This window comes from Amblyomma americanum, chromosome 10 (genome assembly GCF_052857255.1).
Source record: "Amblyomma americanum isolate KBUSLIRL-KWMA chromosome 10, ASM5285725v1, whole genome shotgun sequence".
Taxonomy (NCBI): Eukaryota; Metazoa; Arthropoda; class Arachnida; order Ixodida; family Ixodidae; genus Amblyomma; species Amblyomma americanum.
In genome coordinates this window covers 109,940,337-110,012,425 of record NC_135506.1, presented here as the reverse complement: position 1 = coordinate 110,012,425, position 72,089 = coordinate 109,940,337, and the positions used below count along the sequence as shown (strand labels likewise).

The 72,089-nt window shown below is 47.2% G+C and overlaps 1 protein-coding gene and 1 pseudogene across 1 annotated transcript; one reads left to right on the top strand and one right to left on the bottom strand.

Moving 5' to 3' along the window:
* Nucleotides 1-26,210: 26,210 nt before the first annotated feature.
* LOC144108626 (uncharacterized) lies at nt 26,211-29,873 on the bottom strand (annotated as a pseudogene).
* A 2,935-nt stretch (nt 29,874-32,808) lies between these two features.
* LOC144108625 (uncharacterized) lies at nt 32,809-34,579 on the top strand. The gene is made up of 3 exons (XM_077641815.1): nt 32,809-32,857; nt 33,401-33,475; nt 34,491-34,579. The coding sequence occupies exons 1-3, from the start codon at nt 32,809-32,811 to the stop codon at nt 34,577-34,579; spliced, it is 213 nt and encodes a 70-aa protein (XP_077497941.1).
* The last annotated feature ends 37,510 nt before the right edge of the window (nt 34,580-72,089 follow it).

Genomic DNA, 72,089 nt, shown 5'->3' with positions numbered 1-72,089 from the left:
TGGATGCGCTACAAATGTGAAGATGTGCCACTGCGCGCTTGTCGGCAACGTAATGTGCTCCGTGTGTTCTTCGTTCACTTTCGCAAACCAAGCACAGGCCCTCGGATGCGCTAGGAAGGTGAAGATCTGCCATTGCGGGCTTGTCAGCAACGTAATGTGCTCCGTGTATTCCTCGCTCTTGTCCGCAACACTAGCACAGGCCCTCGGATGCGCTACAAATGTGAAGATCTGCCGCTGGGGGCTTGTCGGCAACGTATTGTGCTCCATGTATTCCTCGTTCTTGTCCGCAACCCTAGCACAGGCCCTTGGATGCGCTACAAATGTGACGATTTGCCACTGGGGGCTTGCCGGCAATGTAATGTGCTCCGTGTATTCCTCGTTCTTGTCCGCAACCCTAGCACAGGCCCTCGGATGCGCTACAAAGTTGAAGAACTGCCACTGGGGGCTTGTCGGAAACGTGATGTGCTCCGTGTATTCCTCGTTCTTGTCCGCAACCCTAGCACAGGCCCTCGTACGCGCTACAAAGGTGAAAATCTGCCACTGGGGGCTTGTGGCAGCGTAGTGTGCTCCGTGTATTCCTGTTCTTGTCCGCAACCCAGGCACAGGCCCTCGGATGCGCTACAAAGGTGAAGATCTGCCAATGCGGGCTTGCCGGCAATGTAATGTGCTCCGTGTATTCCTCGTTCTTGTCCACAACCCTGGCACAGGCCCTCGGATGCGCTAGAAAGGTGAAGATCTGCCAATGCGGGCTTGTCGGCAACGTAATGTGCTCCGTGTATTCCTTGTTCTTGTCCGCAACCCTAGCACAGGCCCTGGGATACGCTACAAATGTGAAGATCTGCCAATGCGGGCTTCTCGGCAACGTAATGTGCTCCGTGTATTCCTCGTTCTTGTCCGCAACCGTAGCACAGGCCTTCAGATGTGCTACAAAGGTGAAAATGTGCGACTGGGGGCTTGCCGGCAACGTAATGTACTCCGTGTGTTCCTCGTTCTAATCCGCAACCCTGTCACAGGTCCTCGGATGCGCTACAAAGATGAAGATGTGCCACTGGGGGCTTGTCGGCAACGTAATGTGCTCCGTGTATTCATCGTTCTTGTCCGCAAACCTAGCACAGGTCCTCGGATGCGCTACAAAGGTGAAGACGTGCCACTGGGGGCTTGTCGGCAATGTAATGTGCTTCGTGTATTCATCGTTCTTGTCCGCAAACCTAGCACAGGTCCTCGGATGCGCTACAAAGATGAAGATGTGCCACTGGGGGCTTGTCGGCAACGTAATGTGCTCCGCGTATTCATCGTTCTTGTCCGCAAACCTAGCACAGGTCCTCGGATGCGCTACAAAGGTGAAGATGTGCCACTAGGGGCTTGTCGGCAACTTAATGTGCTTCGTGTATTCATCGTTCTTGTCCGCAAACCTAGCACAGGTCCTCGGATGCGCTGCAAAGATGAAGATGTGCCACTGGGGGCTTGTCGGCAACGTAATGTGCTCCGTGTATTCATCGTTCTTGTCCGAAAACCTAGCACAGGTCCTCGAATGGGCTACAAAGGTGAAGATGTGCCACTGGGGCTTGTCGGCAACGCAATTTGCTCCGTGTATTCATCGTTCCTGCCCGCGAACCTAGCACATGTCCTCGGATGCGCTACAAAGATGAAGATGTGCCACTGGGGGCTTGTCGGCAACGTAATGTGCTCCGTGTATTCATCGTTCTTGTCCGCAAACCTAGCACAGGTCCTCGGATGCGCTACAAAGGTCGAGATGTGCCACTGGGGGCTTGTCGGCAAAGTAATGTGCTTCGTGTATTCATCGTTCTTGTCCGCAAACCTAGCACAGGTCCTCGGATGCGCTACAAAGATGAAGATGTGCCACTGGGGGCTTGTCGGCAACGTAATGTGCTCCGTGTATTCATCGTTCTTGTCCGCAAACCTAGCACAGGTCCTCGGATGCGCTACAAAGGTCAAGATGTGCCACTGGGGGCTTGTCGGCAACGTAATGTGCTTCGTGTATTTATTGTTCTTGTCCGCAAACCTAGCACAGGTCCTCGGATGCGCTACAGGGGTGAAGATGTGCCACTGGGGGCTTGTCGTTAACGTAATGTGCCTCGTGTATTCATCGTTCTTGTCCGCAAACCGAGCACAGGTCCTCGGATGCGCTACAAAGGTGAAGATGTGCCACTGGGGGCTTGTCGGCAACGTATTGTGCTCCGTGTATTCATCGTTCTTGTCCGCAAACCTAGCACAGGTCCTCGGATGCGCTACAAAGGTGAAGATGTGCACTGGGGGCTTGTCGGCAACGTAATGTGCTTCGTGTATTCATCGTTCTTGTCCGCAAACCTAGCACAGGTCCTCGGATGCGCTACAGTGGTCGAGATGTGCCACTGGGGGCTTGTCGGCAACGTAATGTGCTTCGTGTATTCATCGTTCTTGTCCGCAAACCTAGCGCAGGTCCTCGGATGCGCTACAGGGGTGAAGATGTGCCACTGGGGGCTTGTCGGCAACGTAATGTGCCTCGTGTATTCATCGTTCTTGTCCGCAAACCGAGAACAGGTCCTCGGATGCGCTACAAAGGTGAAGATGTGCCACTGGGGGCTTGTCGGCAACGTATTGTGCTCCGTGTATTCATCGTTCTTGTCCGCAAACCTAGCACAGGTCCTCGGATGCGCTACAAAGGTGAAGATGTGCACTGGGGGCTTGTCGGCAACGTAATGTGCTTCGTGTATTCATCGTTCTTGTCCGCAAACCTAGCACAGGTCCTCGGATGCGCTACAAAGATGATGTGCCACTGGGGGCTTGTCGGCAACGTAATATGCTCCGTGTATTCATCGTTCTTGTCCGCAAACCTAGCACAGGTCCTCGGATGCGCAACAAAGGTCGAGATGTGCCACTGGGGGCTTGTCGGCAACGTAATGTGCTTCGTGTATTCATCGTTCTTACCCGCAAACCTAGCACAGGTCCACGGATGCGCTACAAAGATGAAGATGTGCCACTGGGGGCTTGTCGGCAACGTAATGTGCTCCATGTATTCATCGTTCTTGTCCGCAAACTTAGCACAGGCCCTCGGATGCGCTCTAAAGGCGAAGATGTGCCACTGGTGGCTTGTCGGAAACGTAATGTGCTTCGTGTATTCATCGTTCTTGTCCGCAAACCTAGCACAGGTCCTCGGATGCGCTACAGGGGTGAGGATGTGCCACTGGGGGCTTGTCGGCAACGTAATGTGCCTCGTGTATTCATCGTTCTTGTGCGCAAACCTAGCACAGGTCCTCGGATGCGCTACAAAGGTGAAGATGTGCCACTGGGGGCTTGTCGGCAACGTAATGTGCTTCGTGTAATCATCGTTCTTGTCCGCAAACCTAGCACAGGTCCTCGGATGCGCTACAAAGGTGAAGATGTGCCACTGGGGGCTTGTCGGCAACGTCAGCGCGGCGAAAGGGCCGAGCAAAGGACGCTCACCATGCGTTTTGCTTTCACCCTTCAGGCGTTGCTGCTGTCAATCGGCGGTGTGCTCCTTCCTGCTACGGCCCCGGCTTCGCCGGCACCAGCGTCAACGGCTACAAGAATCAATGCGGATCATGGCCAGAACTACATCGTCACCGACGCACCAATGATATTTACATCAAGCCATGGTTCTGTGACGTCATCAGGATGCCTGGCTATAAAGACTGCACCACTACCGGACAACTTCAGTGGGCGCGGCGAAAGGGCCGAGCAAAGGACGCTCACCATGCGTTTTGCTTTCACCCTTCAGGTTAGTTATAGTTCTTGTCTACGGAGCGATAACCGATTTCTCATTGTTGTGCCGCGCCCACAGAAGTGCTTGAGTATTGCATATGACTGTTTTTGTGTTTTGAAATTACTTGTTTGCGGAGACGTGGAAGAAAATCCTGGACCAGCAATAGAGGAAATGCTTCAGACTCTTGTAGATGGTCAGCAGTCTATTAGGTCAGACATTGCTGACTTGAAAGCACGACTGGAGAACACAGAGACACTAATACACAGCTTTGGTGTGCGTTTGACAGACCTCGAGAGCAAAGTAAACGCGATGCAGGGAAAGATTATCTCGAACGAGGGAGTTAACTCAGCTTTAACAGACATACAGGTGACTCTCCAATCGCAGCATGCAAAATTAGTCGATCTGGAAGATAGAAGTCGCAGATCGAACTTAATTGTTTTCGGAATCGCAGATATACCTGACGAAACAGAAACCGACTTAAGAAATAAAGTTATAACAGAAACATTCGAGCATAAACTGGGCGTTACCTGTTCGTCTGTCGCTCGTATTCATAGACTTGGAAAGCCTAAACCAAATCGACCAATTATTTTTTCTTTCCAAGATTTCCGAGAGAAGCAAGCCGTCTTGTTAAACGCAAAAAAACTGAAGGGAACAAACACTTATATTCAGCAGGATTATTGCGCAGACACGTTAAGGAAACGCAAGTTGCTTTGGGACAGCTCTAAACGTGAAAGAGACGCTAAGGAAAAGGTGTCACTTGCATATGATAAACTTAGAATCGGCGACAAGACCTTTCTTTGGGATGACGCGTTGAACACCAGAAAAGAGCTGCCGAAACCGAAAAGGTTATCTTCTTCTAGCTAGCAGTCCGAGCCTTGCCAGCTACGCTTGCTGTCTCTAAATGCTCGCAGTATCGTAAATAAAGCAGATAAGCTTGAAAATCTTTTGTTGCTGTATGCCCCCCATCTTTGTGTTATCACTGAAACTTGGTTGAACGAGTGGATTCATAACGATGAAATAGTTCCACCAGCTTATCAGTTGTATAGAAGAGATAGAGGCTCTCGGGGCGGCGGTGTAGCAGTCATCGCGAAAAAGGGAATTAACATAGACGTTCTTGATCAAATCCACAATCACGAAAGTTTATTCTTAAGAGTGGTGTGGTCGGGAGTGACTTTTGTTCTTGTCACGGTTTACCGCTGTCCTGATTCAAAAGACGATTACATGATTCAGTTATATGATGATGTTGTAAAGCTGCAAGGTAAAAATTTAATAATCACTGGAGACTTCAATTTGCCAAGTATTAATTGGAACGACCTTAATTATGGATGCTCCACTTCTTCGGACGCGCTACTGGACATTATGCTTTCTCTTAACCTGGATCAAGTAGTAAAAGTAAACACAAGAGAGAATTCAATCCTTGACCTTCTGTTCGTTAGTAAAATTTTTTGCAGGGGAAATGTATCCGTTGAGACTGGAATTTCAGATCATGAACTAATTTTTTTCACGTGGGCTAGGGCTCTTGATAAGCAGAAAAACACTTCTGCAGAAAACTTAGTTAAGGATTTTAATCGAGCCAATGATGTGGAAATAATAGACTATTTGGATACTCACCTTTGCGTTCCGGTGACTAACGTTGAAAGCGCATGGAAGTTGTTTCGTAATACTGTCACATACTGTGTAGAAAATTTTATTCCATTAAAAAGAGTGCGTAAACGTCGCTCAAACCCATGGATTACGAGAGAGATAATTCACTGTGGTCGCAAAATAAAACGAATGCGGAAGAAAGCTAAGACAGGAAGTGAGCGGCTAAAACTTCTGAAGAATAATTTATTGACAATGATTAAGAAAGCCAGAAATAATTTTTTCAGTTACAGGTTGGAGGAGTTCATTAAAAGTGACCCTTCAAAATTCTGGCGATTTCTTGGGCAAACTAAAACAGACGTTTCGAAAATAAAAGTCGCTGGCAGAACACTGACTGACCCCTGTAGTATAGCAGAAAGTTTTAATCGCTACTTTCAAAGTGTATTCTCGGAACCGGATGAATTTGTGCATAGATCACCCGCATCTGTTTCTTCACAAGAAATTGTAATCACGCGCGAGGGTGTTCTGGCGATGGTTTTGAATGTCAATACCAGGAAATCTGGTGGACCTGATGGCATTCCTAATTTATTTCTGAGACGCTATGCAGAGCAGGTTTCTGGATTCCTTACGGATCTTTTTAACTTATCAATGAGTTCATGTGATATACCAGATGACTGGCGAAAGGCACGCATTGTTCCTATACATAAAAAAGGGAGTCGCCTATTAGTAACGAACTATCGCCCAGTTTCTATCACTAGTCAATGTTGTAAGATGTTGGAGCATGTTATAGCAAGTTACCTTCAGAAATTCCTTGCTGAACAAAACACACTTTCCCCTTACCAGCATGGTTTCAGAAAAGGCCTGTCTACTGTCACACAGTTGGTCTCAACAGTTCATGAATTTTTGAGTATTCTTGACACTTCTGGACAGTTAGATGTGTTGTTTTTAGATTTCTGTAAGGCCTTTGACAAAGTGCCTCATAGTAAATTATTGTTGAAGTTGCAGCGCCTTGGTCTTCCATCTGACATAATAGGATGGATTTATGCTTATCTTTAAGACAGACAACAATTTGTTCAAATTAAAAATTACTCATCCGGCATGCTTTCTGTCACCTCCGGAGTTCCCCAGGGAAGTGTTCTCGGACCATTGTTATTTTTACTTTATATAAATGACTTAGTAGATGTTTTACCAGGTGATGTTTCAATCAGGTTATTCGCAGACGATTGTGTTGTTTTTAAAAAGATCTTGAGCACGGAAGACCACACTTCTCTACAGGCTGCCTTGAATGCTATTGATTTTTGGTGTCAAGAGTGGGGCATGGAATTAAACGGGGAAAAAACTGTTCTGCTCCGCGTTACAAGAAAGAAACACCCCAGCATATTCACATACGAAATAGGCAAGACTCTGATCTCTGTAGTTGATAAATATAAGTATCTAGGAATAACCCTCACAAATAATCTATCATGGTCCATTCATATCACAGATATTTGTGCTTCCGCTTTTCAAAAATTATGCTTTTTGAAACGAAAGCTTGAAAATGCTCCCGTTAGAACAAAACTTTTAGCCTATAACACATGCATAAGATCGAGACTGGAATACGCGTCGGTGCTGTGGGATCCCTACACCAAAAAGGACATAGAAAAATTGGAACGCATTCAAAGAAAAGCAGTGAGGTTTATATTTGGAAAATATAGAAGACTAGATTCTCCTTCACTACTCACGCAACAACATAAAATTCAAACATTAGCAATACGCCGGAAAATAAATCGACTTCTGCTCCTTCATAAATTTTTGTCAAATAAAGTCCCGTTTAAACTTCCAGACTGCATTCAGAAAGCTACCACCAGGCGAACAAGGCACACTACTCAATACACACTGGATCCGATTTTTGCAAAAACCAATTCTTACCAGAACAGTTTTTTCCCCAAAACAGTGAATGAATGGAACAAACTACCACCGAGCATTTTTGAATCGAATAACTTTCTATCAGAACTGGAAAGTCTTTTTTTTTCCAGGTAAAGGCGCCTTGATTGCACTGTATTCTTGTACTGTACCATGTCATTTTCTCACTCTTTCTATATTAATGCCTCTTTACGTTGTACTTTTGCATCTTGGACTGATGTCCTTTTTCTTGTATAGTTTTGTTCCAAATTTTATTGTGGTCAAGTATTCATTTGTTGCCAGACTTACTGGTGTTGAATTTCTGGACATTTTTCTTTTGTTTGTGTAGCCTTTTTACTTTGCATTCTTTGTAAAATGCCCCTCCTGCTAGGGCCAAAGCATTGGCCTGCAATATGGTTAAATAAATAAATAAATAAATAATGTGCTTCGTGCATTCATCGTTCTTGTCCGCAAACCTAGCACAGGTCCTCGGATGAGCTACAAAGGTGAAGATGTGCCACTGGGGGCTTGTCGGCAACGTAATGTGCTTCGTGTATTCATCGTTTTTGTCTGCAAACCTAGCACAGGTCCTCGGATGCGCTACAAAGGTGAAGATGTGCCACTGGGGGCTTGTCGGCAACGTAATGTGCTTCTGGTATTCATCGTTCTTGTCCGCAAACCTGGCACAGGTCCTCAATTGCGCTACAAAGGTGAAGATGTGCCACTGGGGGCTTGTCGGCAACGTAATGTGCTCCGTGTATTCATCGTTCTTGTCCGCAAACCTAGCACAGGCCCTCGGATGCGCTACAAAGGTTAAGATGTGCCACTGGTGGCTTGTCGGCAACGTAATGTGCTCTGTGTATTCCTCGCTCTTGTCCGCAAACCTAGCACAGGTCCTCGGATGAGCTACAAAGGTGAAGATGTGCCACTGGGGGCTTGTCGGCAACGTAATGTGCTTCGTGTATTCATCGTTTTTGTCTGCAAACCTAGCACAGGTCCTCGGATGCGCTACAAAGGTGAAGATGTGCCACTGGGGGCTTGTCGGCAACGTAATGTGCTTCTGGTATTCATCGTTCTTGTCCGCAAACCTAGCACAGGTCCTCAATTGCGCTACAAAGGTGAAGATGTGCCACTGGGGGCTTGTCGGCAACGTAATGTGCTCCGTGTATTCATCGTTCTTGTCCGCAAACCTAGCACAGGCCCTGGGATGCGCTACAAAGGTTAAGATGTGCCACTGGTGGCTTGTCGGCAACGTAATGTGCTCTGTGTATTCCTCGCTCTTGTCCGCAACCCTAGCACAGGGCCTCAGATGCGCTACAAAGGTGAAGATGTGCCACTGGGGGCTTGTCGGCAACGTAATGTGCTCCGTGTATTCCTCGTTCTTTTCAGGCAACCCCAGCACAGGCCCTCGGACGCGCTACAAAGGTCAATATGTGCGACTGGGGGCTTGTCGGCAACGTAATGTGCTCCGTGTATTCAATGTTCTTGTCCGCCACCCTAGCACAGGCCCTCAGATGCGCTACAAAGGTGAAGATGTGCCACTGGGGGCTTCTCGGCAACGTAATGAGCTCCGTGTATTCCTCGCTCTTGTCCGCAACCCTAGCACAGGTCCTCAGATGCGCTGCAAAGGTGAAGATGTGCCACTGGGGGCGTGTCGGCAACGTAATGTGCTCCGTGTATTCCTCGTTCTTGTCCGAAACCCTAGCACAGGCCCTCGGATGCGCTACAAATGTGAAGATCTGCCACTGGGGGCTTGTCGGCAACGTAATGTGCTCCGTGTATTCCTCGTTCTTGTCCGCAACCCTAGCACAGGCCCTCGAATGCGCTACAAATGTGAAATCTGCCAATGCGGTCTTGTCGACAACGTAATGTGCTCCGTGTATTCCTCGTTCCTGTCCGCAACCCTAGCACAGGCCCTGGGATGCGCTACAAAGGTGAAGAACTGCCACTGGGGGCTTGTAGGCAATGTAATGTGTTCCGTGTATTCCTCGTTCTTGTCCGCAACCCTAGCGCAGGCCCTCGGATGCTCTACAAAGGTGAAGATGTGCCACTGGGGGCTTGTCGCCAACGTAATGTGCTTCGTGTATTCATTGTTCTTGTCCGCAAACCTAGCAGAGGTCCTCGGATGCGCTACAAAGGTGAAGATGTGCCACTGGGGGCTTCTCGGCAACGTAATGTGCTCCGTGTATTCCTCGCTCTTGTCCGCAACCCTAGCACAGGCCCTCGGATGCGCTCCAAAGGTGAACATGTGCCAATGGGTGCTTGTCGGCAACGTAATGTGCTCCGTGTATTCCTCGCTCTTGCCCGCAACCCTAGCACAGGCCCTCCTACAAAGGTGAAGATCTGCCAATGCGGGCTTGTCGGCACTGTAATGTGCTTCGTGTATTCATCGTTCTTGTCCGCAAACCTAGCACAGGTCCTCGGATGCGCTACAAAGGTGAAGGTTTGCTAATGCGGGCTTGTCGGCAACGTAATGTGCTCCGTGTATTCCTCGCTCTTATCCGCAACCCTAGCACAGGCACTCGGATACATTCATTCATTCATTCATTTTTTATTTGTTCTTCACAACATGACGTACACATTGTGAAAGGGGCCAAGAAGAAAAGCTACAAGGGTGAAGATCTGCCAATGCGGGCTTATCGGCAACGTAATGTGCCCCGTGTATTCCTCGCTCTCGTCCGCCACCCTAGCACAGGCCCTCGGATGCGCTACAAAGGTGAAGATGTGCCACTGGGGGCTTGTCGGCAACGTAATGTGCTCCGTGTATTCCTCGTTCTTGTCAGGCAACCCCAGCACATGCCCTCGGATGCGCTACAAAGGTGAATATCTGCCAATGTGGGCTTGTCGGCAACGTAATGTGCTCCGTGTATTCCTGGCTCTTTTCCGCAACCAAGGAACAGGCCCTGAGATGCGCTACAAAGGTGAATATGTGCCACTGGGGGATTGTCGGCAACGTAATGTGCTCCGTGTATTCCTTGTTCTTGTCCGCAACCCTAGCACAGGCCTTCGGATGCGCTACAAGAGTGAATATGTACCACTGGGGGCTTGTCGGCAACGTAATGTGCTCCGTGTCTTCCTCGCTCTTGTCCGCAACCCTAGCACAGGCCCTCCTACAAAGGTGAATATCTGCCAATGTGGGCTTGTCGGCAACGTAATGTGCTCCGTGTATTCCTGGCTCTTTTCCGCAACCCTGGCACAGGCCCTGAGACGCGCTACAAAGGTGAATATGTGCCACTGGGGGCTTGTCGGCAACGTAATGTGCTCCGTGTATTCCTTGTTCTTTTCCGCAGCCCTAGCACAGGCCCTCGGATGGGCTACAAGGGTGAAGACCTGACAATGTGGGGTTGTCGGCAACGTAATGTGCTCCGTGTATTCCTCGCTCTTGTCCGCAACCCTAGCACAGGCCCTCCTACAAAGGTGAAGATCTGCCAATGCGGGCTTGTCGGCAGCGTAATGTGCTCCGTGTATTCCTCGCTCTTGTCCGTAACTCTAGCACAGGCCCTTGGATGCGCTAGAAATGTGAGGATATGCCACTGCGGGCTTGTCGGCAACGTAATGTGCTCCGTGTATTCTTCGTTCTTGTCGGCAAACCTAGCACAGGCCCTTGGATGCGCTACAAATGTTAAGATCTGCCACTGGGGGCTTGTCGGCAACGTAATGTGCTCCGTGTATTCCTCGCTCTTGTCCGCAACCCTAGCACAGGCCCTCCTACAAAGGTGAAGATCTGCCAATGCGGGCTTGTCGGCAGCGTAATGTGCTCCGTGTATTCCTCGCTCTTGTCCGTAACTCTAGCACAGGCCCTTGGATGCGCTAGAAATGTGAAGTTATGCCACTGCGGGCTTGTCGGCAACGTAATGTGCTCCGTGTATTCTTCGTTCTTGTCGGCAAACCTAGCACAGGCCCTCGGATGCGCTAGAACGGAGAAGATCTGCCATTGCGGGCTTGTCAGCAACGTAATGTGCTCCGTGTATTCCTCGCTCTTGTCCGCAACCCTAGCACAGGCCCTCGGATGCGCTACAAAGGTGAAGATCTGCCACTGGGGGCTTGTCGGCAACGTAATGTGCTCCGTGTATTCCTCGTTCTTGTCCGCAACCCTAGCACAGGCCCTTGGATGCGCTACAAATGTTAAGATCTGCCACTGGGGGCTTGTCGGCAACGTAATGTGCTCCGTGTATTCCTCGTTGTTGTCAACAACCCTAGCACAGGCCCTCGGATGCGCTAGAGAGGTGAAGATCTGCCAATGCGGGCTTGTCGGCAACGTAATGTGCTCCGTGTATTCCTGGCTCTTTTCCGCAACCCAGGAACAGGCCCTGAGATGCGCTACAAAGGTGAATATGTGCCACTGGGGGATGGTCGGCAACGTAATGTGCTCCGTGTATTCCTCGTTCTTGTCCGCAACCCTAGCACAGGCCCTGGGATACGCTACAAATGTGAAGATCTGCCACTGGGGGCTTGTCGGCAACGTAATGTGCACCGTGTATTCCTCGTTCTTGTCCGCAACCCTAGCACAGGCCCTGGGATACGCTACAAATGTGAAGATCTGCCACTGGGGGCTTGTCGGCAACGTAATGTGCTCCGTGTATTCCTCGTTCTTGTCCACAACCCTAGCACAGGCCCTGGGATACGCTACAAATGTAAAGATCTGCCAATGCGGGCTTGTCGGCAACGTAATGTGCTGCGTGTATTCCTCGTTCTTGTCCGCAAACCTAGCACAGGTCCTCGGATGCGCTACAAAGGTCAAGATGTGCCACTGGGGGCTTGTCGGCAACGTAACGTGCTTCGTGTATTCATCGTTCTTGTCCGGAAACCTAGCACAGGTCCTCGGATGCGGTACAGGGGTGAAGATGTGCCACTGGGGGCTTGTCGGCAACGTAATGTGCCTCGTGTATTCATCGTTCTTGTCCGCAAACCTAGCACAGGTTCTCGGATGCGCTACAAAGGTGAAGATGTGCCACTGGGGGCTTGTCGGCAACGTAATGTGCTTCGTGTAATCATCGTTCTTGTCCGCAAACCTAGCACAGGTCCTCGGATGCGCTACAAAGGTGAAGATGTGCCACTGGGGGCTTGTCGGCAACGTAATGTGCTTCGTGCATTCATCGTTCTTGTCCGCAAACCTAGCACAGGTCCTCGGATGCGCTACAAAGGTCAAGATGTGCCACTGGGGGCTTGTCGGCAACGTAATGTGCTTCGTGTATTCATCGTTTTTGTCTGCATACCTAGCACAGGTCCTCGGATGCGGTACAAAGGTGAAGATGTGCCACTGGGGGCTTGTCGGCAACGTAATGTGCTTCTGGTATTCATCGTTCTTGTCCGCAAACCTAGCACAGGTCCTCAATTGCGCTACAAAGGTGAAGATGTGCCACTGGGGGCTTGTCGGCAACGTAATGTGCTCCGTGTATTCATCGTTCTTGTCCGCAATCCTAGCACAGGCCCTCGGATGCGCTACAAAGGTTAAGATGTGCCACTGGTGGCTTGTCGGCAACGTAATGTGCTCTGTGTATTCCTCGCTCTTGTCCGCAACCCTAGCACAGGGCCTCAGATGCGCTACAAAGGTGAAGATGTGCCACTAAGGGCTTGTCGGCAACGTAATGTGCTCCGTGTATTCCTCGTTCTTTTCAGTCAACCCCAGCACAGGCCCTCGGATGCGCTACAAAGGTCAATATGTGCGACTGGGGGCTTGTCGGCAACGTAATGTGCTCCGTGTATTCAATGTTCTTGTCCGCCACCCTAGCACAGGCCCTCGGATGCGCTACAAAGGTGAAGATGTGCCACTGGGGGCTTCTCGGCAACGTAATGTGCTCCGTGTATTCCTCGCTCTTGTCCGCAACCCTAGCACAGGTCCTCAGATGCGCTGCAAAGGTGAAGATGTGCCACGGGGGGCTTGTCGGCAACGTAATGTGCTCCGTGTATTCCTCGTTCTTGTCCGAAACCCTAGCACAGGCCGGATGCGCTACAAATGTGAAGATCTGCCACTGGGGGCTTGTCGGCAACGTAATGTGCTCCGTGTATTCCTCGTTCTTGTCCGCAACCCTAGCACAGGCCCTCGAATGCGCTACAAATGTGAAATCTGCCAATGAGGGCTTGTCGGCAACGTAATGTGCTCCGTGTATTCCTCGTTCTTGTCCGCAACCCTAGCACAGGCCCTCGGATGCGCTACAAAGGTGAAGAACTGCCACTGGGGGCTTGTAGGCAATGTAATGTGTTCCGTGTATTCCTCGTTCTTGTCCGCAACCCTAGCGCAGGCCCTCGGATGCGCTACAAAGGTGAAGATGTGCCACTGGGGGCTTGTCGCCAACGTAATGTGCTTCGTGTATTCATTGTTCTTGTCCGCAAACCTAGCAGAGGTCCTCTGATGCGCTACAAAGGTGAAGATCTGCCAATGCGGGCTTGTCGGCAACGTAATGTACTCCGTGTATTCCTCGCTCTTGTCCGCAACCCTAGCACAGGCCCTCGGATGCGCTATAAGGGTGAAGATCTGCCAATGCGGGCTTGTCGGCAACGTAATGTGCTCCGTGTATTCCTCGCTCTTGTCCGCCACCCTAGCACAGTCTCTCGGACGCGCTACAAAGGTGAAGATGTGCCACTGGGGGCTTGTCGGCAACGTAATGTGCTCTGTGTATTCCTCGCTCTTGTCCGCAACCCTAGCAGAGGCCCTCAGATGCGCTACAAAGGTGAAGATGAGCCACTGGGGGCTTGTCGGCAACGTAATGTGCTCCGTGTATTCCTCGTTCTTGTCAGGCAACCCCAGCACAGCCCCTCGGATGCGCTACAAAGGTGAATATCTGTAAATGTGGGCTTGTCAACAACGTAATGTGCTCCGTGTATTCCTGGCTCTTTTCCGCAACCCTGGAACAGGCTCTGAGATGCGCTACAAAGGAGAATATGTGCCACTGGGGGCTTCCGCAACGTAATGTGCTCCGTGTATTCCATTTTCTTGTCCGCCACCCTAGCACAGGCCCTCGGATGCGCTACAAAGGTGAAGATGTGCCACTGGGGGCTTGTCGGCAACGTAATGTGCTCCGTGTATTCCTCGCTCTTGTGCGCAACCCTAGCACAGGCCCTTATATGCGCTACAAAGGTGAAGATGTGCCACTGGGGTCTTGTCGTCAACATAATGTGCTCCGTGTATTCCTCGTTCTTGTCAGGCAACCCCAGCACAGGCCCTCGGATGCGCTACAAATTTGAATATCTGCCAATGCGGGCTTGTCGGCAACGTAATTTGATCCGTGTATTCCTCGTTCTTGTCCGCAACCCTAGCACAGGCCCTCGGATGCGCTCCAAAGGTGAACATGTGCCAATGGGGGCTTGTCGGCAACGTATTGTGCTCCGTGTATTCCTCGCTCTTGCCCGCAACCCTAGCACAGGTCCTCCTACAAAGGTGAAGATCTGCCAATGCGGGCTTGTCGGCAACGTAATGTGCTTCGTGTATGTATCGTTCTTGTCCGCAAATCTAGCACAGGTCCTCGGATGCGCTACAAAGGTGAAGGTGTGCTAATGCGGGCTTGTCGGCAACGTAATGTGCTCCATGTATTCCTTGTTCTTGTCCGCAACCTTAGCACAGGCCCTCGGATGCGCTACAAGGGTGAAGATCTGCCAATGCGGGCTTGTCGGCAACGTAATGTGCCCCGTGTATTCCTCGCTCTTGTCCGCCACCCTAGCACAGGCCCTCGGATGCGCTACAAAGGTGAAGATGTGCCACTGGGGGCTTGTCGGCAACGTAATGTGCTCCGTGTATTCCTCGTTCTTGTCAGGCAACCCCAGCACAGGGCCTCGGATGCGCTACAAAGGTGAATATCTGCCAATGTGGGCTTGTCGGCAACGTAATGTGCTCCGTGTATTCCTGGCTCTTTTCCGCAACCCAGGAACAGGCCCTGAGATGCGCTACAAAGGTGAATATGTGCCACTGGGGGATTGTCGGCAACGTAATGTGCTCCGTGTATTCCTTGTTCTCGTCCGCAACCCTAGCACAGGCCTTCGGATGCGCTACAAGGGTGAATATGTACCACTGGGGGCTTGTCCGCAACGTAATGTGCTCCGTGTCTTCCTCGCTCTTGTCCGCAACCCTATCACAGGCCCTCCTACAAAGGTGAATATCTGCCAATGTGGGCTTGTCGGCAACGTAATGTGCTCCGTGTATTCCTGGCTCTTTTCCGCAACCCTGGCACAGGCCCTGAGACGCGCTACAAAGGTGAATATGTGCCACTGGGGGCTTGTCGGCAACGTAATGTGCTCCGTGTATTCCTTGTTCTTGTCCGCAACCCTAGCACAGGCCCTCGGATGGGCTACAAGGGTGAAGACCTGACAATGTGGGCTTGTCGGCAACGTAATGTGCTCCGTGTATTCCTCGCTCTCGTCCGCAACACTAGCACAAGCCCTCCTACAAAGGTGAAGATCTGCCAATGCGGGCTTGTCGGCAGCGTAATGTGCTCCGTGTATTCCTCGTTCTTGTCCGTAACTCTAGCACAGGCCCTTGGATGCGCTAGAAATGTGAAGATATGCCACTGCGGGCTTGTCGGCAACGTAATGTGCTCCGTATATTCTTCGTTCTTGTCGGCAAACCTAGCACAGGCCCTCGGATGCGCTAGAAAGGAGAAGATCTGCCATTGCGGGCTTGTCAGCAACGTAATGTGCTCCGTGTATTCCTCGCTCTTGTCCGCAACCCTAGCACAGGCCCTCGGATGCGCTACAAAGGTGAAGATCTGCCACTGGGGGCTTGTCGGCAACGTTATGTGCTCCTTGTATTCCTCGTTCTTGTCCGCAACCCTAGCACAGGCCCTTGGATGCGCTACAAATGTGAAGATGTGCCACTGGGGGCTTGTCGGCAACGTAATGTGCTCCGTGTATTCCTCGCTCTTGTGCGCAACCCTAGCACAGGCCCTCATATGCGCTACAAAGGTGAAGATGTGCCACTGGGGTCTTGTCGTCAACATAATGTGCTCCGTGTATTCCTCGTTCTTGTCAGGCAACCCCAGCACAGGCCCTCGGATGCGCTACAAATTTGAATATCTGCCAATGCGGGCTTGTCGGCAACGTAATTTGATCCGTGTATTCCTCGTTCTTGTCCGCAACCCTAGCACAGGCCCTCGGATGCGCTCCAAAGGTGAACATGTGCCAATGGGGGCTTGTCGGCAACGTATTGTGCTCCGTGTATTCCTCGCTCTTGCCCGCAACCCTAGCACAGGCCCTCCTACAAAGGTGAAGATCTGCCAATGCGGGCTTGTCGGCAACGTTATGTGCTTCGTGTATGTATCGTTCTTGTCCGAAAATCTAGCACAGGTCCTCGGATGCGCTACAAAGGTGAAGGTGTGCTCATGCGGGCTTGTCGGCAACGTAATGTGCTCCATGTATTCCTTGTTCTTTTCCGCAACCTTAGCACAGGCCCTCGGATGCGCTACAAGGGTGAAGATCTGCCAATGCGGGCTTGTCGGCAACGTAATGTGCCCCGTGTATTCCTCGCTCTTGTCCGCCACCCTAGCACAGGCCCTCGGATGCGCTACAAAGGTGAAGATGTGCCACTGGGGGCTTGTCGGCAACGTAATGTGCTCCGTGTATTCCTCGTTCTTGTCAGGCAACCCCAGCACAGGCCCTCGGATGCGCTACAAAGGTGAATATCTGCCAATGTGGGCTTGTCGGCAACGTAATGTGCTCCGTGTATTCCTGGCTCTTTTCCGCAACCCAGGAACAGGCCCTGAGATGCGCTACAAAGGTGAATATGTGCCACTGGGGGATTGTCGGCAACGTAATGTGCTCCGTGTATTCCTTGTTCTCGTCCGCAACCCTAGCACAGGCCTTCGGATGCGCTACAAGGGTGAATATGTACCACTGGGGGCTTGTCGGCAACGTAATGTGCTCCGTGTCTTCCTCGCTCTTGTCCGCAACCCTATCACAGGCCCTCCTACAAAGGTGAATATCTGCCAATGTGGGCTTGTCGGCAACGTAATGTGCTCCGTGTATTCCTGGCTCTTTTCCGCAACCCTGGCACAGGCCCTGAGACGCGCTACAAAGGTGAATATGTGCCACTGGGGGCTTGTCGGCAACGTAATGTGCTCCGTGTATTCCTTGTTCTTGTCCGCAACCCTAGCACAGGCCCTCGGATGGGCTACAAGGGTGAAGACCTGACAATGTGGGCTTGTCGGCAACGTAATGTGCTCCGTGTATTCCTCGCTCTTGTCCGCAACCCTAGCACAAGCCCTCCTACAAAGGTGAAGATCTGCCAATGCGGGCTTGTCGGCAGCGTAATGTGCTCCGTGTATTCCTCGCTCTTGTCCGTAACTCTAGCACAGGCCCTTGGATGCGCTAGAAATGTGAAGATATGCCACTGCGGGCTTGTCGGCAACGTAATGTGCTCCGTGTATTCTTCGTTCTTGTCGGCAAACCTAGCACAGGCCCTCGGATGCGCTAGAAAGGAGAAGATCTGCCATTGCGGGCTTGTCAGCAACGTAATGTGCTCCGTGTATTCCTCGCTCTTGTCCGCAACCCTAGCACAGGCCCTCGGATGCGCTACAAAGGTGAAGATCTGCCACTGGGGGCTTGTCGGCAACGTTATGTGCTCCGTGTATTCCTCGTTCTTGTCCGCAACCCTAGCACAGGCCCTTGGATGCGCTACAAATGTGAAGATGTGCCACTGGGGGCTTGTCGGCAACGTAATGTGCTCCGTGTATTCCTCGCTCTTGTGCGCAACCCTAGCACAGGCCCTCATATGCGCTACAAAGGTGAAGATGTGCCACTGGGGTCTTGTCGTCAACATAATGTGCTCCGTGCATTCCTCGTTCTTGTCAGGCAACCCCAGCACAGGCCCTCGGATACGCTACAAATTTGAATATCTGCCAATGCGGGCTTGTCGGCAACGTAATTTGATCCGTGTATTCCTCGTTCTTGTCCGCAACCCTAGCACAGGCCCTCGGATGCGCTCCAAAGGTGAACATGTGCCAATGGGGGCTTGTCGGCAACGTATTGTGCTCCGTGTATTCCTCGCTCTTGCCCGCAACCCTAGCACAGGCCCTCCTACAAAGGTGATGATCTGCCAATGCGGGCTTGTCGGCAACGTAATGTGCTTCGTGTATGTATCGTTCTTGTCCGCAAATCTAGCACAGGTCCTCGGATGCGCTACAAAGGTGAAGGTGTGCTAATGCGGGCTTGTCGGCAACGTAATGTGCTCCATGTATTCCTTGTTCTTGTCCGCAACCTTAGCACAGGCCCTCGGATGCGCTACAAGGGTGAAGATCTGCCAATGCGGGCTTGTCGGCAACGCAATGTGCCCCGTGTATTCCTCGCTCTTGTCCGCCACCCTAGCACAGGCCCTCGGATGCGCTACAAAGGTGAAGATGTGCCACTGGGGGCTTGTCGGCAACGTAATGTGCTCCGTGTATTCCTCGTTCTTGTCAGGCAACCCCAGCACAGGCCCTCGGATGCGCTACAAAGGTGAATATCTGCCAATGTGGGCTTGTCGGCAACGTAATGTGCTCCGTGTATTCCTGGCTCTTTTCCGCAACCCAGGAACAGGCCCTGAGATGCGCTACAAAGGTGAATATGTGCCGCTGGGGGATTGTCGGCAACGTAATGTGCTCCGTGTATTCCTCGCTCTTGTCCGCAACCCTATCACAGGCCCTCCTACAAAGGTGAATATCTGCCAATGTGGGCTTGTCGGCAACGTAATGTGCTCCGTGTATTCCTGGCTCTTTTCCGCAACCCTGGCACAGGCCCTGAGACGCGCTACAAAGGTGAATATGTGCCACTGGGGGCTTGTCGGCAACGTAATGTGCTCCATGTATTCCTTGTTCTTGTCCGCAACCCTAGCACAGGCCCTCGGATGGGCTACAAGGGTGAAGACCTGACAATGTGGGCTTGTCGGCAACGTAATGTGCTCCGTGTATTCCTCGCTCTTGTCCGCAACCCTAGCACAAGCCCTCCTACAAAGGTGAAGATCTGCCAATGCGGGCTTGTCGGCAGCGTAATGTGCTCCGTGTATTCCTCGCTCTTGTCCGTAACTCTAGCACAGGCCCTTGGATGCGCTAGAAATGTGAAGATATGCCACTGCGGGCTTGTCGGCAACGTAATGTGCTCCGTGTATTCTTCGTTCTTGTCGGCAAACCTAGCACAGGCCCTCGGATGCGCTAGAAAGGAGAAGATCTGCCATTGCGGGCTTGTCAGCAACGTAATGTGCTCCGTGTATTCCTCGCTCTTGTCCGCAACCCTAGCACAGGCCCTCGGATGCGCTACAAAGGTGAAGATCTGCCACTGGGGGCTTGTCGGCAACGTTATGTGCTCCGTGTATTCCTCGTTCTTGTCCGCAACCCTAGCACAGGCCCTTGGATGCGCTACAAATGTGAAGATCTGCCACTGGGGGCTTGTCGGCAACGTAATGTGCTCCGTGTATTCCTCGTTGTTGTCAACAACCCTAGCACAGGCCCTCGGATGCGCTAGAGAGGTGAATATCTGCCAATGCGGGCTTGTCGGCAACGTAATGTGCTCCGTGTATTCCTGGCTCTTTTCCGCAACCCAGGAACAGGCCCTGAGATGCGCTACAAAGGTGAATATGTGCCACTGGGGGATGGTCGGCAACGTAATGTGCTCCGTGTATTCCTCGTTCTTGTCCGCAACCCTAGCACAGGCCCTGGGATACGCTACAAATGTGAAGATCTGCCACTGGGGGCTTGTCGGCAACGTAATGTGCTCCGTGTATTCCTCGTTCTTGTCCGCAGCCCTAGCACAGGCCCTGGGATACGCTACAAATGTTAAGATCTGCCACTGGGGGCTTGTCGGTAACGTAATGTGCTCCGTGTATTCCTCGTTCTTGTCCGCAACCCTAGCACAGGCCCTGGGATACGCTACAAATGTGAAGATCTGCCAATGCGGGCTTGTCGGCAACGTAATGTGCTCCGTGTATTCCTCGTTCTTGTCCGCAACCCTAGCACAGGCCCTGGTATACGCGACAAATGTGAAGATCTGCCACTGGGGGCTTGTCGGCAACGTAATGTGCTCCGTGTATTCCTCTTTCTTGTCCGCAACCCTAGCACAGGCCCTGGGATACGCTACAAATGTGAAGATCTGCCAATGCGGGCTTGTCGGCAACGTAATGTGCCCCGTGTATTCCTCGTTCTTGTCCGCAACCCTAGCACAGGCCCTGGGATACGCTACAAATGTGAAGATCTTCCAATGCGGGCTTGTCGGCAACGTAATGTGCTCCGTGTAATCCTCGCTCTTGTCCGCAACCCTAGCACAAACCCTCGGATGCGCTACAAAGGTGTAGATCTGCCAATGCGGGCTTGTCGGCAACGTAATATGCTCCGTGTATTTCTAGCTCTTGTCCGCAACCCTGGAACAGGCCCTCAGATGTGCTACAGAGGTGAAAATGTGCCACTGGGGGCTTGCCGGCAACGTAATGTGCTCCGTGGATTCCTCGTTCTAATCCGCAACCCTGTCACAGGCCCCCGAATGAGCTACGAAGGTGAAGATCTGCCACTCATGGCCAGGATTCTGGTTCATCCACCCCTAGTTCACAAAGCCGCCACCCTGTGCCGCTTGAATTTGAGCTCCTCCTCCTTCTCTTACAATTTTCCTCCCTGGTTTGAGAGAGATACGCTAGTAAGCTTCTCCCATTGCGTTTTTTCTTTTTTTGTATTTTCACCCAGCGTGTTCAAGGTGGGCTGACTGTGCGGCTCCCCTAGTCTGTTCCTTCACTGGGGTGCAAGAAAGAAAAAAGGTGGGGTGGGTTTAACGCGGCGTACACGCGCCGTCTTTGTCCGACTTTGAAGTGTCATCTGTCAGAAACTACTGCACGTATATATGCACATCACACAAGATATGTCTAAACGTTCCAGAATCCGTACATAACTTTTTCAGGAGAATGAGATTGCCAAACGCGGCTGATGAAGACAAGCTTGTTGCTACGATAATCACAGTGGGGCCCTAAAAGCCCAACAGTTGATCTCATTAACAACATCATCCGTAAGTTGTCTAAACTGTGAAGAATGAGGTAAATGCACGTCTACAGGACGAAATAAGCTGCATCACGAACACTTAACAGCCTGGACAGCCGTTAGGTGGAGAGTGAACTGAACAAATAATGGAATTTGAGAAGTTAGACAGCCACGGCAAACAATTACTGTCAGTAGCAGGAAGCTAAGGTAGCCTCAACGCATAGTTCAACGGTCGCTATTTTCGTTTAGTAACGTCCTACATAGCACGATTATTTTTTTTATATTTACGAAATTATTTTTCGATCATTTTTTTCTGTGTGAGCTAATTTGTGCACTTCAGAAATGGTCTCAGAAGCAACAGGGGCATTGTCACAACGGCTAACCAGAAACACGTGTCATGAGTTTAAATCCCAGTTATAGCACGAACCTCTTAAGACCCACAGAAAAGACTGCCTATGTACTATAGCAGTACAGATGTTGCAATGTGCTACGGACCCTTTTCAAAACTCTGAATGTCCGCTTTCTGCATAGCGCAAACTCCTTCTCCATTGCGGCCAAACCGGTTTGGGGTCAAAATTGTAGACATCTATTGGCAGGTTAAGCCGGAACCCTTTCCTGCGTACACCAACCCTTTGGTGCTGTCGGGATAAGGGGATTGTGCTTAAGTCACTGCCTTGCAAGTACAATTCACCCTCCCCGCTGCTGTCAAATAGGAAGGGTGAAAGGCAAATTGTGCCAAGACCCTGCTCATCACTCAATGAGTCTAGAGCATAATGCGGGGAATAGAATTTTTTAGCGCTGCACCCAACTTCTCCCCGTGGGACGGTCCGCGTCTCCATGGTAAAGGTTTTTGCTTTGCAGAAAACCTGATGATTGGACGACTGAACAGAACTAGCGGCCGTATAAGCATCAGTAAGAACCTTGTGTTGCGGATTTGTTTACACTTTATTGTTTTTATTTTTTCCGAAAGGGGCTGCAGTGTTATGAGTCGGTATAGTACTGGCTGATGTATGGTGACCGGATACATACGGCAGGATATGCGGCTAATTTGGTGCATTTCATATCTGCGAATAACGTGACTCACCATAATTGTCAAGTTTTTTCGCAACGGGGAAAAAATTAGGTACAGTAATTAAGTCTATTGACGAGCTGTGAATGCGAAAGATTGCGCGCGTGGTGTTCGGCTGCGGCGATGGCGTGCTGCTCTAATGCAAAGGCCAGCAAAGCTGATATGTTCACGCCGCCCGAATGGAAGTTGATGAAGATGACGATACCCAAACCCAGCTCGAGCCCCTGTGCTTTCTTGCTATCGCTCCCCTTTATACTTCTCGTCGCTATCCTTTCCCTTTCACCTCCGCCGGCTGCAGCTCGGGTGCTTAAGATATTAGATAGCAATTTCCACTGCCGGCAACATTCTTTTCTTTCAATTTTGAAGCGAAAGCTTCACTATGCTACCTCGTAACGATTTCGCTGTGCTTGCGGTTTTGACCTTCAAGTGAGCCAGAGGTCAAACCTCTTACGGCGCGGTTCGGGTGTCCACCGATATATGTGAGACAGTTACTGCGCCATTTCCTTTCTTCAAAACCAATTTTAAAAACTAATCTTGAAAATGAAAGTTGAAAATTGGTTGTTGGAGAAAGGAAATGGCGCAATATCTGTCTCTCATATCGGCTGACACCTGAACCGTGTCGTAAGAGAAAGGAAAAAGGAGGGAGTAAAAAAAAGAAGAAAGAGGTGCCGTAGTGGAGGGCTCCGGAATAATTTCGACCACCTGAGGATCTTTAACGTGCACTGACAACCCCATACCTGCTTCCTGATGCCTGCTTTATTATCTGCTGCGGGTCCTCGGGTCCAAGATATTAAACTTATTCTTGAAATATGGCAGAGTGCTTGAAGCACTCAGGCACGGCTCGGTCTGGCATTGCACTACCTCCGGGATCGGCCCGGGGCCTACGGGCCTATTTGCGCGCGCGCCTTTTCTATCTTTGCTCTCCTCTCTATCCTTTAACTCTCCTCCTTTTGGCACGCGGCAGCGAGCGTGGCTCGGCTTGAGCCAGTAGGCAGGCCTGTGCATTTTTCTTTTCTTTCTTCCTATCAGCAACAGCAGCAGCAGCAGTGCACTGACATCACGCCATAACCACCTCCCTTTGTTCGGAACCCACTTCGGGAGGAATTTTATTTACGAAACTTAATTTTTATTTTTTCTGATTAGGTCACGTGGTTTTTTCAAACCTCTGAGGTAGACAACAACGCCTTATTTTCCGCCGTATAAGCTGCTATGCCTTCGCAATAAAAGAAAATATGCCGCCTTCTACATACGAATGGTGCTTTAATGCTGGTCCTGTTACCAAGACTGCTTACACACAGCATGTGTTTCCTGCACTTATACAGAATTATGGTGATAGCTTGCTCTGCGTACAAATGATTGAATAATAGCATTTAAACGTATAACCATTTTCGGGATGCGCTTGTGTAGTAATTGTACCTGCATTCACGTGACTTTCCCCAGTCAGAAAAAACCATTGAGACCAATTGAGAATTCCAAATGGTTCCAGTTGGGACCAAATGGTTCCAGTTGGGACCAAATGGAATCAGTTGGTCTGCCAATGGGTTCCAGCTGGAACCAATTGGGATGTAGTCACCCAATTGGTCAGACCAATTGGGTAAACCTATTGGTCTACAAATCCCAACTGGGCATTCCAATTGGTTCCCACAATCCCAAATGGTTTTGCAACCTCCAATGGAGAATACAACTGGTTCCTTCAATCCCAAATGGTTTCGTTGATTCCAATTGGTTTTGCAGATTTCAGTTTACAAGATTTTAAATGGTGTCACCTTGCTCAATAGCGGGGTCGCCTCTATGTGGATGATATTATTGATCAGTTCGGGGAAAGTGATCAGGGAGCTATGCCAGATGAGAGTGTTGTAAAAATGTTCTTATTTAACTTTTCAGAATATGCTTACCTGCTTGAAATTTTCACAAAAGCATATGAAAATCAGTTTGTGTATAAAAGTTTTAATGACACCGAAAACAAAATAGCCAATGCAAGCACATAATTTATTTGAAAATGTGCAACAATAAGATGGCACAAGAAAAATGAAGCATTATAATACAAGCAAAAAAAGTATGTACAAAAATGAGACTAGCGCTTGAAATCTGGTCAAGAATGTCAGTGTCAACTCCTATAATGCATGCACTGAAGGGAGTGGTCATTACACAATCCAAAGCAGAAATGCAAAGAGACTGCCATGGTAGCTCAGTGACTAGGCACCTGGATGCATGGCGTATCCTTACCAAGCCATAGAGCAGCCAAGATGAGCTTCCTCATTCTTATTTCATTCCCAGCCGCGACAGTCAAACGGTTTGATGGAGACCAAATACAATCGATCTGAGCTCTGTGCATTGTGAGGGCACTCTAAAACACCCCAGGAGGTCGAATATTCGCAGTTTACTTCTAGTACTGCATCCGTCCAAGGAAATTTAAACCGTACATAGCACAATACAACATGTATAAGTGCACAAAATGAGAAATAATTTCATTTTAGAACTGTGATGGAGCTATGTAAATGGCCATGCAGAGCAACTCATCTGATACAGTAATACAACTGCATCTGCCGAGTGGATTTCACGTGAAATAGTTGGCAGCTCAGTGGTTAAGACGCTCGACTATTGACCAGAGTATGAGTGTTCAGTCCCGACTATTTCGATGGAGCTGAAAGACAATGCACCCGTGTGCTGTGCGATGTCAGCACACAGTAAACATCCACATGTGGCTTAAATCCAACCGCAACCCCTCCACTACAGCACCTCTCACACTCAGCTGCTTTGGGACACAAAACCAAGGCAACTCGCTCGGATGCTGACCCGAAAGACGCTGGTTCGATCCCGGCTGTGGCGGTCGAGTTTCTATGGGGCGAAATTCTAGAGGCCCGTGTGCTGTGCAACGTCAGTGAACATTAAAGAACCCCAGGCGGTCGAACTTTCTGGAGCCCTTCACTATGGCGTCCCTCATAGCCTAGGTGAGTCGCTTTGGGACGTTAAACCCCCTAAACCATGAACCAAAACTAAGACAAGTCAACTGTGGCAGCCAATGGCAGGGAGGTCAACCAATAAGATTAGCAGTTTGTAAGGATAAGGTGGTTGCTACTGGGATAGAACCAGGTAACTGAAAGTGAATGGGGAAGTAGGACGTTAAAACCCCATAAACCATGGACCAAAACTAAGGCAAGTCAACGGTGGCAGCCAGTGGCAGGGAGGTCAACCAATAAGATTAGCAGTTTGTAAGGATAAGGTGGTTGCAACTTGCATAGAACCAGGTAACTGAATGTGAATGGGGAAGTCCTTTAACGGGCCACAGAAAGGGGTGTTTGAGCTTGGCTTTAAAATGCTTACACTATGTAGAGTACAGGCCACCAAGCGACCATGCCGAGTACAAGACCTCAAAAGCGAACGGGAAATTTACGATACACTTTTAAAAATTCCCGCCTTTGCACCTCGCGGTGAAACGCGGTGCCAGGCTTTCGCGCGAGAACCTGGCATACGATGTCACATGGTGCAAGTGGCGTCAGCAGCCGGGGGTTATCATTGGTTCCCAGCGCCAAATTCTTTCAGACGTCAAGCGCCATCGCGGCCACTATGTGTGTGTCACAGCCGGCGGAGGTAGGGGCAGGGAAGAGTGGGTGGGGCCGGTGGAGGAGCACTGTCGTTTTGGCATGCGAGAGTAGAGGGAAAGGCACGAAGACATAGAAGTTCAAATTTTGTCTATATGTAACTCAGCTTCCACAAAACACATTAAAATAATTCTTGCTGGAGGATAATTATAAAGCGGTGCCTTTTAACATCCCAGGTGGATCGCAACTTTACTGAGAGCCCCTTTCTAGGTCCGTGTAACACAATGGGCAGAGGTGGACTGGCAAAGAATAAAATGCGTGAAACACCGGCTATTCTCTACAATTGAGTTCACAAGAAATCTACACAAAAACAAGAGCCCTAACTCCACTACAGTATCTCAGGGCCAGAGTCGCTTTGGAACAGTAAACACCATGATTTTTAATTTTTCCAATACTGACATCACGGAGACTGTTTTTCAGAAAATATTTAGCAACTAGCCTGCAAGAGTGTTCTCAAACATTAAAGAACAATGGAATCAGACAAAACTGTGATTGTATTACACTCTGCGTGTCTTGTGTGACCTCAATACTGTTAACTCTGATGTTACAGGTATTGTTGCATCACGGAAACCTGAAGTAAGAAAAAAAATAGAATTGTGATTATTTGACAAGCACAGACAAAAGGCATGTGGTGATTCATGTATATTAATGTCTGACATCCCATCGGCCATGCTATGCTGAATACGCTGGTTCTAGTGGAATCACTGAGGAGCATTGGACTCTATCAATCCTTGAGGGAGGCTACCTAGGACCACCCGAATGCCGGCTCTCTTGACCCGCCGCGGTGGCTCAGTGGTAATGGTGCTCGGCTGCTGACCAGAAAAACGCTGGTTTGATCGCGGCCGCGGTAGTTACGTTTCGTTGAAGGCGAAATACTAGAGGCCCGTGTTCTGTGCGATGTCAGTGCACGTTAAAAAATCCCCGGTGGTCTCAATATCTGCACTTCCAGAGCCCCCTACTAGGCATCTCTTATGCCTGAGTTGCTTTCGGACAATAAACATAATGAACCAACCAACCAATCATTAAAAAGTACACACAAAAGTTAAAATCAAGTGCTACCCCACTTAGAGATTCAAAGACCTCAGAACTGCTGAAACAAATGTACTACCCAGGTCAACGAACACACACGTTTTTTCAATCTGTGTGATCCGCAACAATGTCAGCACACTTTCATGCCTTACAACTCTTAGCACATGACGCGAAATTAATGCACCGAACTTTTCAGGCAGGCACTTCAGCAGCTGAATGACAGCAAATGTGCTTTCCCCACAACAGAGAATATTCCTAAGGATGCCATATGATCCATTTGAATGAAGAACAACTGAATTATTAGTTCTCCTTCCCACAGCATAATTTGAGCTGGTAAAAATGCAGCCATTTCTATACATTCTTGCATACTGCACAGCACTTTCCGTCAGCATATGGATGTTTCTTATTTAACACGGCGGCTGCAAGAATGGTGTGCCCTTCCCAAAGAATCGTGCCTCACCGGGAATAGCAACACTATTTAGTGTCCTGGAGCCCGAACCTAGAGTGGCACTATAGGATGCAACTCTAATAGAAGTTGTTGCCTCACTGAACTTGTTAACCAAGCCATCCACTTGCAGGACTCTGCATACTTGTTGTGGAATGCCATTGCCAGCTTTGACTGCTTGCTTTAAGGTCCCATCACCAGGCTCAAATGGGAAGGCTGAATGAGCCCACAGTGGCCCCCAATGGCGCACACTTTTTGTCAGGCGAAGGAGTTGGTGCACATTAAAGGTCATGCACTCCTTACCATACAAATGTTGTGCATAACCATGGAAGGTCACTAGGTATACTTCAGCAACGTTTAGGTCTGAGGAGGAAATTTTTTCTTGCACCAAGATTTGTATAGCCTCTACAAGATGTGCCCAGTGGTCTAAGTATTTTTTTCCAATATGCCTTCAAGAACTGGTAAAACTATAAAAAAGAATCCAATTTTTCCATTCTTTAGCCTTCCACCTCTTTCTTTCACGTGTTGGCCTTGGAAACCTTCTCACTTCTTTTGGAGGTGCTACTGACTGAATCTTTTTATCGAGTTCTTGCTCTGAGCCTATATAATATGCATGAGCTGAGGGCTGAAGCCATAACTCTAAAAACTGTTTCCCCACCCCTAACAAAACACAATGCATATAGTCAGGAACAAAGCTCCAGACTATATGAAAATGTGGCAGGTTGATGAGTGGGGAAACACTTTTTACTCCATTTACAGGCTTATTTTGAACGGCAGCCTCCATGTCATTGATCATCTGCTCCTCTGTCCGATCTGGGCACTCATTAACAACTGGATATTTCGTTGCCTTTCCAACTCTCTCGCCTCTTTGGAGACACCAGTTACAACCGAAATAACCATTGAACTGGGTTACTCCCTGCATTGGTGCTCTTGCCACAGCGTCAACTGAACAGCAAATGCAGAAAGCATGAAACACTTCTGCATGACCTTTGTAGTTAAGTAAAAAGCCGTTCGTGGAAAGACTGTTCATATCTTGCACAAAAATATTTTGAAGCATTTCCATGCACGGCTTATCCTTGCAAAATCATAGAGCAGCCAAGATGAGTTTCTTCATTCTTTCTGCTGCAGGAACCTCATTTACGATCAGCTGAATAGGCCAAATTGAAGTATTGCTTGATTTAAATAGAGGAGTACAGTCAGCATTTAGTGTAAAGCTGATCCTATGGCCAGCATCACAGGTAGCAGCAAGAAAGTCACGGTACATAGCTCCATCACAAATGTCAGACAGCTCATCAGTGCACGGCAGAGGCTGCGTGAGATCAAGGAACTCGCATCCTGCTCAGACTTTTTGCAGCTGAGGAACAACGTCTAACATGACAAAAAAAGGTGCCTCAGACACTGACCACCACTTCTTGCATTTTGGGCAATTAAACTGCTTTTTTTCAACCTCCCCCACATGTAACAGTTTTTTCCGTTTTTTTTTCGGTTAGAGAAACTACGCAAGTTGAGCGCAGCACATATGCAGCTCGGAATGTCACTTACAGCGCCGGCGCATTCGGGGTCACATCTCTGCTATCGCAGGGCCGTAGTCATTGGCAAGCATTGTTGCGAACTTTGGTGTAAATAAGTCTTATAGGGTCCTCGCACTCGCTTTTTAGAATGTTCCATTGGAATCGATGGCGTTTGCAACCCCACAGGTGATTTTCCCCTCCTTAATTGTGAATCACTTGCAACCGATGCAAGCGGCAAGATCCCACGGAGGATGTTGTTGTTAGCCTATCAAAAGATGGCACATACCTACACTGGGGGATCGGCCAAGAATCGGGTGGCTATTCACCTGAACACAGTTAATAAAAAAGGAAAAGCACGCGGGAGCGCAACACCGGTGAATTCTTCGTCATGAACAGAAAAGGGATGAGAATTTTGATTTCAAAGTAATAAGAATAATAATAAAGAGAGGGATTAAATAATAATGATTCAGTCAAAATGTAATAATTGATAGAAAAGAAAAGTTTGGAACACTTAGCAAGGCAGTCGGTGAGATTCTATAAGGAAATTTATAACAGCGGTGCAAACAGATCTGTGGCTGAACCCAAATGTGGTGGCGCCAAATGAGAAAGAAAATGCGGTAGCCGTCTTTGTTGTCGCTTCTGGTAATAGGCCACAATGAGCATCGAGAGATACGTATTCTACAAGCAGATATCAACCACAATGGTATCTACCTTGCATGCTTTTGTAGCTAGAGAGAAAAATGTTTTAATACAATTTTGTGTTTAGGAAGCCAATTATTTTTGCATGCACACGACTGTGCTGAAAATCCAAAACAAGCCTCCATCAGGGAGCCATTAGCCAGTAGGCCCAGCAGCGCTGTCACACTTCCAACTGAACCGCTGAACCACGTGAAGGCCAGCTAAACACCGTGTTCGCGTTTTGAATCGTGGTTGTCTTGGTCGTCCTGCATTTTTGCAATATGCCTGATTACGCGTACGTACGGTACAAGGACAACAACAGCTTCGCTATTGTTCCTGTCACCAATGTGAGGGGTTTTCATCCCGCAAAAAAAAACGACTTTTCAGCGCGAACGTACTTTGTGAAATGGACGGACGCCGATGACGAGAGCCATTATTACGCTTCAAGAATCCTAGTTCTTGGAGGTGAGTACAAAACTGGGTCCATGTAATACCGGGAAATGAGTGCGCATGTGCGTTCTACTGGGCATTGTGCTGAAGAGCGGCACCGCGCGCACTGTGATGCGCGAATCTTACGACTGATCATATTACTAGCTAGCCCTGATATGTAACCCTTATCTCCTGTTATTCGCCTTAATTATTTGACTTGCTATGTGAAATTCTGGATTCTTTTTAAGCCCTCAGTCGACATAACACGTGTAGAAAAAATTCTAGTGCAGCCATGAGCATGAAAATGATTCGAACCATGCGGATTCGTAAAATATGCAATAAGTTCCAGAGGCAGTAATATCGGGAAAGAAATTGTCAGATATATATGATGCAAGAATTCCACAACTGCAGCATACTTTATAATACTCTTAAATTGGAGAAGCTGCAGAGAAGTATGTATGAGAGCACTTGTTCTTAATTATTATGGTATACGTGCATATATGTATACCAGATGTTCTTGCTTCAAGCTAGCGCTTTTACAGCTTATTTTTTTAAATCAATTTTTAGCACTTAATTTTGGTGGTAACATTCTAGGGCTTAATGTGTTCAGAAACTTTGTGCTTGATATTTTTTATTTTATTTACATGTTAAATGTTTGTCATAGTTTTTCTTGGTAGCAGTTTGGAAGTACATAGCTTAGTGTTCCGCAAGCATGTTTCTTTGATATGGAATTATAGTGCAGATGTAATAAATTAAACAATGGCAGTGTATTGTTTAAAAATCCTTGGTAATTATTTCCAGATTCTGAAAAGGAAATCCAAGCTACCTAGAAAGTGGCCGGCTGCGTGTGCAGAAAAGCTTTGTTTCCAGCACAAGCGAGGACGAGCCTAATGAGGTACGTACAGTGCTCAGTGTAGTAGTATGACGATCACACTCTTTGTTAAAACATACCAGATATGTAGAAAGCAGTTGACTTTGTTTACAGACGGAGAACGAAAGGAAAAAAAAAGAGGACAATGCCAAAAAATGACCTCTTTGAAATGATCGAAAAGAAGAAAAGAGAAAAATCAAGGAGCAAGAAGTGAGGAGACGGAAAAAATGCAAGGAAAACTTGAAAGGGCAGAGAAGGAATTGAAAAAAAAAAGGAGGAAATGATAGCAAGCCTGAAAAGAGCCATAGAAAAACAGGAAGAAAGAATAGTCAAGTTATCGACACTGAATGAGGGCCTTCAAGAAACGATTATAAAGATGAAAGATGTTGAAGGTATGTCACTGATTACTTATATTTGCAGGAGTAAATTTATTGCATTACTTCGAATGGAAGAACTTCTCAAACACCCTTTTCAAGTAGGATTGTTTTGTTCAAGAAAACAGCTGCTTCTTTCAGCAAAAAACTTGACATAGGCAGAGAACCTGCTATAAAAAGACGTACCCACATCATCTGTGAGATGTTGCATATGAAACCGAAGCTTTAATATTTTTGCTGAAATTATGCATGCAAAATGCAATGCGATCTTAATAAAGAATTAGCGAAGTGAAAGCAGTGTGAGTAAACATATCGATTTACCTGTCCTGTTTAGGGCAGCAATGCATACCAGTAAAGCTCTTGCAGTACAGAAATCTTTGTTGCTGTCACATTTTGCTCCTTTTGTGAATTTTTTTCATGCGTTTCTGAGCCAATTTGGCACCTATTCTGAACCTTTCTTTAACCTTTCTTGTTAAAGCAGTATAGACATCTGATTTTGGTGGCATGTTTTGTTATCTACAGTGATGCGGAATACACTGCTCTGCATCAATCGCGACGTTGTACTCGCCTACAACCACTAAATAATTTAGAATCGAATTTTTCTGTCGGGCTGTTTTGGTTTAAGTGTGAACAGCTGAACGATGGCTGTGAATCAAAGTGTTGTTATATGTCATGTGAGGCATGGAAACACTGGAATATAATCACTGCCTCATCATCTTATTTCACTACAGTGCGGAAGCCAGCCTTCCTCAAGAACTGGAATGACAACAAATGTAGAAGCAGCGATTATATTGTAGTTTTTTCATGTCTCACGGGACCTATAACCACATTTTGATGTCACAGTCAGGCATAGCTGTTGAAACTGAAACAGCATAATTATGTAGCGGTCGTAGGAGAATTCCACATCGTAATTCATTTATAATAATGCCTTATGCATTATTACAAAAAAATGAATTCAATATTTAGGTGTCTATACTCCTTTAATAAGCTGCTGCGTCTGTTGCACATATTTTTCACCTCTCTACAGCTCCAGTCTACCCGAAAGAATTCGTAACGCAGCCAAGGCCACAACAGCACTCCACTTCAAGCACTTCTGGTGCTGGTCAAGCATGATTAAAAAGCCCTGCTTCCCCGCCGCCGAGTAGCTTGGACCACTCAGTTGCCCAGGAAGAAGATCCCTTATCGGATAAGGTATGGGGACTTCAGCTAATACCTCACTTGGCAGCCTTAATATTCTTAGCTTCCTGACAAGACACACTTTCTAGATTTACAGTTTGCTGCAATTGCGAACATGAATTTTACATTTCAGCACCATTTGGCAACGAGCAAAAGCATTTAAATTATTCTGCTTTTCTTATTGTGTTTTGTCTTGCACTGCCAATATCATACCTTGTCACAAAGGGCAAGTAGGTTCCTATATATTTCATTTTACTGGTTCGCTTTGCAGTTTGACATTAAGTTAGGGTAAAAAAATGGCATTTCTGATGTCTTGCCTATGTGATGTCTCATTGTTAAGATTAGTGCATGTCTCTGTAATTGCTGTTTCTTTGTGAAGGGAAAAAAATTAGTAGGACGCTTAAGCTTAATTCGCATTAAGAGTAGACATGTTAGCGCCTTCTCCTCATTAAGCTAAGCTTTTAAGGGTTTTGGTGCAATAGAGTTCTGCATGCAGAAATAAACCCCGCTTCTTTCAGCATGAACGAGCGCCAGCAGCTGCACAAGGCCACCGCCCATGGAGCGGCTGGTATTTTTCGCGATCCGTTTGGAGCGATACTAGCTCACGGCAACTGTGGCGCGAAAATGGAACGAGCTGTATACATCATCGCATAAAAATATCAGTGCAGCAAGATGGTTAGTGTTGGCCATATCAAGCTCTTCCCCATAAGGTTTTATTAGTGTGTCCCATAAACTAGCATTATTATTTTTTGTACGCCTGCAGTAAGGCGAGATCGCAGTCCACAAAGGGCAAGGTACCACTGAGAATCTACAAATTTTTGCTTTTTTTCTTCATCTTGCTTCTGTGTATGAATGATGCAGTCATTTTTTACTTCTTGGTTTTCTTCAGATTGATCTTGGAAATGGACTTCTGATAAAGCGGACCACATGAAAAACAATAGGAGGCCGCACAAAAGATTTACTTTTCGTTAAAGACCTCCTTGGGGCAGTATGGGACCCTGCAGTCCTACTGTCCAAGTCTCTTGAAGGTATCAAGCTTCTTTGCATTCATTATTTATATACTAGGCGCTTTTGTCATGCATAAATGTTAAATTTTGCAATATGTTCCCAGGGAAACATTGCCCCCGTCACCCTGGCCGCCAAAGAAAGGAACCGCTGACTCCATGGAAGGTGGCCGTACTGAAAGGTACAGCCAACAGCGATTTAACACATAAAAGCAGTCACTAACACTTTGAATTGGGAACGCAGGATTGCAGCATTAAGCTGTTAAACAGGGTGTATATCTTCCTACTGTTTGGCTTGGTTTTCGCTGAAAAAGGTTTCAGTGCCCCTGCACAGTACAGATTATACCAGTTCTAGCTATGCATGCAGAAAGTATCAAGCAGTGGCGGTTTTAAGTAAGCTTTGCAACGTTCAGTACCGCTCTTCGCTGAGACCAACCACCAAAGTGGCTCAACAGTTTAAGCACTTGGGTGTACTGATCAGCTGTACCCAAGTGCAGAGGTTCTCAATCTTTTGAACCTGTGGAAACGCTAACGACTTGCAAAACAATGCTAAGGCACCTCATGCACCTGCAGTCGTTCCTGCCTAACATGGGTGTATAAAGGGCTTGTGAGTGTACAGATGCTCTAAAAATGCCAGAGTTCAATTAATAGTAACTATCTATACAATAGACGAGCGTATATCAAAATGCACTACCATTATATGGCAAAAATAAAGGATAAAAAAAGTGGCAGATGACGCATGCATGAATGAAGGTACGCGGGGGAACACCAAAAAGCAGTTTGCAAAACTTCTGGGTTCTTTGGAACCCTCTTTGAAAGCAACTGCCTTTCGATGTAGGTGAAATGTTATGCTAGGGATATCAGTACATGTGAGAGAACCTCAGGCTGCCCAGAATAATCTGGAGCCCTCTATGGTTTCTTTCATAGCCAGTGTGCTACTGTAGGTTACGAATATTCTGCTGATACTATTTCCGTGTGACAGTGTAGTTGGTTTCTTATATTTGCATTCATAATGACCAGACCTGTAGGCATATCTTGTTATGAAATGGAAATATCCAAGTACTGATTGATATTACAAGTTACAAATATTTGTGGATGGTGGTGTGGTGTGTGCATTGAGACTTAAAACCTATTTTCATTGTTTTCGGTTCATTGATTGTTACAGAGAGCGCCTGCGTGCTCAGCGCTTTCCTGAAGGTCATCTTGAAAACGCTCTGAAGTCATTCAACCAGTTCATATGCGAGAAAATTTCTGATATTGAGAAGACTGCCAAGCGGTATGTATGACGAGTTTTTGCAGAGTTGCAGCTGTATGCATTTTGCACATACCTTTTGGTATTTTTCTATTGTCTATTCGTTGTTTGTTCTGTGACGGTCGCTAGCTACGAATAGCCATTGCCCTTTCTGTGCTAAAACTATTGATGCCTGTGCTAATCGAATTGGTGTGTGCATTGGTGTGGAAACAGCTCTTTTTATATGGCATCTTCTCATAACTTTTACATTAAATTTTTTTTATAGCATACATACATGCAAGGATGGCGTATAACTGCCGTAGTTTTATATCTCATAAATGATTGAGAATCCCTTGTTAAATCTCGGAGCCAATTTATTAATGGAATATATGTAAAAACTTATATTTCTCTTTTAGAGGTCTCAGAACGAGGCCAATGAGTGAGCTGCAGCATGTTATATTCTTCTCAATAAAATTTATAACACTGTTGCTCTCTTTGTATTCCTTTAAGTAGTGCATGTTCACTTCACACCACTGCACGTTCTTGCAGATTCACACAAGAACCGATTGGAGTGCCTGGCTGCATTTTGTATACGCCATAATGATAGCTCCAATGGGACCTAATTGCTTTCAAAACTGGTCACAGTAAAACAAACAGACCTGTTGATTTTCGAACGCCATTGGAACCAATTGGCATTCGATACCAATTGGAACCAGTTGGTCTGCTCGCCAATTGGAACCAGTTTATTTTTAGAAACCATTGAACAACTGGTTCCAAATGGTTTCTAGTCCAATTGATTCCAACTGGTTCCAGTTGGTTTCTAGTCCAATTGGTTCCAATGGTGTCCAAAAACCAACTGGTTCCAATTGATATTCCCAATGTTTTTTTTTTTTTTTGACTGAGTCTGTCGCCCCAGTTCACTGCCTTTTTCTGCGTGTGCGTGTGTGTGCATAGCCAGAGTCGATTTGGGACGACAAACCATAAACCAAAACGCATGGAAATATTACACGGCTCATGGAAAAGCGCGATGAAGGAGGTTCCACAATTATTTTTGGGTGTGACATAACTATGAGGGATCGGAAAGCAAGCATTGCTTTTTCATGTTGTAAGAACTCGCTCAGCGATTGCTGGGGCTATGATGCGCCAAGCACACCTTGTCACGTATTTGAAAGCAAGGCCTGACGAATGTTTCAAAGACGATTAGAGATCATATAATGGCAGGAATGTGTCCAGCCCGAACCACTTCGTTCCTTCTGTTGTTTTTCGCAACTGATCTAAGTTTTAGCTGATCCAAGTTGAGACACATCCCTTATGTTAAAGCTGAAATTTACTAACGTACCCTGACTCCCGCATCTACATGGCGTTACTGACCAGCATGGTGACGTGACTGGATTACGACCGACGCTGAATACCCCCGGGAATGCGGCCCCCTCTGCTGTTAACTGTGAATACCGAGGCGGCCGCAGATAGAACATGGTCGCAAATGAGAATCTCCAAAAGGAGGCCACATTAGGTTGTGGAGAGAAATTGAAAATAGCGAAAATTAAATGCAGCAATGGGTATGGCACATATTCATGTTTCCTACACAAGCAGCAGCACCTTAGACGTGGCTCTACAGCCTACCAAATTTCCTAACCTGTTGAGTGTTTTGCTCAATTATTTGTTCCTGTCCTTTTTGTGCAAGTTGCAAGAAAAAAAATTGGCGGTGGTTTAGCTTTGGCAAAACCTGGAGTGACGCGATAGCTACAGCTGGCCGAGTGGAACTTGGTCACGTGACCAACCACGTGACTAACCACGTGATCATCCACTGTAGCGCCACGCCGCCGACAGTTGCTCCGCACCACGTGACCAACCACGTGACAGGGTGGCGGCGCAGCCACAGGGTGGCGGTGCCGCCACCACCACGGTGCCGCCGCGCTGAAGGCTCGAATTGCTACCGTAATAATCGCTACAAAAACTAGTACAAAAATTCAAAACGGCACTTTACTTGACATGACAGAATACATTTATTATCGCATCACATCATGGTGCAGAAAAGGTCTAAATGATACATTTAGACCGTTTGCTAGAAACACAATACACTTATGCACGAAACCAGCTTGTGAAAGTGTCGGTAGTAAATATTAAGTATGACAAAACTTTACAATTTTAAATAAACGTGTACCACTTGCAACCGCCACACATCACTAGGCTGGTTGTGAGGCAAAGAGAGGTGCAATATCCGCGCTACAATGAGGTCAGCCACATGAACCGCGCCGTTTAGGAGGGAACATGGGCAGCCAGATGTGCACTGCGATGGCATTTCAACGTGCACTGCAGTAATTATAAAACACATGTGGCCTAATTTTCATGAAATAAGAAAACACGAAACAACACAGCGTGACACGATACAAAAAGTATAAACATATCATGCATCAGTACACATACAGCGTGTAAATATTGCACATCGAGACAGATTATCACAAATATGGCGAAGAATGAAGAACAATTACTACACATATAAGTAACTTTAAGCAAAAACAAAGCATTTCACTGTCGCTTAGTCGTACAAGCGAGACTGCGAGATTTAGCACTGAGTGAAGAGAAATTGTAAACCGTTACAAGCTTCAAGTGTGCACATACTGCTGTACAAAATTTTTTAGGGATTATTTCCTTAAAAAGTTAGAAATGATAAAAACTGAGGCATACAGACTTGTGGAACATCGCGAACAGGCAAGAGAACTTCTTGCTAATTGAAGTCAAGACGGCTGCTGAACACATCGCTTTTCTCTTTCTTTGCGAAGCATTTCACGCAGTTTGGGAACTAATTTTACTTTTGTTGAAATGGCAGCGGCTTTCAATTCGGTCCGCAGTTCAACCGCGTCCATATTCTCGATGCAAGCGAGAGGTGTATCCTCGCGCTCCATTTCAGGAGCGCTTCGAGCCCTATTTGTGCGACTCTCTTCAGTCATACCCTCAACCCAGTATGAACGATCGTGTTTTTTGTATGCGCGACTTGTTGTTACGTGTGCACTATTCTCAAGGCGTTTTGCCAGCTTCAGCGCATCGGCGGCAGCATTCCATTTATTGGATTTTGCATGATGCAAATGTTTCAGAATATCAATCTTTTTCTCGATGCCTTCGCTGGAAAACCACCCCAAACACTTGAATTCTTTATGCTTCTTTTATGCATGACAGGCAAGAATATACATATATGGCGTCATTCTCTCAGCCCCGTAACACTTATGCCCTAGTTCTCCAAGTTCTAAGTACGTTTTATGAAATTTGGTCGTTTCTTGCTCGATGCTTTCGCCGGTCGTGTTCAAAATGATCAATAATGCGACTAAGCATTTTCCAATGTGATATGATTTTGTTTTCTGTTTCCGGGCTCAGTTTTTCAGTGAGCCTCTATGGAAGCATTTCGAGCAGGGGCTCGCAGGAGTCTCCTTGAATACGGGTGAAATTCTTCCTTTTCATTCATCCTGCCACAGTTCAAATTTTATACCACAGCTGTTAATTGCCTGCACAATCGCTTCTGCGTGAATGCCCTTGGTGTTTATGTTCGTAACATTATCGCGGTTGTCTTTGTCCATTGCTTCAACAATCAGTCCATCAACAAGGCGATTCACGACTCTAATGCGCATATGTAAAATGTCTGGACTCACAAAAACAGGTTCATTGTTTAATAGGGGAACTACTTTCACTCCATGTTCTTCAGCAAGGCCGTCTTCTCTCATGTTTTTTAGAGTGCGCAGAAGAGGCGGCTTATTAAACTCCTCTGTGTTCGCCCCAGCTCTGCTTCGTTCCTTTAAATTTGTACGACAGAAAGGACATGGGTGCCTAGAAGACGCTGACTGCATTCCTTAGACCACGAGCAAGAATTTTAGATCTGAGCCCAGCCAGACTATTACGGGAACTTCCTGTCTCTCCAAGCTGACACTGCCCCTTTTCACAACACTGTTCACTTCATCAATCAAATCCTTCCGGCTTTCTCTAATCTGAAAATAGTTTTCATAAACATCAACGACTGCGAGCAGGCGATGAAATGTATGCCTCTGCAGCCTCCGGCTGCTGTCAATCAGGAGAAAAGAGAGAGTTGTCCAGCTTGTTCGTTTGCTGACAACACAGCCATTTCCTTCTATTTTAACCAAAATTGGCCGTGACCTGAGCTGTTCTCCTGTCATACTTCTATTCACTGCGTACTCCGCAACGGCAGTTTCTAGTTCGTGCACAAAAGACACCTCAGCGCCAGCTGCTTCTCCTGGGGTTTTAAACACAGCAGTGCTTTCGTAGAGTTTTTGCCTGTATGAATTGATGACATGGAGCGAGGGTAAATTAGGGCCAAAACCATTGCTTACAAAGTGGTTGTCTATGAGCGCGGTGATTGCACCGACGCTTTCCTTCTCGGGGGAAGAAAGATCCTGAAAGTCAGTTTTACCATTACTGCGGTATTCTTTTTTGATACCTCGCGCCACACAAATGCCGTCAATGTCAGAAAAAGTAATTTTGTGCAGTAGCCTTCGAAGGTCTTCTACGACCAACTGGCATACGTTCAATCCATAGCTTTCGAAAATTTCTTCTAGCACTTGAACTATCACACTGCCTGCAGAATGCAGCTTTCTTCTATCGGTGCTTTTCGGACCTTCCCCGACCTTTTTTCCGCAGTTGTTGAGCAAGCGGCAGTTATTGCCTGTGATGACAGGCTTTTGTTTTCTTCTTGCAGCTGAAGGCATTTTTCCTCAAAATCCTGAATGGACTTACGCAGTTCAGAAAGAGACCGTTCTGATACACCCTCCATTCGCTTCACTTCTTCTTGTAAAGTTTGAATAATGATGTCCTTGATATTTTTATTTGGATTTTGAAGAGAACTTTCCTTATCGAAGGGAATGTTTACATGGCGCTCTTTTTTAAGGAACTCCTCTTTTGCTCGCCTTTAATTTTTCTGTACTTAGTATCTACCGAGGAACAGAGGCTTCTGAATATTCTCTCTACTGCAACCTTTAAACTGTCTGGGATGGGCATGCCATGTGGAATCAAAGATTTTACTTTCACAAAATACGATTTCTCCAAAAGCGTTTTTTGCTAAAGATTTCCAGAACTGCATGATTTGTCAATGTAAATGAAATGGCACATTCAGAAATCTCTAAGCGCAAAGCTCCCGAGCTCATTTTTTAAGAAATTCTAAACAACACAAATTGAAATGCAAGGATCAATACTATATCGAAAAAAAAACCAAGTTCCAAAACGTATGCTCGCAACCTATATGTGAAAGGCGGAGGACTCACGAATACATAAAACGGGACATATTGTCACGCGTGAATGCGGTGATCACTGAACACAGGAACGCAGGATCCGGCGAACGTCTGCACCACAGCTCAAGATCACTGACACCTCCGCTTCCTCTTCTTCGAGACGGCGCGTGCTTCAGGTCAGCGCTAAGCGAAAATGCGGAATGCATTGTGTCACTGGCCCCCGGAAAAAAAACAGCATCGTCCCGATGCGTAGCCGGCGTGTTGAAAAAAAAAGTTCACCAAGGGAAGTTCACGTGTTGTGCGGCCGTATATCTAGCTCTAGCGCTACCACTCGTAGTAAGGCTTGAGGCGGACAACGTGTACCACCTCAGGGTGCTGGGAGTGCCGAGTCTTCTGAAAGCCGTCAGGAACGACTTCATAGTTCAGGTCTCCAAGTGGCCTGATGACTTTGTAAGGTCCAAAATACCGGCAGAGGAGCTTTTCGCTAAGTCCGCGTCGGCGAATGGGAAACCAGACCCACACATGGTCTCCTGATGAGTGCCGAGCATCACGGCATCGGAGGTTATAGTGTTGGGCGTCTCGGTATTGTTGGTCGAGAATCCTCACCCTGGCCAGCTGACGAGCCTCTTCAGCGAGGTGCAGGAAGGTGTGAAGATCCGCATTCGGGTCGATGTCGTCCACATGCGGTAACATGGCGTCTAGCATCGTGGTCACGTCGCGGCCGTAAACGAGACGGAACGGTGGCATGTTTGTCGTTTCCTGAACGGCCGTATTGTATGCAAAGATGACGTATTGGAGTACTTCGTCCCAAGTTTTGTGCTGAACGTCGACATACATGGAGAGCATGTCACCTAGCGTTTTGTTTAAGCGTTCCATTAAAGCGTTCGTCTGAGGCTGATAGGATGTCGTCCTTCGGTGGTCTGTATGTCTGTGGAGTAAAATCTGCTGTAGGAGGTCAGCCATGAAAGCTGTACCCCTGTCGGTGATTAGGGTCTCCGGGGCACCGTGACGCAAAACGATCTGATGGGTGAAAAATTTTGCTACGTCAAGGGCTGTGGCACTTGGCAGAGCTGATGTTTCCGCGTATCGGGTCAGATAGTCAGTTGCCACGATGACCCACTTGTTTCCCGAATGAGAAAGAGGGAACGGGCCCAGCATGTCCATCCCGATCTGCTGGAAAGGCCGCGATGGTGGTGCTATAGGCTTCAAGAATCCAGCAGGTTTTGTTGAGGGCACTTTGCGATGCTGACAGCCTCGGCACGTTCTGACGTAGTGTGCAACGTCCGACTGAAGGCGGGGCCAGTAATACTTCTCTTTGATTCTTGCAAGCGTGCGGGCTACACCCAAATGTCCAGAAGTCGGTTCATCGTGTGAAGCTTGAAGGATTTCGTCCCTTAGGCTTGCCGGTATAACAATAAGGTATTGCTGGCTGTTTGCGGCGAAATTTTTCTTTACGAGGACACCATGGCGAACGCAGAGAGACGCTACCGAGCGCTTGAAAGCCCTCGGGACAGTCGGGGGGTCCCGTTAAGAAACTCAATGAGGTCCCGAAGTTCTGGGTCGGCGTATTGTTTGTCAGCAAGGCTCGTTGCACTGATCGCATTTAAGGAACGTCGTCGTCGTAGTTGCCTCATCCGTTGGGGATTGGACGGGGGCACGCGAGAGGCAATCGGCATCCGAGTGTTTCCGGCCGGACTTGTACGCCACTGTCATGTCGTATTCTTGGAGGCGCAGACTCCATCTGACAAGGCGGGCTGATGAATCTTTGAGGGTCGCAAGCCAACACAAGGCATGATGGTCCGTAATTACAGTAAAACGTTTTCCATAAAGGTAGGGTCGAAATTTCGACGTCGCCCACACGATCGCTAGACACTCTTTCTCAGTTGCTGAGTAGTTAGCTTCAGCGCGAGACAAAGAGCGGCTTGCGGAAGCGATGACTCGCTCTCGACTGCTGTGGATTTGAACCAGAACGGCACCCATGCCTACGTTGCTTGCGTCAGTATGAAGCTCCGTATCTGCGTCTTCGTCGAAGTGAGCCAGAACTGGAGGTCCTTGCAGGTGGCGTTGAAGAGTTTCAAATGCTTGTGCTTGAGGGGCATCCCACGTGAAAGGCGTCTCTGTCCTTGTCAAGCGCGTCAGGGGCTCGGCGATTTGAGCGAAATCTTTCACAAAGCGACGGTAATAGGCACATAATCCTAGAAAGCGGCGGACTTCCTTTTGGTCCTGTGGTGGAGGGAAATTGGCAATAGCTTTGGTTTTGTCCGGGTCCGGCCGAACTCCCTCGCAACTGACGACGTGACCCAAGAAATTTAGCTCAGTGTAAGCAAAGCGGCATTTCTCAATTTTTAACGTTAGCCCAGAAGACTTTATGGCTTGCAGCACATCTTCAAGGCGCTGAAGGTGCTCCTCGAACGTTGGGGCGAACACAACAGCGTCATCAAGGTAGACGAGGCATGTCTGCCATTTCAGGTCTGCCAGAACTGTGTCCATCAGCCGTTGGAACGTTGCGGGTGCAGAGCACAAACCAAATGGCATTGCCTTAAACTCATAGAGCCCGTCCGGAGTAATAAATGCGGTTTTTTATCGGTCCCGTTCATCTACCTCGATTTGCCAATATCCTGATTTGAGGTCCATGGATGAGAAATATTTTGCATAGCAGAGGTGATCGAGAGCATCGTCGATTCGAGGAAGGGGATAAACATCTTTTTTAGTTACTTTGTTTAGGCGACGGTAGTCCACACCAAACCGCACTGTACCATCTTTTTTTCTTCACGAGGACGACAGGTGCCGCCAACGGACTACGAGAGGGCTCAATGACGTCGTCTCGAAGCATCTCCTTAACTTGACGGCTGATTGCGGCGCGTTCCGTGGAAGACACGCGGTAAGGTGACTATCTGAGAGGGTGCACGGCGTCATCTGTAATTATCCGACGCTTGGCCAAGTGTGTTCTGCCGACGCGGGAAGAAGTCGAGAAGGTATCGCCGTAGCGCTGGAGGAGATTTTCTACTTGGCCTCTCTGCTGCGGCGAAAGTGCGGGGTTAATGTCGTACTGGAAGTCGGGAACACCGGTGTGAACTTCTGTTGACGACACCATGGCAAGACTGGGCGCTCGTCGAATGTCGGCGATACCATGAACGTGGGCCACAGTAGTCCCAAGGCTAAGATGTTGGTGCTCACTGCCAAAATTTGTAAGCAGGACTTCGGTTTCTCCGTTTTCGAGGTAAACGACCCCTCTGGCGACAGCAAGGCAGCGGTCGAAAAGCATAATTGGTTTGCTTTCGACGACAGCTTCAAACTTTCACAGCGTATTCGCGCCGACAGAGACCACAACGCTCGAACGGGATGGAATGATGACGTCATCAAGGATGGAAAGAGCCGTGGGACGTTCGAAAGCTCTGTGGATTGCGTTCTCGGTGGAGAACGTCACTGACGTCGATTTAAGGTCAATGACCGCGCCATTTTCTGTCAAAAAATTCATTCCGAGGATTACGTCCCGAGAACACTGGTCGAGTACGACGAAGGTGGCCAGGTACGTGTCCTCTTCGATGGTTAATCGTGATGTGCACGTGCCAGCTGGGGTGATGACACCGCCAGTCACAGGATGCTCACCAACCTGCTAACTTTCCAGGTCCTGACGTTCTGGATCCCGGAAAGTGCCCTCCCTTCGGCCTTCTACAAACCACCTACAGGATTCTTCCGCTCACAAGAAGCGAACGCCCCTTCAACCAGATATTTCCCGCCTCAAGTGAACACCACCAGTGATCCGCCACCCACAGTGCATTTCCGGCTCTCTGCCCGGCAACCATGGCATTCACCGACGTCATCAATCACGGACCTGATCGCTGGCTACTTAACCGTCAGCAACCTGCCAGCTGCTTGGGGCATGACACCGCCAGTCACAGGATGCTCACCAACCTGCTAACTTTCCAGGTTCGTTACCTCACATTTTGCAAAGAATTAAGGAGTGATGATAGATTCCTTGTTGCGGTGTCGTGCCCCTACGACTTGAAGCGCTTTTTTGTCAGTCTTCTCCATATTTGCTGTACCACGCTTGCCTTTGATTTGCTATGCCAGCTTATGTTATTGCTGTCCGGCGATGTCGAAGAGAACCCTGGACCTCCCTCTAATAGCGACAACATTGAAATCCAGCAAGCCATCAAGCGCTTAGAAATCAGCCTAACAGCGATACACGCTGAGCTTGAGCAAATTAAATCGATTCAAAATGCACAAGAGAAGCGGATATCTGACTTTTTAAATAGCACAAATATTTTGATGCAGATAAACAAAGTGTCTCGGGCAATGTATTCAACGCAGGAGTGTCACATAACCTGGAACGTGAAATAGCCGCCTTGAAAGCAGCAAGCGTTTATACCAGCAATCGAATGCGCAGGGCAAACCTTTTGTTCTTTGGGATCAACGATTCCATCAATGAGCAATGGAAAGATTCCGAGGAAAAAGTTTTGTCACTCTGCGAAAACAATCTAGACCTAAAACTTGATCATTCATGCATAGAGCGTGCACACCGTCTTGGTAACTTTTCAACATCAAAAAAGCGCCCTATAATCGTAAAATTCGCTCATTTCAAGACGAAAGAAACCATACTGAGTTGCGGACGTAAGCTCAAAGACACAGATTTTGCAATTAGAGAGGACTTCGCTGCTCCCACGTGGTTTGCACGCTCAAAACTGTTGGCTTTCATCCGGCCGCTGAAATGTGCGTTTAAGCTTATCTTTGAAAAACTGTACGTGGGAAGCAAGTGCTACTTTTATGACCCCGCATCTGATAGTGTCAAAGAACACACCATGCCTCGCCCCACACGTCACAACGCCGCACCACCTGATGGCATCCATGACAATGGTAATTGACGCCCTGCCACACAACCCACCCGGGCTCCCTTCAGCACTCGGCCGCGCTCTTTTCTGGATTTAAACATCACATTTACTAACATACGAAGTGTAATGCCAACACGTGAAGAACTTCTCTGCTTTATCGAGGACAGCAATACAGACATCATTCTACTCAATGAAACGTGGCTACACCAGGACATATACGACCACGAAATTTTTCCCTCCAACGCTAACTTAACACTATATCGTCACGACAGACTGGGCAAAAGAGGAGGAGGAGTACTTCTAGCCGTGAAAAGCACCGTATCATCATCGCTCATTAGCCACGACGATATCATAGAACTGACGTGGGTCTGCGTACAATGTACGGGTATCAAAACAGTTTTCGGTATCTGCTACCGTCCTCCTGGAAATAGCCCATCATTCTGCAATTCCCTTCGCCTTTCACTGACATCAATTCGGAGCAAGCTACCCAACGCGCCTACCTTTCTTTTTGGTGACTTCAACTACCCGACTATCAACTGGCCTCTGCTACCAGAACCTCACAAATCACAATCAAACGAAGCAAAACAGTTCCTTGATTTAGTTCTAGATTTCAACTTACATCAAGTAATAACATGCCCAACAAGAGGCGACAATACATGGATCTTTTACTGACATCAAATCCAGACGACAATAAAAGCATAAACATATTACCGGGCTTCAGCGATCATAGCCTCCTTCATATATGCATCTCATTACCTATCAAAAAGAGATCCCCTACCCAAAAGCTTATTGCTGATTATAAGAGAGCGGACTTTAAAGCAATTAAACGGGAACTTGAACAGTTTTATGAGCACTTTAGTACTATATACTCATCTCGCTTTGTCAACACGAATTGGGAATTATATAAAAACATGATACTTAATTTACAAGCTTCTTACATTCCCACCGTCCTTATAAAGACTGATTTAAACAACCAATGGTTCAACAACCGTCTTAAAAGCCTCCTTAACAAAAAAACACGGCACTACAGGCACGCGAAACTAGTTAATAGCTGCACGGCAGGGGAGCGATACCGTCTTAGTGCAAATAATTATGTTAAAGAATTGAAGGCGTCTAAAAAGAAATTTTTTTCTTCTGATCTGCTATCAATATTACAGTCAAACCCAAGTAAATTCTGGCGAATTCTCTCCCCCAAAAGCCATACTAAGCAGTTCGAACTCTCAGGAGATGATGACCAACCGGTCGAGTTAGATCAATGCGCGACGGCTCTTACAAGTATTTTTCATCAGTGTTTTCTTCCACTAACGCTATTCTTCCATGCATGACTTTCCAGTGACTTAAATGCCAGAAATAGAAATTAATGCCGATGGAATAGCCAACTTAATTAACTCCCTGAAACTATCGTCGTCAGCTGGATGTGACCAAATTAGCACCAAAATGTTAAAGAATACTACCGCAATATCAAGTAAAATACTATACCTGTTGTTCTCACAGTCCCTAAGTACCGGCGAAGTTCCTCACGATTGGAAAAAAGCAAAAATAATTCCTATTTACAAATCAGGAGATCGGTCAAAACCAAACAACTATCGACCAATTTCGCTCACCAGCATCCCGTCCAAACACCTTGAGCACGTAATAGCATCAAATTTAATCGCTCATCTTGAATCACTAAATTACTTTTACCCGCATCAACATGGCTTTCGAAAACTACTATCATGCGAAACACAGCTCGCCGAATTCACTCACGACATCCTTCAGTACATGGACAATCGCCTAGAAATTGATGCCATCTTTCTCGACTTTTCCAAGGCATTCGACCGTGTTTCGCATAATCATCTGCTAGCTAAACTTGCTTTACTTGGAATCCCGCAAACATTACTTATCTGGCTCGAGCACTTTCTTAAAGGGCACGTGCAATTTACATTCGCCAACTGTTGCAGCTCATCGCATACTGACGTCACATCAGGTGTCCCTCAGGGCGCAGGGTTATCACCGTTGTTATTCTTAATCTACATAAATGATCTCCCATCTAACACAATAACCAAACTTCGACTTTTTGCGGATGACTGCGTCGTTTATAACATCATCCATGCCCCTGAAGACACCATTAAGCTACAAAATGATATAGACACAATTGCATCATGGTGTGAAAAATGGCACATGCCACTTAACCTAGACAAATGCCAACTCATGTCCTTTTCTCGTAAACAAACCTCTATTAACTGCACATACCATATTAATTCAACTCCCATTGCCCGAACTTCCTCTTACAAATACCTTGGCTTTCACCTGACATCATCCTTATCATGGGTCACTCATATTAATTCAATATGCTCCCAGGCCTCACGCACTCTTGGTTATCTGCGACGGAACCTAACATCAGCACCACCTGAAATCAGACAACTAGCTTATCAGACATACGTACGCCCAAAGCTTGAATACGCCTCATCCATCTGGAACCCTTCACAAGCATACCTTACAAATGAATTAAAAGCCGTTCAAAATCGAGCTGCACGGTTCATCATGTCATAGTACTCGCGTGATAGTAGTGTCACTGCACTAAAACGAGCCCTTTCTCTCCCAAGTCCCCAATCACGTCGCATCGTATCACGCCTATGCCTCCTTCATTCCTTTTTCTACCGCCCTATTAACAGGCATCCTTTGCTGCAGCCGCCATCAAGAATATCCCCTCGCCTAAACCACACTCATCCCATAGCTCCCATTAAAGGCCGCACATCAGCTATGAATGTTTCATTCTTTCCAGATGCAATAGCCCGATGGAATGCCCTACCTGATAATATTGCTTCTTGCACAGATCGAGCAATTTTCCGCACTGAATTAGCGAATCACCTGTGTCTTACGTGATGTATTCGGCTTCATCAAGTAATCTGATCCTGTGTTACTATCTCCTTTAATGTTTTTAATCTTAATGTTTTTTTTCTTAGTTTCGTTTCATTGCTTTTTGTTTTTGTTGAGCTCGTACCATATGTTGTACACACTGTTCTTGCCCCCGCCTTGTGGAATGCCCACGGGCCCTTAAGGCTTCAATAAATGAAATGAAATGAAATGAAAAATCAAATGACCCCTGGCAGTACGAAGCTGTGGACCCGTCCAAGGTGTGGTCACCTTTTTCAGAGTCGCGGCAAAAGGTCCACTGATTACCGAGTAGTCGGCGCCGGTGTCCACAAGTGGGGTGACGTCTGTACCATCGATTGAAATGCTCAGATCAGCAGTTGTAGTCGTAGGTGTACGGCAACGTCGCGGAGACCGCTCACGGCTGCGGTGCGGCACCAGGCGGTTTCGTTGCGGCGAAGAAGTGATGCGGCGAGGCGTGTTATCGGTCTGGTGATCGTCGGTGCGTCGTATAAGCGGTCGGTCATGTTTGTGCAGCAGTGGAGGATCTTGGACATGTCGCCGGTGACCAACCTTGCCCCCAAAGGTTGCCGCTTCTAGTTTTCCCGACGGGGACTAGGAGACCTGACACGCGAAATGTCGGCGGAAAAACGTCGCAGAGACGAGAAACGACGTGGAGACGGCGACCGGGCATAGCAGTGTGGTGCTTCGGGTGTCGCGGCCAGGTAATCGCTTATTTCTTGAGGCCATTGACCACGCTGTGGTCGGGGCGCATCGACACGATATCTCTGCAGACCCATACGCCGGTAACGACAGTTGCGGTAGACGTGACCGGGCCCGCCGCAGTGATAGCACAGAGCGCGATAATCGGCGGTACGCCAGACGTCGCTCTTCCGAGGGAGAAGCTGAGAAGGGTGAGGTGGGTGTGGTTGGCGGTGAATGTGGCCAGGTGTATCCGGGCGACTTGGAGGTGGCGGTGGACGGCGAACGGCTGCGGCGTATGTCATCATCTGGGGTGTTGTTTTCGGGTGAAGAGGGGCTGGCGGCATGAGCGCCTGTTGGACCTCTTCACGAATAATGTCCGAAATGGAAGAAACTTGCGGCGACTCTGGGGCTGGAAAGAGCTTTTGAAGCTCTTCGCGTACGACGGTCCGAATGGTTTCCCGAAGGATGTCGTGGCTAGAAGCGTCGACACCGCTGGTAGACATCAGCGACGGCGGAAGCTCGTACTGTCTGGATCTCATGTCGAGCATCTTTCCCATCGTAGTGGCTTCGGAAACAAATTCGGCGACCGTTTTGGGCGGGCTTCGAGCTAACCCAGCGAAGATCTGCTCCTTGATGCCCCTCATAAGAAAACGCAGCTTCTTCTCTTCGGACATGCTGGGATCAGCCCGGCGGAAGAGCTTCGCCATGTCCTCGGAGTAAACGAGGACGGTCTCATTTGGTAGTTGGACGCGTGTCTGGAGGAGCAGCTCGGAACGTTCTTTCCTGAGGACGGTGATAAAAGCCTGCAAAAACTGAGTCTTGAAGGAGCCCCATGTTGTTATTGTGGCTTCTCGGTTCTCAAACCAAATACGAGCTGCGCCCTCCAGTGAAAAAAAACACGTGCTGCAGCTTCGAGTCGTCAGTCCACCTGTTGTATTGGGCTATGCGCTCGAACTTCTCGAGCCAGTCCTCCGGGTGCTCACCTGGGAAAACTTGAAAGGTGGGTGGTTCGCGTGGCTGCTTCAGCACGACAGATGGCAAAGGGATGGCATCCGGCATGCTGACGGAGGTGTTTGTTGGCACTGATGGTTGTGCTGAGGTCAGTTTCCTGGCGGTCGGACGAGACTGCAAAGGCCCGAACTCTGGTTGCAGTCCTTGCAGCCGCCGGCTACTTTGATGGGTGGGCGTAACTTCGACTCTCAAGGTGTCAAGCGGGCTGGAGTACCGGCTTCTTGGAGGTGTCCTGAGCATGGGGTGCACTACCCAGCAAAGCTCCACCAAAATGTCACGCGTGAATGCGGTGATCACTGAACACAGGAACGCAGGATTCGGCGAATGTCAGCACCACAGCTCAAGATCGCTGACACCTCCGCTTCCTCTTCTTCGAAACGACGCGTGCTTCAGGTCAGCGCTAAGCGAAAATGCGGAATGCACTGTGTCAATATTTATGTGGGTTAGGTTCTGCATGCAACATTCGACACAAGGAACATTTGCAGACTTTCCACAGGATAGCAGTTTGGAAAGAGCTTGCAAGCTTTCTGTCGTGTCACAGTAGCTTTCACCCGCACTGGAAACTCAATCGCTACTACACTGCCAAGTTACGTTTCTCGAGTATGCCACTGTACATGCAAAATGTTTTTTATGCGCATAAAATGTATTTCATTGCGTTATGTATCTACTGTATCTTAGTGTTCAGTTTCGCTTTGTTATACTGAGATGACTTGGGCGGCAAGTTTTCAATCTGCCGAAAGGAGGGGATGGGGTCCTATTAGCACCCTCTCTCTTTTTAATTGTTTCCTCTCTCTCTCTCTGTCTCTCTCTGTGTCTCCCTACCCCCACCCCTATGCATGCTCCTTGGCAAGCGCTATATATGCGGCTATACATATAAACATCAGTTTTGTCTCTCGTGAAGCAAATATGCTAGACAGAATGACCCCATGGTTCTTAAAATACTAAATAATTTAAAAAAAAAGACATCAAAAATACTAGCCTCTAGGTAGACGTCCATAATGTGCTTAGTCGAAGTGAAAGGAAACACTGGGCAACACAAACATTTCCACAACATGTTAACGATTCATATATCACAGACTCATTACCAATTATTCATCTGTAAACACCACTGGGCAATGCAAACATTTCCACAATAAGCTAACAATACAGAAACTAAAAAGATTTTAAGCTCTTCGTGTGTAAGGAACACTGAGCTCTACAAACATTTCCATAGTATGGCAATGATCCAAAATTTAAACATGGATTAAAAAACTGCTTGTCTATGAAAACTATAAACCAACTGCCAAACTCTATACGAAACAAAAGACAAAAATTGGAATCAAAGAGCAAAGGTTGTAATGAGGAAGCGGAAACACAAGGAATTGAATGCTGATTTTACGGGAAGGGATGATTTGAACTGTCACAGTTTGAAGAAGGCTGGCATACTTTACTTTGATGAGGATCACTGTCGTTCGTTTCATACAAAGGCTACCGTGAAATCAAGATTAGGTTTCTTTGCACAGTTGATTTCCGAATAAAATTGTCCGCGATCCTACTGAGATTTATTTTTCAAATCAGCAAATCAGCTCTGCGTGCCCATGGAAAAGGGCTATGTGAATGTGATTCAATGAAATCCACAACACACTCTCTCAGGTTTCTGTTGCCTCTGAATTCCATCACTTCTTGGAAGCACCTGTTTGTTATCTCGTTGCGTAGAAAGGTTATCCATGCCCATATAGCAAAACTAATGTTTTCCTGCGCTCTTTGTGAAAAGGAAAAAGCAGAGTTAAAGAAGAGTTATTTTGAAAGGCGTGCTCATAGCTGATATTTCGTATCAAAACATGATCCTAATGTTTGGGGACAGTTCGAAGTCTTCAAAAAAACAATGGTTTGGTTTAACACCCCAAAGCGACTCAGGCTATTAGGGACGCCGCAGTGAAGGGCTCCAGAAATTTCGACCACCTGGGGTTCTTTAACGTGCACTGACATCGCACAGTACACGGGCCTCTAGAATTTCGCCTCCATCGAAATTCGACTGCCACGGCCGGGATCGAACCCGCGTCCTTCGGGCCAGCAGCCGAGCGCCATATCCACTCAGCCACCGCAAGCAACATCAAGAACACTATGTTCAAGCACGAAAAACCACACTTATCAAGTGGCCAGTCATTTGATTCCGCATAGAGACTTGTAACAGGAGACGATCGGTGAGCTCCTGTTGCCAGTCAGATCCTGGATGGTGAACTGCATCTATAACCTACTATTGTCGCCCTTCGTAAGTGGGAAACAAAATATATATGTACCGTGGCAGTTTAAGGCCGTGCTGTTCTTGCAGTGTGGTTAGGCAACTGTAATTCTTTAGAGAATTTGTTGCTGGGCTTGTTGGTTTTGCTCTATTCTGAATTATTTACGGCGCAAGGACGTCCTGTCTTTTTCTACCTTCGTCCTGTCCTTGCGCCCTAAATAATTCAGAATGTAATTCTTCAATTAATTCGTTTAGAACCGTACGAAGCAAGATATGCTCCCCCCTAACCACATCATGCAACCTCCGAGGGGGAAACAGGAAAAAAAAGAAGGGGGGCTCCAGCCCACAAGCCCCCTCGCAGTCGGCGATTATGGTACTACTTGCAGAAGCAAAGCTGCACAACAGTACCCGCTGGGCTAAGACCTGTGGAACTTGTGTATACTGCGCAGACCTTTTGCACAACTTTCAACAAAACCTTTTTCGTGACAGCGTATGCAGCTTGTTCGGTCGGAAAGCTGTCTGCACCGTGCGCCATAAATAATCGGGGGTTGAGTAAAAAAATGTAACATTGCCGCACAGTGCTTTGGATGGTGTCATGCAACTCAGCGTTTCGTGCAGCATAAACTTTCTAGGTATATAAGTTAGATCCAAGCTTGCGGCAGGCGTTTGAACAGACGACCTATTAGCGGGTGGCTGCGTAAAAAAAGTTTATCATTTTTTTTGGGGGGGGGGGGGATCAGTTTTGGAGTGGGCCTCCCGCATGCTCGCTTAGGACGACGGACTGTCCCAAGTCCAAGGGCGGCCCAGCTCAGTTATTCTGTATCTATGCTGCTGTCATCATTTTAACTGCACTGTACTTTTTGATTGTTGTCGTCAAGTGTATAATTAAATCAGTTTTCTCAGTTAATCCTGCCAATTCGAGAGGTTTATCTGGCGGAGCAGGGAAACGGGACCTACGAAGAAGAAAGCGAAATAGAACAAGAAAGAAGTAAAAATCTTTACTGCACTCTCTCCCCAACAGTATAGGTCGACACATAAAACTGCAATAAAAGTGACAGAAGAAACGTACCAGGGAACAGAAATTTATTCTGTGGGCCAGTGCCCTCCAGTACCATGAACTCTCATAATGAAGTAGTTCACCGGCAGGAATTTTTAGGCTGTTTTCATCATCCACAGTTGGAGAGCAGCTTTCACGTATTGCACTTGCAGCACGTTGAATGCTGAATATTAAATAAGTTGCTTCCTTGCAGCAGACGAACCACTGGTGTTGCTATGCGGCAGGTCTTTGGTGCGCACAGGTAAGAGAGAGCCAAACAAACACGCAGAATTAGTTTAGCTGTAAGAGAGGTTCCTTTCCTTGCAAAACCACAGTGCAAAGACGAATGCACTGGTTATGTATGTGCGCTTTCAATCTCCATCCTTCAAAGCTGGCCTGTACTGATAACCGCATTTTAATGACAGAGTCACTATTTTCACCTGACTCAGCTTAAAGGCACACTGAGAACAACTGTATTGTTAGCAAAATTTAATATGTGGGCATTTCAAAGAGTTGTTGTTTGTCCAGCAGCAAAAGACTAATTTATTGCAGAGAGATTTGGATTTTGAGTTCAGAACGATATTTCCACCTCTCTGACTCAAACTCTGGACTCTCTGATGATATAACCTCCAAAAGTGATGTGAACCATGGCGTAAACGCGGACTCTTTGATTGTTGACTGCAAGCGGGGCTAGCAGCAGCCGAAGTAAAAGCAACCGCCGGCCTGACGTTGAAGGCATCTTTTGTCTCTTCGTTGACACCAGCAGCTGGTATGGATCCCGTTCTCGATAACAAAGTTTTCGCGACAAACTCTGTTAGCTCCATTCTGCATTTCCCGAAACTTAGCCCCAGAGAGTGTACAATGCTTTTGAGGACTTAGAAAACTGGACTAGCTGGATACCAAGAGTATTGGGCACTGACGAGTTGGCAGCAAACGAGCTACCGCCTCGACCTGTAGAGTGCGGTCGTATGTTACTGCCGAGTCTCTCTCTCGACAGTGTCGCTCGAACCTTGGAACCCTCGTGTTCAGTAGATGGATGTCGTTGCATGTGCCGTCCTTGGCGCGGCTAACCATGCGCTCCGTGGAAGAATCTGAAGGGAGGCTTCTTGTGAGCACTTCGCAGGTGCGTTAAGTGTCGGCTGTGATGTGTCTGCACTGTTGATTGACAGGAATACAGTAAAACCTCGTTGTACGTTTTTTTTTACTTGCGGAAAGAAACATATTATCCAAACCACTTCACTTTGAGAAATGTAACTGGTAAATTGAGGGAAAAAACATTTATTGACAATTTCACTTTTTAGAAATGCTGATTGGCATTTCTTGGCACAAAGTAAGCAAAATCGCTGCCTTATGCTTCGCCTTTTTGCTCCCCAGTGCTGTGAGAAAGCCACTGCGGCAGCTAATTGTCGCAGTGCTTCTGCTTTTTAAGCTTCGTGTATAACTTAGAAGGGTCAGGGTTCGGGCTAGTGGGTAATCAGAATGAGGATTCATAGCGCACAGAATACACAGGACACAACACAAGCGCTTGTGTTGTGTCCTTTGTATTCTGTGCGCTATGAATCCTCATGCGTGTATAAGTTCATCGCTGTAGTTGATAAAAGCTTCGCCTCGTTTCCCTTATGCACCGCGAATAAACCTCAGCGTTTCTCTGCTTCATATTGCGACCCCGCAGAAATGGCCATTGCAAACGCTAGCACGCAGTTTTTATTTTTTGTTCTTGATGGCGGCGGTGGTGCTTCGCCTTGTCGCATTGAGGAACCGCAAAGAAGCCACCACAATGGGTGACTGCCGCAAAAACACGTCATGTGCCCTCTCGTTCGGCCCACTCCTATGTTTGCACATGTGCGGTTGATCAATAAACGTATTATACGACCACAATTTGTCAAATTTTGAGTGTAGTAGCCAGGAAATCGCGTTTCCGGGAACATACTAATCGGAAAAATATAGTTTAACTCTAAAGACAATTATAATGTCCATGATTTTGAGCGTACGAACTGGGAATGTATAAACGAGGTTTTACTTTACTGACAAACTTCGTCCGAGGAGCACTTAGAAAGCGTTTGCGTTCACTGATGCTCCACACTTTTAAATCATGGCACATCAAAAATGAAACCACACGGACACCGCCAGACCAAGGATACCAAAACGATCTGCCTGCCTCTGCCACTACGAAGTAAAAGTTGTCTTTAACTTGCAAAATTCAGGCTGCCTTTTGCAGTCTTGGTTGTGTAATGAAAGTGCGCTAGCATTTTGAAATGACACTTGCTTCAATACTCAGATGCGTAACCTTCGTGGGCATTTGTCAGCTTCACAGATAGTGTTATTTTGGTGGTGTCATCTCACCTGTACTTGTGAAGTTGGCCTTTAGCAACGATACCTATATTACAGTTCTTGCTTTTTTCTACGTTCGAAGAGTTGTGTTGTGATTAGGAGGTGGCATTCTATCAATACAAGCCAACTTCAAATTCTCTGCGGCCCACGAGACTACTTTTCCAGAAGAAAACAGCAGATAAGGATAGAATATTACAGCACGATAAATCTTTATAAAATTGCACTTAGTAACAATGGGCCATGGTCTGAAGCATCTTACATTGCTCCGCTGACGAATCAATAGTCAAGGAAATCAGCTTTTTAAAGTTTCACTATCTCAAACAAAGCACAGGCAGCAAAATTCGTGACCTTGTAATTTCGGCTTGCGATTTAGCTCCTTTTAATTACTCGAATAACGGACTACTTTTTCATCGAGTACGAATTCCGTGTGACGGCCCTGAAAGTGGGCCCTAACGAAAGTGCTAAAACAGATTGAATTTTTTAATTCTGCTAAATATACATACAAGGCCAGCAGTGCAACTTTAAAATAGTTCACTAAGAGGGAAATTACTGTTCATGTACATAAAGGTGAGGTGTGTAATCACCAATTGTCAAGTATGTTGGAATGACTGAAAAAAGATTGTCTTTATGCAGGCACCTTCTTGGGACTGCAGCATGACAAATTTACTTATTCTAGTTCATTGCACAGCCAAATATATCGGAAAAATAAGTAGCAAAAAGGTTTTTAAAGAAAAATAACTAAAAAGACTTGAAACATCTATGAATGGATAAAGCAGTCGAGAGGGTTACTATCTGCCAAATCTGCAGTTCCGCTTATCCTCAGTGCCACTAACTTGTTTGTGAGGCAGCCTGCTCTTTTCTTCCGAGTTTCTTACGGCATCCATACGCTGACAGGAAGATTTCCAGATATAGTCGCATGTGAGGCAAGCCTTAAATGTGTACACATATAACTTGATCCCATTGTGATTTAAGAATTCTAGTGTCCTTCCCTGCATGGCAACAGTGACATACGCATGTACACGACACGTCCAGGTCGCAGAAGGCATGCAAAAAGTACAGTATAATCACTGGGCTAGGCTTGCGTAACAGTTGATAGAAATTAAAACGGAAGAAAGCAGTTACCATACTCCAGTTTTTTTTATGGCTTGCGCAACCTGAGCGCGTTATGTACATCACGGCAGTCGTCTAGCAGTTGAAACCAAAACAGCGAAAAAAAAGGCAGTTATAAATTATTCACCGCTTGTTGGCGCAGTCTGCGTGGCCATTTTTCAATGTGTTGCGCATCATTCTAAAGTGAGAAAACAGAAGTCAAATTTAGCTCTGTATTCTTTCAACATGATTTGTTTTCAGTTGGAACTCTGTTCTACCAGATTTCTCAAAAATCGAGTTAAGCCTCATTTCTACCCAAAACTGCAGCTTCTGGAAAATATAATTTGCCACAACACGATGCCAAAAGCACTGCACGGATACTAGTGGATCCCTTTTTTTTGTTATAGAACTGCATTTCTAGCGCTTCTTATGCATGGTGTGACCTGAAGGTAAGTTCAAACAGTACACTTTCGAAGAGAGATGCTTAGACAATGTAGTGTCCAGCGTTCTTACTAGCAACATTGTATGACCGCTACCAATGACATGTTGACCCAAAAGCGGCAGCAAAGAAGGAGCCGAAGGAAGACGAAAGGCCAGCAGGTTCTCCATGGATGCTATGAAACTTCAATAGCCTGGTTTGTACCTAAGTTTAAACATTTCATGTTCAAACTTATGTAATACCTCAATAGAGGCCTTTCAGGGTAAATTAAATGATTATGACCTTATTTTTATTCTCCGAATTCTGGGCGGGGGGGGGGGGACGAAAATAAAGGGCCACAATTTGCCGGATGTCCAAGGGACAGGGTAGACGAACTGCGACTCGTCGCTGGCGTTGCGTCGAAGGAATCGGTGGGAGGAAGGCCTTGTCTCCAGACTGCACAGCTACTCCGGTACAGTGGCACTCTAGGCACCTCTTTGTTGCTCCCAAGAACAGACGCGTCACCCCTCTCTTTAAGATGAACTGCACTTGCTCCTTCCTTTCAGTCTTTTTCCTTCCAAGCTTGAAATTCTGTAAAAAGAAAAAAATTATACATATTTATGCAGAGAGACCACACTATGAGTGCATTTGATTTGTTATGTTCCCAACCATTTACATGACATTCTTCAAGACTTAAGGCAGCCAGCTGTAGGTTCTGACCAAATAGCGGAAGTTAATCACTCTCTACACGACACACAGCTACTAAATGGCTGCTCAGACTGCTTTGAAAACAGCACGCCGCCACGGTGGCTCAGTGGTTATGGCGCTTGGGTGCTGACCCGAAAGGACACAGGTTCAATCCCAGCCGCGGCGGTCGCATTTCGTTGGAGCTGAAATTCTAGAGGCCAGTCTATTGTGTGCGACGTCAGTGCACGTCAAAAGACCCCAGGTACAGCGTCGTGAGTCACTTTGAGACGTTAAACCTCCATGAACGTAAAACCCAAAACACTACCAACACTTACACTTCACTACTGTCGTCAGCCTAAGCTTTAAAAATGGTTCAGTGCACTTTGTAAAGCAGGTGTCATAAGTTTCACAAATCTAGCAACCTGTAAATAACCTATGAAAGATCAACACTAATCCTGAATTAAAGAAAAGGGCACATTATTACGGTACACTTCCAACTGCTCTGTAAATTTTTTAAGATTACCATGCCCAGTCTCCAATGTGTTTACACTGCATGCATTTATTTCATTTGCACTTGTCTTTCATTTCATGCACCACAAAGACCACTTCTGTCATAAGGTGGACAGTTCGGCTTGTTGATGCATAACATACAGGTGACAACAGCATCTAGAGAGGGTGGAGGATAAGGGACACAACACAGCACAGTGCTACTCGAATGAACGAAGCCAACAGACGTTGGAAACAAGGCAGTCGGAGATTTCTGTCTTATGGTGGAGCAGGGGAAAATGGGGAAGTAGTTTTTATACAGTTATATATTTCAATATCTACACATTGCCTTGACAGGTATACAATTCAACAAGCACCTATTTGCGTCAAGGTTACAATAGCAGAAAACATGGGTTGAAAGCAACACGCATTGAAGACAATACCACGAAAATAAGTAAAGGAACATAAGCACAAACAAGCGAGGTAGACAGTTAGAAATGCCGGGTAAGTAAATCACAAACCGTGCATCAGCTGCTGCTTTCATAGTCGGGAGTGAAAATATTCCACTAGCTGATAGTGCATGAAAAAAAAGGATACATACAAACATCCAGGCGAAAAGTTCCTTAAAGGGATACTGCATTAAACTGAGGCTTTCTATAAAATCGACAAAATTGGGTTCAGAAGGTGGGATTATTTAAAGTTTCAGACTTTATGTTTACATGGATGGCGTTATTTTGTAGGTTCTTTGCGCGCGTGCCATTTGCCACCCATCCAGGCGGGGCGGCATGACATCGGTTCAGCTCTCACGCCTGGAAGTTCAGAGTTGGTAGCATGGAAACATGAAACTCATCGACAGTTACAGCCTGTGGTAGTAACTGTAGCGCCCTCTAGCCAGCACTCTCTCTGTAGCACTCCAGACACAATCGGCGGCACTCTCAGCGCATCCCCTACGTGGCGCGTAGCGTCCACGTAGCTGCAGCAGGCGCACGGCGTGCCACCGAAGCGGCCGGGCACGGAGGCAGGCAGATGCATGACGTCGCAGCTTCCAAGGAGCAGTAGTCTAAGGGCGCCGCTGCCAGGTGCACCAGCTCAAGAAAAAAAATGAGGGGAAAAAGGGGGTTTCCGCTGGCTTCGTGCAAAAAATGATGTGGTTTCAGTCATCTTAAAAACTCCAGCTTTCATTCGAGTATAAAATTAGACCGCCTATAATTTAATTCAGTATCCCTTTGATCTTTAGAAGTGCTCGTGCGACTTAGACACATAGGTTGAGTGGAGCAAATACCTTTTATCGAAGGGTATTTCCTTAAAAAGTATGTCCAGCAATAATGTGAGGCGATACCGTATGCAGCGCGAAGACAGACTGGCCAAGTTTAGTCGCCATTATTTGAAATGCTCTTCGAAAAATTTAAAACTTTTGACGAAGCGAGCAGCTCAATTTTGTAACGCTTCTAGGCTACTGATATGAACACGTGTGGGGGGTCCCACATGATAAACGCGTATTCAAGAATAGGCGCCAGAGTCCTTTAAAGGACTTTGGCACAGTGTTTCTTCGAAATTTTGTGCAACTTGATTCTCTTTTCTCTTCTTAAATTTAAGAACGCATCGTGCCTTCGGAGTTAAGCACTGCAAGTGCTGAATCCATGCTGTCTGATGGGAAAGAAACTGCAAATTATACCTTCATTAAGAATTAAATGACTATACACACCCAATTTTAATTACCTTCCTTCAAATAATGTTAGTAGTTAAAATACTGTTACCGTGCTGTATTCGCTTGCAACCGCTAAATAATTTATAATTGAATTCTCCGCTTACACTGTTTCGGTTTCATCAACCAAACGATGCCTACGACATGTAGCTGAACTATGGTCACAGAAAAAAATTGCAATATAATCACTGATACATGAATTTAGTTCAGCACTCAAGCCAACCCATTTCGAGAGTTGAATGACAAACAACATATCAGCAGTTACCATATTTACTCCTTTAATTTGTGCACCCTTAATTTTAGACCAGAGTTTATGGAAAAATATTACTGATATTTTATGGTCCCTGCTGCGGCAGCGTGCACGCAAGGCAGGCTTGAGAAGATTGACGCGGCCACGTCGCTGTGTGCAGTTGGGACTGATGTGAGTGGCGTGAAGGTTCCACCACGCCGCTCTAAGGAAGATGTCAAGATGTCATCATGTCACTCCCACGCCAAAGCCACAGCAAAGCATACCTGCTGCATGTGAGGGGCGAGCATGACCGGTATTACGTGCCCCTCGCCCATTCCTTGACAGCCGCGCATGTGAAAAGAAAAACTCGTTAATTCATTTGTAAACTACTTTGGGTAAAGAAAGTTTGAATTGCGTGCCATTTACTTAGCTCGCTCATGCTGACAGTCACTTTCCCAGGCACAAACTTCCGATATACAGAACCTTAAACTACCGAGCCGTTGGCAGTTTCGTTTGCCACTAGTGAGCCAGGAGCACGTTAGGGTGCAGTTTTAGTGCCTTTTGTATCCATCTGCCAGTGCCTGCTGGCTCTGCGAGTGTACTGTTGAATATTTATTGCTTTGAGCCCCGCATGCACCGTCTTGCCATCTCGGGAGAAGGGGTGTTATGCATCGACCTGTATTTGCAATCTATCTTTTCTTTCTACCAGCTAACAGTGAGAGTTGTGTGGTCATTTTATACGTGCCAATGTAGGATGTGCGCATAATTTGTGCACACCCTTTTGGAGCCTTAAATTACTGGCAAGTGTGCGGAAATTACGCAAGAAAATATGAAACATTGCCATTTTTTACACGCCTTAAATGACGTAATGCTACGTCGCAGCTGTTGTTCAGTTGATGAAATTGAAACAGCGTGAGAGAACAAATTCAACTATAAATTATGTTGCGGTCATAGGTGAATGCCACACGGTGATCTATGTTTTGTAATGTCTATCACTTGATTTGAAAGAAAGCATGCATGCAAAACTTGGGTGCCTTAGTCCTTTAAAGGGCAATTCCAAGGCTTTCTTGAGGTTCAGGAAATCCAGTGAAACATTTACTGTACTGTGGGCCTCCCTCCCCACCCTAAAGTATGGCAGCCAAGCAGCAGTTCTTTCCTGCTCAATTCGTTTTAAAGTCTTAAGATTTCGTGGCCTCTGTTCAGGTGTTTTCTCCACACAACACCACATTTCAGTGTCACAAACGTTAATTGCATGTCACTTGCCACTCACCGTTTGAGCAAGTAATTTTGAGGCTCGTATTTGGTCGCATTGGGCACTTTATAAACTGAGTCTGCACTTTCAATCAATATTTCAGCCATGCAACATGCGTACAATGTCTGTGTTGCCGTCGCTACGCCAACCAAAGCCTTGTCACTGGCCACGTGGCAAGGTCCAGTTTCAGTTCGCTGCTTTAAAGTAATTCCACTCATTATCCTGAAGAACAATTTGTTGCGTTGGAGATGTGATGAAAACCCCCAGAGTTTTCATTTCTTATAATTTGTTCCATTTGTTCCCATTTTTCAATATAATTTTTAATATATTTTTTATTACTTGTTTCCATTTGTTATAATGCCGTTGACTGCACAGGGTGCAGCTTTCAGGTGACACTACTTAAAAACTCTTGGGGACAAGAGCTACTTTTGAGAACAAGAGCACATGTTTCAAGGTCAATTTGTAAAGCTGTCCGAATCATCTTTCTTGTATGGAAGCAGTCATCAATGTATAGTCTATTTTTTTATGCTACACCAGAACCAATATCACTGCTGAAAATGGGGGCCTAAAGCAGGGTCTTGATGTAGTCAAGAGGACATGAGCATGGCGGCTGCTTCAACACCCTTTATCGTTGCTTTCTGTGGATGGTGAGTGAAGCGGTTTTAGAGCCAAAGTAGTATATATTTCGACGTGAGCCAGGAGCATAGAAAAATCTGTATCGAATGCTTTCTGAAAATAAAGCAGAATGCATTCACTCTGGAAACCCTTATGAAATGACCGGAAAGTGCCTTTGGAGAATGAGAATTCATTAAGTTTTATACTAATAACACAGAGCATTTAGGATCTAGAACCATGATGGTAATCAGAGTTCTTATAGGTGGGTACAGATACTTGTGTATACTGCAAGCATAATCATTATCTCACTGAAAGCTGATTAAAAAGTTGAAAACAACAATATGAAGGGTTTGGGTTTATGGGGCTTAATGTCCCAAAGCGACTAGGGGTACGAGGAACATCGTAATAACTGCCTCCAGATAAGTTCACAACACTAAGATAAGATCATAAACACTAAGCCACTGCGGTGGCTCTACCACGTACTGCATGTGTGATCCAAACCCGTGTCCTCCATATGTCACATACATTGCTGTATCAACGAAGCTATGCAGGGGACTATGTAACCTATGTTTAATGCAGGAATGCATTTAAAAACTATTTCCATCTCTCTGCATGCAGATTTTTTCCAGTCCATCTATCCATCAATCCGCAGACTATCTGAAACGCTGCGGTTCAAACCTGCGCTTTTATAGAAACAGCACCGGTAGTGGGGTCACAATGCGGCACACTGAGGGCATTTGCACCAAAGCGAGCCAATGGCACTACTCCTCCTTTCACCTGGCATGTAGATCACAGAAGCTTATGCAAATTACCCTTGCTAATAGCTACCTTGCATTAAAATGCAGCAAGAACAACAGCGCTGCTAAAAGCTGACGTTAATATCATATTTAGCCAAGCACAAACCGAAAAACAGAGTTATATCAGACACCTTAAGAGAAACTTTTATGCATTTGTGATTGCAGTACGTCGCCATGAGATGACCAAAGAGAGATTCCCCGAAAAACATTGTACTTTTTTTTTGCACCGAGAGCCACATATGTAACGCCCCCTGAAAAGCTGCAGGCTGTGCCTAAAACATTGTGCCATCTCAGTAGGATGCGCAGAAACACTTCAAAATGCTTTTAGCATGGCCCAGCATTCCAGGAAGTGCGAAGCAAAAGGTGCAGCATGGCTGCCTGGATAGGAGACATGGCAGCGCATACTGGCTGTGGGGCGCAGCCGCACTACATCTAATTCTCGTTATCCTGGGCGGGTGTGCCAAAGGAAAGCAAAACGACGTGGGTGCATCCAGGCTTGTTTACTTTGTTTAATCATTGCTTGTAAACACGCTGCAGTTTTTACGAGTGCATTCCCGAAGTGGTGTAGCTTAGGCGCAACACAGACTAGACCACAAAAATTTTAGTGTGTGTTCTGTGCAGCCTAACATTGATAGTGCTCGCTTTCCATTCTCTTATCAGGAGAAAAACCAGTACTTTTGGTTGTGGTAGTCTTGATGCCTTAGGTAGCATAAAAGGGGTTTCGCAGAGCTGCCGCCGTCCCCATTCGATCACGTCTTACTATGGTTGGGGGTGGCACCGGTTTGACAAAATGTGCACGGCTCCAAAAATATTTTCATTCTCCAATTTTTCTCCAGTAAGGCTCCCTGCATTTCCTTGCTACCAATCTGTAAAAATATTGTATTGAAAACTTCACAACTCTGAACACTTAGGTATAATCTGCAGACCATAAGCAAGGTGCTGTGATAGCCATGCCTTGTGCTGAAGTTCCTCTAGTGATTTGAATATATCTTTTCATCATCATCAGCCTGACTAAGCCCACTATGGACAAAAGCCTCTCCCATAACTAATTAACCCAGTCCTGTGCTAGCTGCGGCCATCTTGTCTCTGCAATGCAACTTCCTAATCTCATTTCCCCACCTAACTTTCTGCCGCCTTATGCTGTAGTTGCCTTCTCTCTGATTAGAATCAGTTACCCATAATGACTATAAGTTATCTTGACTTTTCACCACATGCCGTGACCATTATTATTATTTTTTGGAGACCGTTAAAACACAACTTAGTCAACATTCGCTCCCTACGTCCACAATATTTCGGACAGCCCCTACTTTAATCATTAGTCATTACACGTTTTCACCATACCAGAGACGTACTGCCGGAGGCTTATACCGGCCTACCTTACCTGGCCGCACGCATGTTACTGCGCTTGCGTGGGAGGCATCCGGGAAAGCGGTATACGCATCCGGTAGTATGTCTCTGGGTTCACTTGCAGCTGCCTCGTACAACATACGCAGTGCATAAATATTCACACAGGTGACCCAGGCTAGAACGCTATGAACATGATTAAAAGTTTCGTATGAGCTGCAGGTACACACTTTTTTAAAAGAGGTAAAATAATTTGTGTAAAATCATGTGAATGTTTAACACAAAGAAATCATTATGTATTTCAGCAGCTGTAAGAACAAAAACTTTCTAGCAAGACGGGCATCATGCAGAAGCTGTAGTGCCACCGGATCTCGATTCACCTCTTAAACACTGTGAATCTGTGAAAGCACAAAAATCAAAAATGGGCTAACTGGTCACTGCTTGTGGTGTCTATACAGAATTGTGCATCAAAACTTACACACACAACAGCGCAACAAAACACAAAGTTAAGCATTGGACTTAGATTCATTCCGAAGTGGCACGAAGTGGCATATGCAGGCGCTATCACTGAACACTCCAAATGAGCAGATAAGCATGGAAGCCATGAAAGGTCAATCAGCGGAGAACGATTCCTCCCACACTTCTATTTATTTCTCTTTGGTTATACCACATTTTGAGTAAATCATGAGCTGAAGCCCACAATTTGCTCATGTTCTGCGTGTAAGTTGGAATGCGCTCATACGTATACAGACATGAGCTGACGTCTAGAGGGCTGCGATCTGGAGACCCAACACTTCATGCTATTGTCATTCTGCACGGAGCTTTTTAAACCAACATTTTTGCTATAAAAGCCACTGAATCTATAAAATTTCCTCTTTGTTTTTGCTCTGCACAACACAGCGCGAGTGCTTCAGACAAACCTCCTTGCCTGTACACAAGCTAACACATTCCTTCATGCCTGCATGCACAAACGAAAACTAAGAACACGTGATTCTTTCTCGCCTGCAATGGAAGAGAACTGAACCATGCTGCGTCTCGCCACGAAGCCATGCTCCTGCTCGTGGTGCTGCAGCAGTTCACGACGGTGGGTAAAAGCATTAAAACAGAGGTCACATGGGTTAGTTTTCTCACGAGCTGATGAGCTCGCATATTCGGGGTGCTTATTTCACACATGCCTTCCTTTGGGATTTCTGAACAGCAAATTCAGCTTTGCACACAGGGCACAGATACTTATCTCGTGCTGGTGACTCAGCAGGCGGTGAATTTGGTCCTTCCATTCCAATGAGGCCACGAGGCGGCAGGCACAATGCTCACAGCACTGAAAAGAAAACTTTAAACAAAGGACGCGCAACTGCACTGAAAAAAAACGTAAAACAAAGGACCCGCAACTGCGCAAACTGGCGAGTATAGAACGAGAAATTGTGACCCAAACGCAATTAGCGTAACAGCTAGCAAACAATCCTGGTGTACCTCAAGCGCAATTAACGGCGATGTCCTAACCCATTGTCCTAATGCAGCCGAGGTAAGTAACGTGACCGCGTAACGGCAGTGACAGCGTCTCTCTGCGGTCCGACAGATTCAAATCTGCGCCTGCGAAGTAAAAGTAGCCACGTGATTGGACACAACTAATACCAACGTATCAACAAATTCAATTCACATAGAAACAGAACATAAAAATGTGTTTATAAAACTCATAAGCTTTGTATTGCAATCATATTCAAAATTATTTAAATGAGAAAAAGCAAACAAATGTTGCTAGGGACAGGGCATTCTAGGGAGGGACCAGAGCTAGGGACTGCTGGCGACGGACTGAAGTAAACACAAAGAAAAAGTCCGGTTCCTGGCTCTGCCTAGATGCTTCGCCTACAGGTGGTCTCGAGGAAACTCCATGCAAACTTCTACAGGCGGGGCGCAAGCTTTCCCTCTAGTTAATAGTAAGAAACTCTGTGTACAGCAGACCCAGAACTTCCGGATGCTTCAATAGCGCCCACTTCGAAAAGCGGGAATGCGGCATCCAGCCACCCAGTGGAAATCAGTGGGTGGCGCTGCTCGACTTTCAAAAATTTTGACAGACTTTTTGAGAAAAAATAAAACCTCCAGAAGGAAACTCTTAGCTGCGGCAGGCTCAAGTAGCCGTTTTAAAGTGCCAATTAGCAAGCTAACTACTAAATTTTACAAATTAAGTTTTAATTCATGCAGCTTGCCGCTCACTGTCAGCGCCGAGTTTGCAGCTACGGGAAGGACGACAACGAACCAGTTTTTAAAACAAAGGATAAGTCGGTGGTGTCCAAAATACGCATTTCCAAAGACCCGAAGCTGCAGCAGCGGAAGCTCCGGTTGCGTCACTAAACACAAAAACACAAGCAAAATAAAATGATTGCGCGCTTACGTTTGTTCGAGCATACCACTTTTTGCACAAACTGAAATGCATTGTTAATAAAATGGTCTGCTGCATTAAAACTTCTCAACAGCAATCCGCCGCCTACATGGATGGATGGATGGATGGATGAATGGATGGATACGGCTGAACACTTAAAATAACGCCTCCATGGCTACCTTAGGCCCTTCGTGCAAAGGAGGCGTATGAACAAGAGGTGAAAAATGACTTACCTTTGGACTTCGTGCTCATGGCCACGCCAGCGCCGGTCGCTCCAACGCGTGTTGCAGTCGGTGCAGACCGCACGGCGCGCACAGACAAGCGTGCCAAATGCCAAACGTAGAGATGGGTCGCTCAGGAGCGAGCCGTATCTTTTGAGCCGCTCTTTTAAAAGAGCGAGTGAGCCGTGGCTCAGTAAAAGTGAGCGGCGGCTCCTTTGGAGAGCCCGTTCAGTGAGCCGTGCCGAACCGTTTCGTCTGAACCGGTTCTTCTGCCGGGTGCGATTTGCGCGCCATCTATTAGGCTCTGACTGGACGGGTCGGTGGTGGTGGAAACTTTATTGCACACAGAGGAGTTTATGACGCGTAGGTCCCTGGGCCCCCGCACGGCCCCACTGCACTCAAACGTTCATGTCCCGGAGGCTCATGACGCTGGCAGCCCGGTCTGTGGCAATGGCTTGCTTGGCAGGGTCCTCAGAGCGCAGTGGGGTCTACCAAGTGGTAAGGCGCTCCAGGCCCCGCGGGGGAGGATCCGCCGGGCCAAGGAAAAGGATATGATCGAGAGTGGCTTTGGGTTGGTGGCAGAGAGTACAAGAGGGGTTTGTGTGGACTTGGTGATAGCGCGAGCGTATATAAGGGGAGGGTAAGGTGCGTGTTTGGAGCAGCCTCCAAAGTGTCTGATGATAATTGTCGAGGGAGGGATGGGGTGGGGAGTACAGCCGACGCTCGGCTTTGCAGGCCTGCCTCATTTCACTGAAGGAATGCATGCGCTCCCGTGAGAACCCCAGATCGGAGGCCGCCGGTGCCCGGTTGAGAGAACCTCGGTCTAAAGCGCTAGCAGCCTCGTTTCCGGGATTCCCGGAGTGGACAGGCACCCATATGAGCTCCTTGTGGCGGGGCGGGTGTGCGGCGAGGGAGTTCAATATGCGAAATGCAGGGACGTGAACTCTCCCGCGGGCGAAATTTAGTATGGCAGTTTTAGAGTCCGATAGTATATACCGGGCCTCCGTGCGCGTGATGGCTAGGGCAATCGCGGCCTCTTCATCCTCCTCCCAAGTGGCAGTGGGGATATGCAAAGGGTGGCAATCGGTTGTAGGGAGGGGTTCGTGATGGCTACAACCGCGTCCTCGCCTGTGCATGCGGTATCCACCCACACGGCATCCGGTTCCATGCCATAGTGTTTGGGGAGCGCCCATACGTGCGCGAGCGCTGTGGCGGGGTTCGTGGTAGGTGGGGCGCATGCTTTTAGGGAGAGGTTTAATAAGTAGTTCGTGGTGAATGTGGTGGGGGACCGGGAGCTGTGTGGGATCCGTGGCTGGTATCCTGATGCCGAGGGTGTGTAGGATATGTGTCTGCCGGTGGCGGTTCTCGCGAGACGTATGTATTGTGTCTGTCGGTGGGCCTCGATAAGCTCACGTATCGTGTTGTGTAGGCCTAGCTGGAGGAGTTTTTCGGTTGAGGTATTTAGGGGTAGGCACGGCTCACTGAACGAGGGAACCGGCTCTCCAAAAGAATGGCTCTCAATGAACGGGTCGCGCACGGCTCACTGAACGGGAACCGGCTCTCAGCCAACTCGCCCAGCAGTCGCACTTTTCCAGAAGACCCGGCTCTGACTGAACGTTTCGACACGGCTCACTGAACGAAAGAACCGGCTCTCCAAAAGAACCGGCTCTCAGCCAACTCGCCCAGCAGTACGCACTTGCCCGAAGACCTGGCTCTGACTAAAGCATTGGGCACGGCTCATTGAACGAGAGAACCGGCTCTCCAAAAGAACGGCTCTCACTGAACGGGTCGGCACGGCTCACTGAACGAGAGAACCGGCTCTGCAAAAGAACCGCTGCTCACTTTTACAGAACCACTCGTTCTTCCGAAAGAGTGGTTTAAAAACATGAGGTGGTGGTACATGCGCTGTCCGGGGAAGTGGGAGAGAAAGGAGGGGAAGTGCTCCCCACACGCCGCGTCGAGGGGGAGAGGGCGTTAGAGTGAGCGAGGGAGCCAGGCCAGACATTAAGGCGGTAGCAAGGGAGAGAAAAAAAGAGCTAGAGACGTGCTTGAAGGAGCCGGTCCAGACGGGTGAGCCGGCAGCATGCGGAAGGAAAAGAGAAAAAAAAGGTTGCTGCGCCGCACTTGGGGAGAGTGGGAGTGGAAAGGAAAGAACCACGGCTCACTCGCTCCTGAGCGACCCGGTCACCGTTACAGATTTAAGTGAGCCGGTGAGCCGCTCAAATGAGCCGGTTCATTTCAGTGAGCGGAACCATTCTGAGCCGCTCACTGCAGTGAGCCGTCTTGCCCATTTCTAGCCAAACGCGTCGAAACACACGCTGCCCGCGCCAACGGCCCGCGCTGCCGAAAGGAACAAAACGGTACACGGCAGGACCGCAGCGCGTCAAAGGCTTCATATATGCATTATTTATTATTTGTTTCAACGTAGGCATAAATGATAAAACGCATTTGTTTCTAAATTTGTCTAAATATTTTTAAATTTGGTTTTTATTTTTATTTATTATCCACTGCCGTCATTTGAGCGCGGCAAACTTGAAAGTTCGAGGAAGAACCTATAAATAGAATGCGTTGCACACCTGCTGAACATGAGGTCGTGTTTAGATGCCAGATTGATCGAAAAGTGAAGAAACGACTCGAACATTCCCCTCAAGGCTGCAGTTTTTATTATATATCTGGCGAGGCGAAAATATTTATGAAGGTTATTTGAGAGACATGCATCCCTGTAAAAGGCGCCTGGTATGAAAAGTGAATATATATCGAGATAAAGAACGCTACTACGAGAGCTGCTCTTACAAAGCTTTGCACAAAATTACAGTAAGAATGCATATCAAGTAAGCGCCCACATTATAACCCGAACGGGATATCCAGGGGATAACGTGTCAGGACATCTAAAAGATGGACTTCCCATGGGCATCTGCGGAAGTACGCAAATGAGTTTGGATATGCGGATATTTATTACATACTGCAGACCCATGGGTCCAAGCAGAGGGGCATTAGTATATATACAGATAATAATGAACAAAACAGGAACAAACAAGTAAACATTTATACAATTTTAGTCACACTGCAGTCAGCGAACCATGGTTCCAGTCCGATACTGTCCGAGGAAAAAAGAAAAATTTAAACGTATCAGTTCGAGCATAATAGGGTGTGAGTGAGTCAGGATGATGATGTCTTGTGAGGCGCGTTAATGCAGGCGCTAATTAAGGTGATTTATTCTTTTGAAGTTTGTTGTTAAGAAGGAGGGAAAGGAATTCAAGTCTTAACTGCTTTCGACGTGATTCAAGAGTGGGTTTACAATTGTCTGCCATAATTTTAGAGGGAGAGTGAAGCCGTGCGAATTTATTAAATATAAACCTAACTGCCTTTCTTTGTATTCTTTCAAGGTGACTTAGTGTGAGGATCCCATGAAATACATGCATACTCGAGCTTACATGATTCGGATATCCCTGGGACCTGGTGTTGTCACTGGGCTATCTGGTTGGCCGTTCATTCGCTGTTGTCACTGATCACCACGCTCTCTGTTGCCTGTATTCACTAAAAAATCCCACCGATCGCCTTGGTCGCTCCATGGGCTTTGCGCCTCCAAGAATATTCATACTCCGTCGTGTACAAGTCAGGGCGTCATCACCAGGATGCTGACTGTTTATCCCGATACCCTGTGGAGCCACCTGACCTAGAAGATGCTGAGGCCCTGCCCTGCCTCTTAGCTATCTCTGATCTCACTGATATTCCCAACGAACAAAGCCACGACTCATTTTGGCAATTTATCTTTGATGGTCTCCGCTCTGCAAACCGATCTCCTTCTCTGAAACTTTATGTGCTCCAGAATATGCCATTTTGCATCGCCTCAACCTACGCTCCGATGGTCCTCCACTGCTGCTCGTCACACCCCAACGTCTACGCTCTTCTGTCCTTGAAGAATTGCATGATCTTCCGACATCCGGCCACAAGCTTGGCATGTCCCGCACGTACGCTCGGGTGCGGCACCGCTTGTTTGGCCTGGCCTGTATCGTTCCGTCAAGCGTTACGTTGCCGCTTGTGACCTGTGTCAATGTCGAAAAGGCCCTCCACTTTGCGTGCCAGTCTTCTACAACCAATCGCCGTACCTCCGGAACCCTTTCATCGTGTGAGCCTCGACCTCTTTGGTCCTTTTCCCACGTCCCTCTCCGGGAACAAGTGGATCGCTGCCGCAACTGATTATACAACTCGATACGCCATCACGCGTGCTTTGCCTACTAGCTGCGCTACCGATGTCGCCGATTTTATTCTACAAGACGTCATTCTTCACCATGGCAGCCCTCGTCAACTGCTCACCAACCGCGGTCGTTGTTTTCTTTACAGAGAAGTTAATGACATTCTTCGTGTGCCACGCAGCACCCAGCTCGCGACAGCTTACTATCCACAAACCAACGGGCTTACGGAAAGGTTCAACCGCACGCTAACCGACACGTTAGTGGTGTACGTCTCGCCAGACCATCGAGATTGGGACGCAACCTTGCCTTATGTGACGTTTGCGTATAACTCTTTACGGCTTGACACAACAGTATACCTTCTGTTTGGTAAGCATTCCACCTTGCCTTTGGACACACTCATGCCGTCTTCTTCAGTCTCCACCACTGCTTACGCTCAGGACACCATCGCCCAGGCAACGATGATGCGCCAAATAGCCCGTAGTCGGCTCCATGCCTCTCAATAAAGCTTCCCAGAAGTCCGCCTATGACCGCCATCACCGGGCAGCCGGATATAACTCCGGATCACTTGTCCTTCTCTGGACGCTGTCTCGCAGCGTAGGTCTCTCCGAGAAGCTTCTTTCTCACTACCGTGGCCCTTACCGTGTGGTCCGCCATGTCACCGACGTGAACTATGAAATTTCAACCTTTGCGTCCTCACCATCGTCCTCTGGCCCCACCACAGACATCGCCCACGTATGCCGCCTTAAACCCTATCACGACGTTCATACGTCGCCACCCTAACGCCCAAAACGGCGTTTCGTCAGCCGGGGGGTCCTGCAGCGGGTAGACGACGACAATGAACGATTGATTGAGTGGAAGAAGACGAAGACAAAGTTCGGGCTGTGTTCTCGGTGCCGCTTGCAGCCGTACCCTTCACTTGAGTAAATAACTAAATATATTCCTTCCCGCAACAATATAAAGTCGCACACAGAGGGCAAACAGTACCAATGTGGCAGTGGGTATTAGAGAGTGCATTTTTTTCTCAAACCAGAGGAGTGGTCCGATTGCTCAGTGTTTACTGTCAAACAGCGTCGGGAATGGTGATTGTAACAATGAGGTAACAGAGGTGTTCTAGAAGCGACCGAATCTTTAGGACATAGGCAGATGTAAGCATATGGTTCTTCTGTCTTCAAGGAGCAGTTCATTTGTTTCTACATAGAAACTGTTTTAGGAGCGTTAGCTCTTACTCATCATGTTTCAAGATTTCGTGGCGTCTGCTACCACCCTTGATCACAGCGCCATCTGTGGCAGCAACTAGTCATCACGTTTCGTGATTTCATCAAGTCTCCTACCGGATGGATGGATGGAAAGTAGGAGCGTCCCCTTTGAAACAGGGCAGTGGTTCTTGCCAATATGCTCAGTTTTTTCCTTTATTTTTGTTTAACTATGCTCTAAGTTGTTAAGAAAATTCGCTATTTTCTTTAAAATACGTCTTCCTACACTTTAAGACTTATGTCATCTCTCTGCTTTTGCGCCACCAATCCTGCAATCGCTTTTTTCTAATTTCCACCGCAGATTTATTTAAATGACTATTGTTATCTCTGAAACCTAAGGCCTCAGGAAGAGTGACTGTGCCTGCATCGACATCGGGATGGATACCATGATATTTTAGGATGAGGTGTTCTATTGTTTCTACAGATTTACCACACACAGCACATGTGTCATCTTCTTCGTAAAATTTCTTTTTGTAGCTGCGCCTTCTAAGACACCATGACCTAGCTTCACCACCCTGACATCAAAGCGCCATCTGTGGCTGCAACTAGAAAACAGCACATCTCGCATTGAGACTTGTAGCGCCATCTACAATAGCAATGTAGAAACAACCACCTGCCGCATGCCGATGATGACGTCACGGTCCAATACGGTGAATAGAGGTGAAACTATGCGAGT

Bases quoted from the DNA above. Each gene is read 5' to 3' on its own strand.
- LOC144108625 (XM_077641815.1), top strand. From the start codon at position 32,809: ATGAACGAGCGCCAGCAGCTGCACAAGGCCACCGCCCATGGAGCGGCT. The intron at 32,858-33,400 runs GTATTTTTCGCG...ATATGTTCCCAG, and splicing joins CACCGCCCATGGAGCGGCTG to GGAAACATTGCCCCCGTCAC. The intron at 33,476-34,490 runs GTACAGCCAACA...GCTTTCCTGAAG, and splicing joins GAAGGTGGCCGTACTGAAAG to GTCATCTTGAAAACGCTCTG.